The 60,948-nt window shown below is 33.0% G+C and overlaps 6 protein-coding genes and 1 long non-coding RNA gene across 9 annotated transcripts; 4 read left to right on the top strand and 3 right to left on the bottom strand.

The window, feature by feature from the left end:
• The first annotated feature begins 4,366 nt into the window (after positions 1-4,366).
• Positions 4,367-7,228, top strand: LOC18095937 (septum-promoting GTP-binding protein 1). Of its 2 annotated transcripts, none has more exons than XM_052448255.1 (6): positions 4,367-4,837; positions 4,956-5,076; positions 5,198-5,294; positions 5,386-5,425; positions 5,947-6,030; positions 6,123-6,372. In XM_052448255.1, exons 1-6 carry the CDS (start codon positions 4,505-4,507, stop codon positions 6,171-6,173), a joined length of 726 nt encoding a protein of 241 aa, XP_052304215.1. In that variant the 5' UTR covers positions 4,367-4,504; the 3' UTR covers positions 6,174-6,372. The 2 variants fall into 2 exon arrangements, with proteins under 2 accessions (XP_052304215.1, XP_006370664.1); XM_006370602.3 differs by lacking the exon at positions 6,123-6,372 and adding an exon at positions 6,753-7,228 and having other exon boundaries at positions 4,371-4,837.
• A 1,685-nt stretch (positions 7,229-8,913) lies between these two features.
• On the top strand, positions 8,914-9,294 carry LOC127904503 (chloroplast processing peptidase-like). The gene has a single exon (XM_052448536.1). It carries the CDS (start codon positions 8,914-8,916, stop codon positions 9,292-9,294), a length of 381 nt encoding a protein of 126 aa, XP_052304496.1.
• A 459-nt stretch (positions 9,295-9,753) lies between these two features.
• Positions 9,754-12,494, bottom strand: LOC18095935 (F-box protein At3g62230). Its single transcript, XM_024593601.2, has 3 exons — positions 11,184-12,494; positions 10,299-10,544; positions 9,754-10,184 (listed from the first exon to the last, which is right to left on the bottom strand). The coding sequence occupies exons 1-3, from the start codon at positions 12,099-12,101 to the stop codon at positions 9,885-9,887; spliced, it is 1,464 nt and encodes a 487-aa protein (XP_024449369.1). The 5' UTR covers positions 12,102-12,494; the 3' UTR covers positions 9,754-9,884.
• A 768-nt stretch (positions 12,495-13,262) lies between these two features.
• On the bottom strand, positions 13,263-18,682 carry LOC18095934 (FHA domain-containing protein DDL). Of its 2 annotated transcripts, none has more exons than XM_006370599.3 (10): positions 17,861-18,682; positions 17,035-17,063; positions 16,818-16,896; positions 16,612-16,669; positions 15,935-16,027; positions 14,843-14,957; positions 14,715-14,762; positions 14,574-14,619; positions 14,409-14,479; positions 13,263-13,658 (listed from the first exon to the last, which is right to left on the bottom strand). In XM_006370599.3, the coding sequence occupies exons 1-10, from the start codon at positions 18,509-18,511 to the stop codon at positions 13,619-13,621; spliced, it is 1,230 nt and encodes a 409-aa protein (XP_006370661.2). In that variant the 5' UTR covers positions 18,512-18,682; the 3' UTR covers positions 13,263-13,618. The 2 variants fall into 2 exon arrangements, with proteins under 2 accessions (XP_006370661.2, XP_052304209.1); XM_052448249.1 differs by having other exon boundaries at positions 17,854-18,256.
• A 7,637-nt stretch (positions 18,683-26,319) lies between these two features.
• Positions 26,320-28,599, top strand: LOC18095932 (tryptophan synthase beta chain 1). The gene is made up of 4 exons (XM_006370597.3): positions 26,320-26,737; positions 27,067-27,866; positions 27,960-28,054; positions 28,257-28,599. The coding sequence occupies exons 1-4, from the start codon at positions 26,369-26,371 to the stop codon at positions 28,430-28,432; spliced, it is 1,440 nt and encodes a 479-aa protein (XP_006370659.2). The 5' UTR covers positions 26,320-26,368; the 3' UTR covers positions 28,433-28,599.
• A 1,639-nt stretch (positions 28,600-30,238) lies between these two features.
• On the bottom strand, positions 30,239-35,097 carry LOC18095931 (glucose-6-phosphate/phosphate translocator 1, chloroplastic). Its single transcript, XM_006370596.3, has 5 exons — positions 34,138-35,097; positions 33,294-33,519; positions 32,546-32,768; positions 31,613-31,826; positions 30,239-30,488 (listed from the first exon to the last, which is right to left on the bottom strand). Exons 1-5 carry the CDS (start codon positions 34,639-34,641, stop codon positions 30,477-30,479), a joined length of 1,179 nt encoding a protein of 392 aa, XP_006370658.2. The 5' UTR covers positions 34,642-35,097; the 3' UTR covers positions 30,239-30,476.
• An 11,380-nt stretch (positions 35,098-46,477) lies between these two features.
• Positions 46,478-52,307, top strand: LOC112326520 (uncharacterized). The gene is made up of 3 exons (XR_002980177.2): positions 46,478-46,729; positions 50,605-50,656; positions 51,830-52,307. It is a non-coding gene; the product is annotated as an uncharacterized LOC112326520 (long non-coding RNA).
• Positions 52,308-60,948: the final 8,641 nt, after the last annotated feature.

Raw genomic sequence — 60,948 nt, 5'->3', positions numbered from 1 at the left:
GCTATTGGCTTCGAATCATGAAGTTCAGCCCTGATGAGAATATCTCTTGCATACTTCACTTGGCTTAGGAACAGTCCCTGTGAAGATTGAGTAACTTCTAAACCCAAAAAATAATGTAGATTGCCAAGGTCCTTCATAGAAAACTCTTGCTGGAGCTTGTGAATGAAGGTGTCAATGAGAGATGCATTGCTTCCGGTGAGGACAATATCATCTACGTATAGCAGCAAATAAATGATACCATTATCTGATGAATGAACAAATAAACTGTAATCTGCTTTGCTGCAAGTGAAACCAATTGTGAGTAAGAAATTGCTAAAGCGATGAAACCAAGCTCTCGGTGCCTGTTTCAAACCATAGATGGCTTTTTTTAAGCGACAAACATGGTGTGGATGAGAAGTGTCAATATAACCGGGTGGTTGTTCCATAAAAACTTCTTCCTGAAGAAGACCATGAAGGAAAGCATTCTTAACGTCAAGTTGACGTATGTTCCAGCCACGAGTTACTGCAATAGAGAGGACAATGCGAACTGTAGAAGCTCTAACAACCGAACTAAATGTGTCGTGAAAATCAAGTCCATAGAGTTGAGTGTAGCCTTGAGCAACTAGGCGTGCTTTGAACCTATCAATGGAGCCATCAGAATGATATTTAATCCGAAAAATCCATTTGGATCCAACCACATTGGTAGCAGGTGGTCTGGGAACCAGTTCCCATGTGTGGTTATGAGTGAGAGCACAAATTTCATCATCCATGGCAGCTAGCCATTCGGGTGATTTAGCAGCACTTTTGAATCCTTTTGGTTCCTTCATAGCTAATAGCGATGATAATAAAGGAGAGGCAGGAATTTGACAAACATAATTATAATGTTTGGATTTGGAGATACCAGCTTTTCCACGAGTTATCATGGAATGAGAGTTCTGATTTGAAGAAGAATGTTGAGCCGGTGCAATTGGTATATCTGAAAACGGCTCAATTCTGGAAGTAGACTCAACAGGCAATTCTGAAACTCTCTCAGCTATTGTAGGAGACACAGGAGGCAGCAAAATTGGTGGACTCTGAGGCAACTCCAAGGCACATGATTTACATGGTATAGATGGAGTAATTGATGGTAAGGACTGAGAACCTGCAGAAGAATGAGTGCTAGACAAAGGAGAATTTGAGGAACTGGGATCATGAAAAGAAATATAGTCTGACAGTGCAGGAGAAGGCTGCATATGAGATGAAGATGATGGAAAGACTGTTTCATCAAACCGAGCATGTCGAGTGATAAATACTCGATGTGATTTAGGATCTAAGCATCGAAATCCTTTATAAGATGAATTGTAACCAAGAAAAATACATGGAAGACTTCTGGGTTCAAATTTATGTTTAGTATAATCTCTTAAGTATGGAAAACATAAGCAGCCAAAAATACGAAATAATTCATAGGTAGGAGACTTACCATACAGAATTTCAAATGGAGAAACTCCATTCAAGACAGGTGTGGGCAAGCGATTAATTGTAAAAACTGCTGTACTGAAGGCTTCAACCCAAAGATTAAGAGGAACATTTGCATGAAAGAGCATTGTAAGGCCTGTCTCAGTGATATGTCGATGTTTTCTCTCGGCTCTACCATTTTGAGAGGGTGTATAGGGACAAGAACGTTGATGGTGAATACCACATTTGTCTAAGTGAGACTGAAAAATGTTACTGGTGAATTCTCCTCCCCCATCACTTTGGAATGTTTTTATCTTTGCTGAGAATTGATTTTCAACCAGTGTTTGAAACTTGATGAAGGTGTGATAAAAATCAGTTTTGTTCTTTAATGGGTAGAACCAAGTGAAGCGAGAGTTATCATCAATAAAAATAGCATAATATCGATAGCCAGAGATTGAGTTTATTGGTGCTGGTCCCCATAAATCGCAATGGATTAATCCTAAAACTGTTTGAGAACGACTATCACTTAAGGGAAAAGATAGTTTATGGCTTTTAGCTTTTTGGCAACTCACACACAAGGATGGATTTGGCAGTATAGAGGTAAGAGATAAAAAACCTTTCTTATTAAGCATTGAAATTATTTGAGGGGATACATGGCCTAAACGAGCATGCCAAATGTCAAAGGAATTGCATAAATTGTGCTTGTTGATGATAGCAGAGAAAACATGGTGTCCACGCTTCAGTACATAAAGTCCATCTACACGATCACCGCTTGCCACCACCTTTTGAGTTTGAAGATTCTGTATGATAAATTTATTGTCAGTAAAAAGAACAGCAAGAGGAAAATCATTGGTTAATTTACTGACAGAAAGCAAATTTTTGGTTAAGTTTGGCACAACAAGGACATCTTTTAATTGAAGAGTTGGAGTGGGAGAGCAGGAACCCATGTGTGTAACGGGAAGGGAAGATCCATTACCAACAATAACTCTATCCTTACCAGTGTAAGGTTCTATGCTATCAAGCTGAGACACATCAGGAGTCATATGTGCAGATGCTCCTGTATCAGTATACCAATCTGCTGTGTCATTACTGATAGTGCAGGTTGCAAGTGCTTCAACAAGATTTGCATCAGATTTTGTGTATCTGATCTTGCAGTTTGTGGCATAATGACCTTCTTCTCGACATATTTGACATCGAGGAGACCTCCTAGACTGCTGCTTCCCACGATTTCCTCCATTTGAGTGGCCTCCTTTATACCTGTTTTGATTATTATATGGCCTTGCATGTCGGTTGGAATATGCAGAGGAATGAACCATATAAGCAGAGGGGCCACCTGCAGTATAATCAATAGACTTGGAGAAAAGATCAAAGCTTTCTGCTTTAGGAACAATATCTTTGAAACTGGGAATGGGAGTTAAAGAGAGTTGAGTGGTGGAGAAACTTGAGAACTCGTGGCCTAGACCACGCAAATACCAGTGCACTTTGTCAGTGTCTTCAACTGGACATCCCATTGCTGATAATTGATCACAATGAGCCTTGAATACTCTAGAGTACTTAGAGATACTGCGAGAGCCACGCTTCATGAGATGAAGCTCATCTTTTATTTGAAGTTCACGAGCCTTAGATTTATGACTAAAGGCAGTCTCAATAGCATTCCAGATGTCTCTTGATGTTGTAAATCCAATGGTAATAGAAAGTGCTTCTTCTGTGAGAGAAGAAAGAATAAGACTCATGACTAGCTGATCATTTTGTTTCCAAAGATTGTAGGCTGTGGAATCAGTGGTAGCGGAAGGCATAAGGGTTGAGCCATCAATATATCCATAGTATTTTTGACATTGCAGCAGGGGAACTACCTGACTGCGCCAAAGAAGAAAATTTGTTGATGATAGCTTCACTGTTACCATGTGAACCATAGTATTGAAGGAGAGTATGGAAGAATTTTCTGAGGCCATAAGATCAAGTGGAGATTAATCCTATAGAGGCTCTGATACCATGAAGAGTTTTAGAGATAATAATGAAACCACAGCTACCAGCTTATGGTGTAGAATGGTGCATTATATGGAAAACTATTACAGCCTAATAATAATAATAGTATCGAATATAATCTGATAATAATAACAGTATCAGCTCTTATAAGGAAAGCTATTTAAGATTCTATATACACAACTAATCAGCTCCTCATAACGTCTTGATTTCCATGAATTGATCCTTGATGTTAGGAGTGATTTTCTCGTTGATTGCTGCCTTGATTATCTCCAGAGTGTAATGTGCTATTATCACCAACATGTATTAGGAAATCTAGTTGTTTTCAAGTAATTCTCTATGATTAATGCCTATCTTTTTCAAATGAAAAATAGCCCAGATTTGAAACATTGAAATTAAACAATTTTATAAATATGAATTTTTTTTTTTTAAAAAAAAGGTTGAGATTCTATTCACGTAGCATTTTCCTTAAAATAGAGAGTGCTGGTCTCACAATTCAAGACCCCGTTTTGGAAGGGAAAAAAAACCCTACAAAGAACAATTTAGGATTATATATAATTTCCACCATCATTATATATTGCTTTCTATTTTAATTTTCAAGAGTAAAAAAAATATATTTTTTACTTTTTCCTACCATTGTTCATGCTGTGACCATTTCCCGATACCGCCATTATACGCCGTAAAACCTCTAAATTATAATTACAAGCATCACATTCTTAAATCTAGATTTCTTGTCTATCACAGGTTGCCTGTGATAGGTCTACGCAGGCGAAATTCTATCCCTTTGAACTTTGTTTTATCTCCAAAATACCCTTTTCACTAAATGACCAAAACACCCTTCACACTCCAAGAGTCAAGACCTCAATGTTGACCCAAATGCCCATGCGTAAAACCCAAGAAGGCGGCATCATGGACTGTTTGGGCATACATCAAATACCGGTCAACTGTCTATCCTATGTATGATACAGAGACGACACCATCTTCTTTTAGCTGAGGTTAGTTAAATAAAAAAGAAAGAACCAGACATACCAAAAAAAAAAAGAAACATACTGTACAACATTAACAGAAATAAGTACTATGAAAAAACCTGAAGTAAAGTTGTATTTTCATGTCCAAGATCGTTCATGAAAAGATGACACAACTTTGTGTAAAGATTGCTCATGGGAATAGCATCAAGTGGAGCATTCTTGAACGTGTAACTGTGTTTAAGCAGTTTTTTCATTTCATCTGGGACAAGATTCTTGCTTGCTCTATAGGCAAGCCTGCAAGGTACCGGAGGCTAACTTACAGATCGTGCTCTCCACCACCGGAGGCCATCGAAGCCGGTGTAGAGACGTCATTGGAGGCTGCAAGTTGTCGTGGGTTTAGCAAGGATTCGGATTTAGTCTCTTTGAAGATTAGTTTGTTGGGTGATTGCCAAATTGGTAAAACAAGCTTTGTGGTAAGCTTATATGACCTTTTCTTTATCTTTTTTTCTTTTTTTATATTGAGTCATGGGTTAGCATGACTGGCGCTGGGATTGATTTCTTTTATCATTCCCTTTTTTTTTTTGAATGAAGATAAAGTATGTGGGAGATGAGCAGGAGAAGAAATGCTTAGAGATGACAGGATTGAGTTTGATGGACAAAACATTATTTGTTCAAGGTGCAAGAATTTCATTTAGTATATGGGATGTAGCAGGTATTTTATAACTGTTTAACTGAGTTTTTTGTTTTTGTTTTTTTTTTTATAATTTAAGGCTTAAGAATGGAATTTTGTTAATTAATTAGCTTCTCTTTTTTTTTTGTTTATTTGGATGTAGGTGATAGCAGTTCACTTGATCATGTTCCAATTGCATGTAAAGATGCAGTAGCAATACTGTTCATGTTTGATCTTACTAGCCGGTGTACTCTTAACAAGTTAGGAACAAATACCTTTTCTTTAATGCAAAAACTCTAGGCATTGCTAGACTTTTCTAAGCATATGATTTGATTTTTCATGGCCTTGCAGTGTGGTTGAATGGTACAATCAGGCAAGAAAATGGAATCAGGTACCGATTTAAAGTTCCTTTCTTTACCAACAATTGATTCTGTTAACCTTTCTGAAATGATAGTCATCAAATGCCTCATCATAAACCAATAATTGACATTTAAGGGATGAGTGATCCTTCAGTAATGTGACCTTGATTAACCTTGATTAGTTAATCATCATGTATACTGATGTTAATTAAGTTTGTGCATGAGCCCAGAAAAGGAGCATTGATGTCAATTGAATCACTGAACCATAAAGCTACTGTTAGTTCGAGGGATGTGTGAAACAATCTATGACTTTACCAAAACCAATTAAAGAGTGGAGCCACAGAATTAATGATGTTTTCAATGCAATGTTTCATTGTTCATGATCTTCTTAACAGTTTGTGTATGCTTTTTTGCTTTTATTTAATGGGGTCTGCATCACTAGATCGTACAGTGAGACATTTTTTTAGAGTGGAGCCCTGGTGTTAATAAGAGACCAAACTGTTTTAATGTGAATGCTTTTTGTATCTCAAAGTTTTCTGTGCTCTGTTTGCAGACAGCAATTCCTATACTAATAGGGACCAAATTTGATGATTTTGTCCAACTCCCACCAAATTTGCAGTGGACAATAGTGACTCAGGTAATTTACTTGTAATCCTCAATTATTTGATTGGTTTGGTCAGATTCATGGAGCTCGTGTGGATCACACCTGAAAAAATTAGAATTTCACAGGTTTCCGTGCACCATAAAATTCAATTTCTGGGGTATTTCTTATACTTTTGAAGCTTGAAGGTTATTTTTTAGAAAAGTCCTCCTCCAAGAAGTAGTACTAAATGGAATGATTATGCTGCCAAAAACTTTAAATTCAAGTATAATGTCTGCAGCTTAATTTTCATGAACGAGACATCCCATTGATTAGACTGTGAGTTTGAAGAATGGTGTGGGGGATGACTAGGCGGTGTTTGTCTTTGTAACAGGACCATGTTTTTACAAAATTTTAAATTGTTTTTAGCTTTAAATTATTTTTGTGTGTATTTTTCGATAGATTTTAATTTGTTAGTGTTAAAATAAAAAAATATTATTTTAATATATTTTCAAGTAAAAAAAACATTTTGAAAAACTCAAATACACGATAAGATAAGAAGAAAAACTTTTGAGTCCTAATTAGTCAAGTTTTGGAAAAAAGAAATTCTGGAGAAATTGAAGAAACTGACATTTCTTTGTATTTCCGCGTTGAAAAAGAAGCACAAGGGGCCACATGTTTCCCCATTGATTGATGAATGTTAATTAAGATTGGAAAGAACTGTGGTTAAATGTGCTTTAGGCCTGTCAAATTGAATTCTCTACTGTGATGTATTACAGGCAAGGGCATATGCAAAGGCAATGAAGGCAACCCTTTTCTTTTCAAGTTCTAAACATAACATAAATGTGAACAAGATCTTCAAATTTATCATGGCTAAACTCTTTAACCTGCCATGGACAGTAGAGAGAAACTTGACAGTTGGAGAACCCATAATTGACTTCTAAAGGTGGTCGCTTTGGCACTGATCCTCCTGTACATAGCCGAAAGAGGGAAAAAGATGTAAACAAGAGATAAAACCTTCAAGCAGCTCAGCAGATGGATTCTGCAGACCCTTTTTTTTATATTGTATGGTTCTCCTTGTTCTTTCTTTTTCTCTTCTAACTCTACACTGGACTGGAGATAGCTGCTGTTACCTTGTATATGGTAACATAGTGTAAAAATAATGTTTTTTTTCTCATATATTCCTCCTCCATGTTAGAGAAGGAATCAGTGCTGCTTAAACTAAAATAATCCAAGCTGGTAATTTCCTCAGGAATTCTAAACACACTGTCATGCTGCTGCATGCCATTTTTCAGATCTGAATTCACGTTTTTTCAACAAAGGGAGTAAAGCCCATATCTAGGTATGGACAATCAAAGAGACAGGAGAATCCACATTTATTCCAATTCCACTTTCAACTATAACCATCAATGGTCAGCCCCTCCCCCGTACCTATCCCAATGCCCAACAAAAATTCTTTGTTTCAGGGGAAAATATTATCTTAAGAATAGCTTTATATTCGTTCTAATGAGATAAAGTACAACAACTTAGTACATATTTATTAAGCACGACCTGGATTTTTTTTAAAAAAAAAAGTTGAATGGATTTAATTAGTGTAATAAAGTCATGGGTCAATCTAATTTTTTACCGGATCATACCAAATCAATTTCTTTATTTTTTTGTGAAACCCCGCTCAAGCTATGTCTTGAGTTGATTGGGTTTCAGGATGAACAAGTTTAATAGGAGTGTCTTAGTCATAATTAGATCATTGGCCCACGTTGTATTATGTGTTAGATTAATTTTTTTAATATAAAAAATATTGAAACGTCACTAACATGTATTTTTTATAAAAAAATCATGAATTCAAAATATAATATATATTGAATATTTTTTTAAAATATCGTTATGGCGACATGTTAGATAATACTTTTAAAAATATTAAGATGATAACATATTAGATCAGCTCGAGTAAATTTATAGAAAGCAAATCGAGAAAAAAAATCTAATTAAAAAAAAATATTTAATTAAAAAAAATCTGAAAAATAAAAAGGATTAATCCAGATAATTGGATAATCTAGATTAATTTACAAAACTCTCAATTTAAATCGTAAAATCGGATAAATTCATAAAAAATAAATGAAAAACATAAATAGTTAGTATTCTGTGACTATCACTGCAGCATCATTTAGCGTGTTGTGAATAGTTAATTGGACTACTGAAAAAACCACTTACACTGCATTTATGTAAAACAATTGTTAAGCAACATCCTTTCTGGAAGGAAATCATTGCAATGTTGTGTCTCTCTCCCTCCCTGCCTACTGCCATTTTCTAAACTAGTCAGGTATCCATGTTCATGCACAGGAAATTGGTTTCTCAATTCTTTGCATAAAAATATTTAAAATTTCAGGACAGAAATATTCACATGATCAGTTTTCTTATTGTTTTTTTCCTGCCACATGAAATTAAAATATAAGTCTACTTGTTTTCTCCCCCTCGGGACCAGTTTGATCATCATAATCTGTTCAGTCCACCACACGGCATCTTTTTTCCTGCCCATATTCATATTCCTTCACTTTAAGTAAACAACAGAAATTCCCCACCCCAAATTAAAAAAATTAACCGAAAAAACCGAACCAGTAAAAAAAATCGATTAAACTGGTTAAAATATTTAGAAAAATATCTGGTTCGATTTCCGATTTTGGTGTGCCTGAACCGATCAACCCGAATCGAACCGAACCGGTTCGGTTTGGAAATGAAAAAAAAAATAAACCAAGCCGCAAGCCGCCTCCTCCCTCCCATTAGCCATTATGCATTAACGATTAACCCTAGCACATACCATTTTTCATTTCTTTCACTTTTAGTTTCACACAGCCGCCCCCTCCCCTCCCATTAACCCTTTCATCCACAGTGACACAACTGTTGCCCCCGCCCCCTCCCTCAAAAAGTTTAGAGACACAGACAATGTCTAAAAATAAACCAAGCCATTTTCTCTCTTTCCCCCGAAACCCCAACTTGAAACTTAAAACCTCACTAAGATTAAAAGTTTCGGTTCAATTTCAAAGATTAATTTGTTATGGGGTTAAGAATTCTGATGAAGAGACTAAAGCAGTGGTGGATTCTAGTGGTGGGGGAGGTGGAGGTGGGGATGATGGCGATGGCGATGGCGATGGCGATGGCGATGGCGATGGCGAGATGGAGAAAAAAGATGGAATTTTGTCAGAGTGGTTAAATTTCATTGTTGATGATGCGAAGACCGTGTTTGATGCTGCTACTGTTTCCTTTTCTTTCTTTCCTTTTATGATGTTAATGAGGTTTGTGGGAGTAAATTTGATGCTGAACTGAGGCACATTTCAGTCACGGAGAAAAAAAACCCATAGGTTTTTCCGGTTTTGGACCTCAAAAACCGAACCTAAACCGGTCGGTTTGGACTGGTTCCGGTTCGGTTTAGGTCCTTTTTTTTTTCAGTTAGGTTGTTTTTTAAATGTAAAAACTGAACTGAATCGAAAATAATTACCGCTGATAAGACCAATAAAGCCTTTCGTTTGTTAACATTAAGAACAAAAAAAAAGGTTCAAGAGACCTGAACATTATTTTTAAAAATTATGAACTGGATGGATAAAAACGAGGCTTAAAAAGAAGTTTAGACGTATCAACAAGGTTATCTAACATAATCGAGATCGATCAGCTATAATTAAAACTTTTTTCTTAATAATTAAGAGTTTTCTCTGTAAAAACTCCGTACTCAAGAACCTTCTTGAGTAATACATACGAAACCATAAATCCATAATTATTCAAAAGAATCCATAATGTATAAAAGTAGAGATGAAAACACAAGCTTCCATCATCTTCAGCACAAAGTTTAGTGAATCATCACCAAGTTGCTGGTATTATTTCAAAGCTGATACCAAAATAAAATGGTTGGAAAGACTGGTTTATAAGACTGATATGCTTACATTCCGAGATGCCTTGTAGAATCCCAAGACTATCTGTGCTCTTCCCATATAGAACTCCCTATTCTCGCCATTATCGCCACCTTCATTGGAGGCATAAAGATTAAGTTCCTCCATTGCACGGCCGAAGTGGAGCAAGTATCTCAGCACATACAGTTCATTCCTTGTGCCCTTAAATCCCTTCACATTCACCACCCTAAGAGTCTCAATGACGCAAAATTCAACTTGAAAGTTCCTTGACCAAAGTTCCTCAGGGTCAAATGGATAGGGAGGTTCATAATCCTGAAACAAGCATAGTTTAAAGAACAACGTTAATCCTTCAAGTTCAAGCTACTCAGAAAAAAAACATTGCTGCGCGGCAGAAAATGGTGGCCGGATTTCTGCAAGAGTACTTACTGGGAAAATTCTTGCAGGGCCAATGTCTATGGTAAGCGTCTCTAGACGAGGAGAGCTCCTTAGCATGAACTTGATACCACAATATTCATTACTGTGCAGTGCTGTTTTCAAGATCAGCTTGCGGACATCAAGTGGAGCTTGCAAACCCAATGGTTCGTCTCCGCTAGGAATAATCTGTGAGTGACCATCAACAAAAGAAAATGATGTTAGTCCCAAATATGCGACAGTATTAAGCTTTAATTTACTCTAAAAAAGAAATTACTGTGGAAACAAGATTTTCCCACTTCTCCTTTTATACAAACTAGTCAATTAGGTCAGAATCTATTATGATTTAAGGTTGAAGAAATTGTCTTCTAGGGAAAATTAGGACTTGTTTTAATGCTCTGGATAAAAACATTTAATTTACATTTATGAACGAAATCTTTTAACTTCCTCACTAATAATATATGGATGAAAGGATGACATTGCATAAAATCAAAAGTTTTGTAACTCAAATGATAATGAAGTGATGTGTTAAGGATTAAATTGAGGATTTTCAAAATCAAATCATAAATATAAGTTTTGCCCCTTTTTCAGTACAAAACATAAATCAAAATTGTAAGACTAAGAGAGAAATTGAAAGAGAAGATGATCCATGTATAGCATAAGATTAAATCAGATATACAAGTTCTATCTGTTTTTTTATCACACAAATTAATCTTATGAAATCAAGACTACAAATTAAAAAGTAAGGCAATTTTAAGACAAAATATTTGCAAGAACTGGGAATTCTTACATAAAACTGACAAAATCTGTCTAAATGTGAGGGGCAACATAAAATTCACTAGGAAAATGGTTTTAATTAAGACATAATGCAAAAAAAAAAAAAAATGTAAGGATCTACACCTGTAAGAAGACACTGCAAACAGTCAGAATTCGAGCAGCAAAAAGCTCTTGTAAGAGATCATAAAGGAAGGCACCAACTTCTTCAAATTCAGTCTGCATCCCAAAATCAAGTTCAGCCTCTACCATGTCACGTTGGTTCTCCAAGAGAAATTGACCCACTTTTCCTGAGTACTTGAAGAATTGAAATCTTGGTCCTTCAATTGCTAACCATTCATGCCTAATATCACATTTGTCAAGAACCAAGTTTTGTAGCCTCAAACCTGGCTTGGATACCTCAAAATATTCCAAGTTCCAACACTTTTTCAGATGCAAAGTCTCTAGCAATGGACAACTCTCCAATATAACCAAAATAGATCCAATATTTATGTTAATCCACCCCAGAGAAAGGCTCTTTATTGCACTAAAGTTAGTGAACTTAGATGCATCAAACCTGCACGAAAACAACTTCAAGGATTCAAGAGCCTGGCCATGTTCATAAACATGTGAAGGCAATTCAGATACTGCTTCATGATTCATAATTGCGTCTTCTCTCCATGTAGGATCAGAGAAATCTAGTCTTAATCCTGTCGCGTTATGCGAGGTCGCAAACATGACAATGTTTTGCATATCGACAAGAAAATTCCCTGGCTTTGAACATCTGAATCCAAGTGTTTTGATAACCTGTTGTGAATGGTTTGCAATAAACTGCCGTGCAAAGTTGATGAAAACTTCTCTTTGAACTTTTTGATTCTCCTCAGATTCATCAAGTTTAACAAAGTTGTTTTCGTCGAAATCAACGTTCTCCACTTCGCGCCAAATGTTAAGCCATTGTTTGGACAAGATGCATGTTCTAGCAGCTTCTTTGAATGACAGGAAACTTGCAATGATTATGAGCAGAGAACTTGGCAGGTTTGAGAACATGTCTGTGTTTCTGTCCATGATTATGAAGGGGTTTGTCTGAGAATCTGAAGAGACAGTTGCAGAGGTTTTTTATAGCGAAGAAATGCAGTTATTTTGCACAGTGACCGTTTGTTTCCTGTGAACGTTTGTTTCCTGTGAAAGGTTGTGTCTGTCTGTTCAGAAAATTGAAACACGGGCAGGGAAAACAGCCCTTGACTGGAAAATTAAGCAAGGAAGATGGGATTGCAAAATATAGGACTGGGAAAATGAGAAGAACATTCAACCAAGAACGAGCTCCTTTGTTGCATCAAGGGAGAAAAATAACTAGTAAATATTATGGATCTGATTCTCAAAGAACAAAAAACTATTGGACCTTTATTTTTGAGTGATTTAATTTTGATTCATAATTGGTAACACTCAAAAATCACATAACAAAAAATTCAATACATTACCAAATAAGAAAAGAAAGAAAAGAAAGTCTCATCGGCGCCTCATCGGCACAAGTTGGTAAGCCAAAACTAGTGTAGAAAAAGACCGAAGAACATTTATGAGTTACACATGGTTATATACCAAATTTATCATCACCTTGCTGTAAATATTTTTTATTACTACAAGAAAATAAAAATTATCTGTTGCTTCATCGGCACGTTAATCTTTTTCCTGCCTCACCGGTGTTGTAATGGCTAATGTTTGGCTGCACTTATACTAGTGTACTCGCCACTATGTTAAGAAGACTTAAATTATGTGCTCGTCAATTTCTTCAGAAGAATAACTATACATTCGGAATTCTGAATTGAGTTTGATTAGAGAGCATAATTTCAGTTGACATAACTTTCTTTTGTTAAGAAACTAATTCTATACCAGAACTAAGACCATTATTGCATTTGGAAGAGAGAATAGAAGAGGGAAGATTATTGCATATTGCAGTTCGTAAAGGCAAATGATTTTACAGACAGCACTTCAATGTAACAGTTCATTAAATGATGTTTCTGGTTCTTTATTACTTCAGAGTTGATTAGGCGCAGTTGTGCTTAATCATCGTTTCAAAAAAAAGTAATTTTTTTAAAAAATTAATATTTTTTATATTAAAAAAACACTTTGAAAAACAACCATTACATCATTCCCAAACAATTTACTTTTTTACGAGTTGGTCGGTTTTCTTTCCATTACTTGTATATTGGACTAACAAATAAACCAAGATAACAAATAACCATACCATCAATGTGATTAGTCAAGAAAGGATCAAATACAACGGCCAGTTATGCAGTACACATGACTGGAATGGCCACAAACCTCAATCGGCAAAAAAACTACCACAGTAAGACCTCGAGCCTAGGCAAGTGCGAGCATAATGAAAGTGTCAAACCCATCAGCTTAAACCAATTGAGTTCTCACATTAGACACAAGACCTCTCCGATCCCCAGATGAAGCAAAATAAGCACTACTACAAGGTCTCCTACATATCAGAATAAGGATTTGATGGATAAACAAAATGTTCTTGATTCTCCAGAATGCTGATGTCAGAAAATCATACTGGAGAAGCCGCTTAACGAACATCATTCAGATGAGTTCTCGTGCAGCAGTACATATTCTCGGCTGAAAAAAAAAAAACAGGACATGTAAATCATTTGCAATGAGCAGAGCATAACCAGCTTGGGAAAACTCATTCAGGATTCTACAAACATTCATGTCAATGTGAAGCATTTCATACTGGTCAAGAATAGAACAGATTTTTCGAAATGTCAACTTGCCACTGGAATTAATCTCTATATGAAATAGTGTTTCACACATCAAAATGCAACTTACTAATGCATAATTAGCTTCCGACTTTTGTTTTGTAAAGCAGGAAACAAACAGGCCGTGACTACTACTAAATTGCACAACATTCAGATATTCAAAGTTTGCCTTCTAACAAAAAAGAGAGTTTTGTTATATATAAATGGTAAGGCAAAAATTTATGAGAGTTATGCGCTCCATCTATAAGCAGAAAAAAAGAAAAGAAATTATACTCTTATATAGGAGAAAAATTGTCAAGATAAAATAGACTAGATTGAAGCTATATCAAATATATAAGCTTCAAGGGCTGAAAAAATCACAGCCTCGACTTTTAGAATCAGAGACAATGGTATGCCACTCAACTTCCCAATAGCTTTTGAAGAACATGCAAAAGCAGACCCAAATGCCCAAAGAGATGAACACAATCAAATCACAGACAAAGCATATATTGTATGAATACCAAAGAAAAAGAACCTACTTCAGCCAGTATAATAACAGTGGAGAGGCAAAGAAAGTTTAGCATGATTCATACAATAAAAAATGGACGTTGCATTTTGAATGGAGGCCTACCTACTATTACCAAATTTTATTGTGTCCTTTTCAAATAGTTCATAATAACGCTGAGGTTCAATGGGATTATCCTGCAAATGCAGAAGAAATTTTAGATTCAATCACAACAATAAATAAGAGAAAAGCTCAGTCTATGCTAACTTGATATTAAGAGAGATTGCTCACATTAATGAAAGTTTTATTTGTGCTTCCAAGGTCCATTACGTAAGGCCTGTCCATGGCATACGGAAAATACAAAGTTTGACTAGGAGATGTGATAAATTGCCATTCATCAATGAAAATAGTCATGACACAGCTGATTCTTACCTTACTTGCTTTTTTAACATGCCATCAGGCTGCTCCTTTTCTACTTGCCTAACAACCAGAAACATGAAATCATAAAAATGTCCTGAAACAGCAAAGAAGAAAAATTAAACTGCTAATTTTAGATCTACCGGAATTGAATAACAGCATGTTGCTTGCTGCATGATGGATGGTCTGTAGGAATATCTGCCACCCTCCTTTCTCTCCCAAAAAGGTAACAGCTCTGACGATGTATATAAAGGGGTTCTGTTCACCAATACAATTGTTAGAAACATAAACATCAGCCAGAGGGTGAGTTAACAGGTTTCTTCCATAATCAGAAATTCCATCCTGAACAAGGACTGACCATAAGAGAAATAAATCCACATGCAATGTCAACACCACCAAGTACAGAAAAGCTCTGGTAAAAACAGAAGGAAATTAATTGACTATTGACTCCTTTCAGATAAGGACTAAAGGCTTGTGCACTCTTTTCAGAGGAAAAAAAAATATTTTGTTTAGATTGGAAAATTAAATTGTTCAATGTTTATACACTCTTGTTTTGAGAGCATTAAAGTATTTAAAGAGCTCTTCAAGGACAGCTTGCAGGGGGCAGAACTTGAGTTTTTGGAATGGGAAAGGGGGTGCAATATGAAAGCAATCAGGGTAGACTTGAAAATTAAATAACAAAGAAAAATCCATATTAATAATACATAATTGCTTGGGGGTGCAAAACATGTATTCCTATTAAATAAGCCTTAAATGGAGGAGTAGAACTAAAAATCTTCAAATTTGAAGGACTAAAATTTAAAATTTCTACGACTTTGGTGGCCCCCTCATAATAAAGTACAGTTCTGTCCTTGAGAAGCAGGGAAAGAAATTGTCAGGAAAACAAAAGAAGTCATGTAAGTTCTTCACAAGACTTCAAAAAATATTTAAAATCTCCCCTTAAGAAGTGAAAGCTTCAAGACTTAACCAAAAGGTCCACTCCCGACCTGTATCCTGGCATCTTACACATGTATTGAAATGTAACCCTGAATTCTACTAAGATTTTGCAGCTACTATATATAAATTTGTTTCAACTATACAGTCTGATAACCCAGCATCAAAGCAAGCCAGACACATTTTAATTTGATGACAGTAAAAATGCATGATTTGGGAAGGCAATGGATGATGTCTGATTTATGGATTTCCAGGTCTCCCAGAAACATATACATATACAACATGTCATATGCAGGACTTACCATTCAGAGCCTCACCACCCTTAAAAACATAAAGTCGCCATCTTACATTAGGTTTCTTAGCATCTGGGGGCTCGGTGAACAGCAATGTAACACCTAGAAAATGAAAAAAACCAATTAGCATAAGTGAATATGAAAAAGGAAACTACACACAGCATGTGTTGGTAAAGCTTTTTCACATCAGGCACGAACCAAAGAAAGAAAGAAAACAAAAACAGAACATGTTTTGGCCCAATTTGTAAAACTGCTTATGGAGATCAAATCCACCATCAATCAAGAAGCCTCAAGTGCCCGTGCCAAATTCTTCCTCTCATACGGATGTAATTGAAAAGGTATAGCCTATAATGCCACTTCAGGGAATCTACTGTTTTCTTTCTTGCCTCCCAAATGCTGTTAAACTTCCCCAATTATTTTTCAAATGACAAAATAACTGAGTAACTCTACATGGATTCAACTAAACTGACAGAAAAATGATACATTTATGTCAAAATGTGTAAAGCAATTGCACGACAAAAATACCTCTATATCTAAACCAACTAACCAAAGATGCCAAACAACTTTTAGCTTGCCACCAGATTTGTATAAAAGAGGTGAGAGAGAGGTTCAGCAGAATTATTAGTGATAAGAAAAAAAAGGAAATTCTCTTCAGTGAAACTAAAAGCAATGTACATATCACCCACCTCTAACTCTATTGGTTTCGGCAGCAAGCTTTCCAGATAGCTCAAAAGAAGGTTCTTGCTGCAATTTGTAAAGATAATGATCAATACTAAGGTCATTAGCTAGACACAATGAAGATCTATTTCTTAGCCAAACAAAAGTATGTTTACAAACTAAATAAGGAGCATTAAGCACAGGGAAGTAAAGCAACCACACAAGCTGTTCCTACCTTCTTCTTGACTTCCAAAGCCTCCTCAGCAGCCTTCATCTTAGCCACAGAATCATCATAATTGTCATCATCACTATTCCTGCCCAAGCAAATTTAAGTAGGACAATTTATTATTATTATTATTTAGGTGTTTCTAAATAGCATTTCCATGGTAGAGGCACGTTACCAATGTTCCAGTCCAAACATGAGAAAAGGAAAAGCTTAAGAAGCAGCCTACCTTTGTTCAGCTCCCCTTGAGTTTGTCCCCTGAAATAATTAGTTTTTCCAATCAGCGTTTCATTCGAGAATCTTTTCAAAAAAAGCAATTCCAAAGATTCAACAAAGTTTGAAATCTTAAAAGATAGACATAATCCACAAGACATTTTCTGTTCAAGGAAAAGATTGTAGACTTCAGGCCAAAATGATTCGGGGCCTTAATTTTCTAGCAAAACATTCCATAGGTTTCCATTGGGATTCTTTGTACTCTAGCAACTTCTAGGGTTGGGATTTTGTTAATTATATTGTTTCTGGCTAGTGGCTACTTGTTTGGTTTTTGCTATGGATTATCATTACAGTGTGAAAGCAGTTAGGAGAAGGGGCAAAAGAGGAGATTTTATGGTTATAATGAGAGATTAAGGGGTTTGGTGGGGTTTCTTGATGAGATTTATGTTAAAGTTAATGATTTGAAATTCATATGCAAAGTGCAACCAGTAAGTTAACAATGGGAATTGAATGGGGTTGTTTGTAAAGGTTATCAGCTTTTAATACTACCAAGTTTCCACAACTTCATGAAAACATATACAAACGTTTGAATCAAACAAAAACAATTACACAAAAAGGAAAAAAGAATTTATCAAAATCCAAATACACAAATCACATTTAGTTTGAAATTTTATCGAATTGCAAACAGAAAAACAACACAAATTAGCCTACATTCATCAGCAACATTGTGAAGCAGACAATTTTTAACCACAAACAACACAATAATAAGATAATTTAATAAGAAAAAGAAAAAAAAAGATGTTTAGACCAAAGTGTTGTTAGGGGTGAATATCACCAGACACCTCATTGCGGTCTCTCTCTGTTTGAGGCAGCGGCGATCGAGACCCATGCTTGCTCCTGTTGCGACGGTCTGATTCCAATGGTGAAGTAGACCGCCCCTTATGTCTTCCTCTAGAAGAAGACTTCCCTTCAATCTCATCCCTCTCTGACCTTCTCTCCTTCCCAACTTCCCTCTCTCCTCTTTCTCTACGATTCCTCTCAGCTTCTCCCTCCCTTTGCAAACCCTTATCGCCTCCCTTTCCAAGACTCCTTTCATAATCTTCTCTCTCACCCTCTCTTTCCCTTCGTGTGCCACCCTTCTCGCTTCCCTTTTTGTCGTGATTCCTGTCAACCTCTCTATCTCTCATTTTTGCACCCTCTTTCTCATCTTGGGATCTCCTTAATCTTTTCGTTCTTGGCGAAGGAGACCTCCCGCGATTTGAATTTCTCTCTTTTTCAACTGGGGAGCGGTCCTTTTGCGAGCTCTTGTGTCTTGCTGGAGGAGATAGAGGAGGAGACATCTCCCGCTTCCTGGGAGATTTATTATTATTATTACTGCGGCTAGAGCGTTGTTGTTGTTGTTGTTGTTTCTCTCTCACTGGGGAAGCATCTCTATCTCTATGAGAGCTTCTATGTCGATCCCTGTGTGGAGATTGGGATAAATTGCGCCCCATTGCCACTGATTTTTCAATTCCAATGGACACTGATGATAGTAATAATAATAATAAACCTCACTTAAACCCTAAGATTTTGAGGGAAGAAATCAAAAGCAAGAACTTAGCTAACACTTGACAGCTAATAGTCGACTGTAACGTTCCAGAGAAAGTGAAGATAGGGTTTTCTTTTTTCTGATTATTTCTTTCCCCTCTTGCCCGGTTCGGCCATTGTTATAAAATCCGGACCGGTCCGATCAGTTAACCCTGTAATAAGCTGGGTTTCATTTTAAACCAGATTTTTTTTATAAAAACTACATCATTTTATTTTTTAAAAAATAAAATCATATTAGTTTAATAAAAATATTAAATTAATCAACTAATCTATAAATTAATCCATGATCTACTTTGAGTTGGCCCAAGCCTTGAGAACGGTCTTGTAACCATGGGTGTGGTCTTAAGAAAAGGAAAACTTAAAATATATTCTCTGACTAATGGGTAAAAAATTTACATTCAAACTGTTTTTATATTAATTTTACCTTTAAATTGTTTTGATTTCTTAATTAGAATTCTTGTTAAAATCACTTAATAAAAAGAAAAAGGCTAGCTTTTCATAAAATATTTTTTTAATTATTTATTTATGTTACGTTGCGGATCAGATCAAATTCTGTTTGAACGTATAAAAAAATATTCAAACATTGCTAACATGTTTTCTAATAGAAAAGAATAAATTAAGTGGAATTAATACGATGTAATCTGATCAACTTTATAGATCCTAAAACAACATGAACGATCAATAAAAACATAGTTTAATTCAGAAAAATTCAAAATGATATCTTTTAAAAAAATAATAAAATAGCAATATATTGAATTGATTTTGGTTAGTCTGAGGTATCCTTTCAAATTTGCAACTTGAGTCATAAGATTAGGATAGCCTTATAGAAAGTAAATCGAATTAAATTATGAACCCTGATTCTAAATCAACCCCATATTAAATGATGAAATTTTAAAAATTTTAATTAAAAAAATAAAAAAAAGACCTAGGTCAACTCGGGTTAACCGGCCAAACTCATGACATGAGTCATTAAACCAAAATAACCTCATAAAAAAGTAAATTGAAACAAATTATAAAGTCTAATTTCTAATCTACTCAATATTGATGGATGAAATTGAAAAAGAAATATTTCAAAAGAGATTCAAAAAAATAACCCAAGTCAACCAAGTTAACTCATCAAGTCCGTGACCTGGATTATAAAACCAAATAACCTTATATAAAATAAATCAAAAATAATAATAAATCATAATTCTCAATCAATTGTTAAAAGATAAAATAAAATAAAATAAAATAGAATAAAAAAGGATAAAAAAATCAACATAGTTGGTTTAATTTATTAAACTCATGACTCGGGTCATGATAATGGAATAATCTCATAAAAAAATCAAAACAAATTATAAAATTAAATCTCTAATAATGATTGTTAAATAATAAAATTTAATTGTTAAATGATGAGATAAATAAATAAATAAAACAATAATATGTAAAGAGGGAAACAATGATTTCCCCTCCTTTAATTAATTCTTGTTGATAAAAGTGAAATTTGAAATTAAAATACAAATGAAGAGCTTAAAGCTTTTAATTGAAAATTTATAAAAGTTTAAGAATGAATTGATACTAGATAATGTTTGGTGGCAAAGGTGAAACTAAACTATTTAATTATTTAAAACATTTAAAAAAATTGGGCTATTTGAAGGTACTCCATTATCAAGCAATAAAGCAATTGTTTCGTTTTGCTTTCATTTTCAAAAAAAAATTTCATTCAATTACATTCTTCGATGGCGTAATTAGATGGAATTGGTATTGCAATTATGGTATAATAACTAAATAAAAAAATACTAAAATGTAAAACATGGAGAGAAAGTGGTTAATTGTTAGGCAAAAAAATAATTAAATTTGGTGTCTAAATATTCCATTTGATAAATAAAATTTGACGGTGGTTGTTATTAATATTCAAATTGCCTAAAAAAATAGACCGAGGCTTGGAAATATTTGGAGTCTCGAGTTGATTTTTTTCTAGACTGATTTTAGCAACTTTAAGAACACAAATGGGTTTGTTGAGTTGTGTAATTTGTTTTTCATGTGTTTGCAAGTAAAACAAGTTATTTAGTTCAAAAAATAAAATGCAAGTTTCTGCTTGGTTTCTGGTCATTTGGGTTGCTGGAATCTAGATAAACAGATGACACATAATTCCCCTCAATAAATGACACGTTGTCCAGTTTAATTTTTTTCAAACACAAGAATATAAGATGGATGACATATTAATAAAAAAAATTAAGACTAGGTGTGCGCCCCTAGCCTGCAAGCCCTTACACGTTTGCTATTAGGGCCTAGCCCTTTTAAGTTTTTTTTTTATGCACTAAAAAAAATATCATATTAATTCATTTACTCTTTAATTTTAACATGGTTTTTAAATAATATTATAAATTATATTTGAGTTTTTATTATTTTCTCAATTATTATGTATCTAATATGAAAATAATAATACTAATAATAAATTGCCCGTAAAAATTTTATTCATTTTTGTTTGTTTTTTAAATTTTTAAATAAAGTTTGTACATGCTTTTAACACATTTATGATTGTTTTAGCTTTCAATCACATATAAAATATGGACATAATATTTTATTTTTTTCAACTTACTTTAACAATCATAAAATATTTTTTTAATGAAAACAATTATTTTAATTTAAAACATTGTGTTCACTAAGATGAACAAGAAATACATTAATAAAAAAATATAGTTTTACACTTCAGAAATATATGTTTTGTAATTATTTAAAATGACTTATATTTTTTTTATAAGAAAAACTATTATTCTATAATTAAATAAAAAGAATTGAAAAGCTACATGCAACATTAGATTACAAATCCTCATCTTTTTCTCAATTTTTGGTTTAGTCAATAAATTTACACCCAAAGGGACAATAAGAATTTTCAACCAAAAGAAGTTAAGGAGTGAGAGCATTCAAATGAAGAAGTTTATTAAAACATACAATTCTTAATTTATTTTATTAAATACACCTAATAACTTTATTTTGCAATGAGAATTTATATTGATAAAAAAAATTAAAATAAATATATTTTCAGGTTTAATAACAATGCTAAAGATTTCTCTAAGAACTAAATATTTTTTTTTATATTAGAAATTTTTTTGATCCCCCAAAGCATAGCTTGAGCATGCAAACTAGTAGGGACTATTTTTGAAGTTTGCTCTAAAAAATACTACTTAACTTACGAACCAGTCCTCTCATGTCTTTATACATGGAATGAGTGAAGAAATACGAGGTGTTTCATTTGAGTCTCTGAAATCCATCTTAGTTTCAATTTAGTCCTTGTCTTGTTGAAAGAGAGAGGCGGAGATTTTGGGAGAGGTGGACAAGAAGTTGAAAATTTGGGGAAAAATCTCATAATATTTGTTGAATAAAATCACTTGTAAATGCATTTGTTTTTTAGCTTGTCGTTTAAATATTAATCTAATATTTTTTTTCTTATAGTTTGTTAGGTTTAGATAAGTTTTTTTTTGTGATTTTTTTATTCTAAACTTCAATTATAACACTAAATAGAAATATAAAGATAGATTATTTTGGTTAATAAAAAATGTTATAAAGAAAAGCTAGCAATTATTATGGTGAGAATAACAACTAGGGGTGATCATTTTCGGTTCGGTTTGATTTTTTCAGTTTGGCTCAGTTTTTTACCGGTTTGACTCGTTTTTTAAGTTTGGGTTCGGTTCGGTTTTTTTGGTTTTAAGCTTATAAAACCGAAACCGAACCGAACCGGTTAGTGTTTTCAAAATTTTAATCGGTTTAATCGGTTTTTTTTCACGGTTCGGTTTTTTCGGTTATTTTTTTTTCCGGTTTTCTCAGTTTTTTTGGTTTTTTGGTTTTTTTACTCACCCCTAATAACAACATATTCACGGTAAATAAATTTAATGTTTAAGGAAAAAAGAGAAGAAAAGTTTGGATGTTAAATTGAAGAAAAACGTAAATGTTAATCCCTTAACACTTTCCATGGATATTAAACATATATTTAAGAATAATATAGAACATGGTTTTACGGTAATATCAAGACTAAAGGTCACATATTTTCTAAGTAAATTATAAAGTAGTCCCTCTAGTTTTACAAAATGAATTAAATAGTCTTTTTAGTTTCAAAAACCATCATGCATGATTTAATATTATTTATTTCAAAACATTTATTATTTTTTCATCAATATTTTTAATTTTTCCCTTTCTATTTCTTGAAATAAAATGGAAAAAAAACAAAACTTAATTGCATCTTGATGAAAAGAAGAAGGATTGAATTACATTAACGGGCTAGAGGCCCAAAATGGGAATCCAATCTGTGAGCAGAAAATGGCTATTGATAACGGATGCCGAAGTGTTTGTTTATTTTACATGGGCCATGAATCTGGGCCTGGACCTGGGTTTCATGGATTCTGCTTAAGCTAGGCCTACCTTTTTCATTGCCGATATATCTGCTTCAATGGGCTTTCATCGTTAATCCCAAGCTGTCACTCCTACTAAGAAATAAGGAAGACCTAAATTTAGTACCAAACCTATTTATTCAATCTCAATTGCATGCCAAATCTATAAATTTAATCAATTAGGTCTCAAAATGTTTTCTCTATTTCTAAATCGTGTTCTTTTAATAGTTTATTTCCAATGCATATATATATTTATGCACTAAAGTGTCAAAATGAGATTAATTTGAAGAGATTTTGGTAGGAAACTTGATTGAGAATTTTCTAATATATTTGGGACCTAATTGATAGAATTTATAAGTTAGGGATTCAATTAAGAATTAGGATGTAGGTTTGGGACTAAATGGGACGTAATTGTGTAAAAGCACGGCACATGCTATCCCAAATGTAATTTGCAACAAAAGAAAAGAAAGGAAAGGTGGAGCTCATCTCTAAGCTGGATTGTGCCATTAGATGTTGTTGTCTTGTTTTATTGGCTGACTTATATATATAAAAAATTATAAAACAATGGCATTTTCATTAAAAATAATGTTAAATATTAAAAAAAATATGATTAAAAATAAAGAAAGTCTAGACTGTAGAAATCCTATATCCTTGAAATGGAGAACGGCAAGCCACGTTAGCCTTATCAATGGGAAATAAAAAATGGGTGAAGACAAAATACCTACCCACTTGGCCTTGAAATGGGCAACGGCGAGCCATGTTTTCTTTTTTCTAGCCAAACTCCTTGTCTGATCAAATTCAGAAATTTCAATTGTTCATCCCACAGTGCATATGCACCGGGGAAAGATGCATTGAATTGCATATCACTTTAATTAGAAGTCAACTAGGCTCTCTGCCCGCGTTTTATCATGGAGCCATACTATTTTTTTCTTAAAAATTATCCTGTGGAAAAAATACTGTGCATATAAATTTATTATATTGTGTACTATACTATAAATATAGAATGATTGTATTGTAGATGATATTATAGTGCTATGAAGTAGTTATCTTTGCTGTATTTTAATCAAAAGATATTGTTGAAAGTATTGCTGTTGGGAGTGCTATTTTTTCTATTTTTTATGCTAAAAACTGTTATATTGCTATGAAGGTGTTATCTTCGTTGTTTTTTTAATTAAAAGATATTGTTGGAAGTGTTCGTGTTGGCAGTGTTATTTTTTTTATTTTTTGTGTCAAAAACTCTTAGGTCTGGCTGGACAGTTATACCCAAATCGCTTTCAAAAGCTGCTGGGTCTGGCTGGACAGCCAGACCCAAATCGCTTCCAATTGGTGCTGGGTTTGGCTGCTCAGCCAGACCCAGCAGCTTTTGGCATGATCCAATAGTATTGGATTCTGCTGCCCAGCAGGACCTAATAGCATTGAGTCTGGTTGCTAGTAACTTTTGAACTTCTTGACCGTTATATCCAATGCTATTGGGTCTGATTTGACAACCATACTCAATGTTATTGGGTTGGTTTTTCCGCCAGACCCAATGCTATTGAGTTCATCTTTGCAGCTAGATCTAAGATTATTTTCTGGCTTGATTACCAAACCCAAGACACTAAATATATTCTCTATACTCTTTATATATTTTTTTACATTTGAAAAAAAAATTTATTGACCCGCTACGAAGCGTGAGCTAATATGCTAATTATATTCAAGTGCTGTAAGTATGTTTTTAAAAGAGAAACTTTTGTGGCTTGACTTCTAGATTTGATTATGTTAAATAAGTTGATTTTTTTTATTAGAGGAAAACAATAGGAAATGATAATAAATAGATCAAATTTAATAAGAAAAATGATCAAGATAACCTGAGAAATAAATATTTTTTCAAAAGGAGACAATGGATGCATCTTAATTAACAACTCATTAAAAATAGAAAAATAAAATAGGATAAAAAATACATAAAAAAATCATGGTTAATTTGAGTTAGCATGACAAATCTATAAATTTGGTAATCAGGGCTGAGCCAATCTGGAATATTCAGCCAAATCCATAATCTAGATCCTGAGATTAAAATAACTCAATAAAAAAAATATAAAACATATTTTTTTAAAAAGAAAAACATCAACTTATACTTTTTTTTAAAGAAAATTTTAATATATTTTTAATTAAAAATTATATTTAAAAAACACTCTGTAACATATTATCAAACTCGAAAAACCGTACTAACTTCTGCCTACCACGCACACCAAAATCCTTGTCTAACCAAATTAAGAAATTTCAATACGAATTAGAGAAAGATGCACTGAATTGCATATCACTTTAATTAGAATACAAATCTTCTCCATCCTCCAATTTCCTAATTTCCTTGAATAAGATTTATCCCATCTATTACTAAATGTTTGGATAAAAATGATTTTTTTTTTCATTTTTTTTAATAAAAGAAGATTAATATAAATCCAGAAGGAAAGGTTGACCAAAGAGCAAAATGTAATCAATTCACTATAATTTTAATTATTAGTATCTTTTGAAGTCTAATCTGATTGATAAGTTATAATATTTCTTATATTATTATCCAACATCTAATAATTTTTTTTTAAAATTATTTTTGATATCAACGCATCTAAAAATATTAATTTAAAATAAAAAATTTTAAATTTTAAATTTTTTTAAAACCCTTTTGAAAAACAAAAACAAATATGACCTTAATATATCAATTAAAAAAAAAAATCCTTACCGACCTTAAATATTTATTAAACATTTTAACACTTCCACTTCTGAATATTTTAATAAATAGCGTAGTGATTATAAAATATTAATTTAAAAAAAAACAAGCCTCATCATCAACTATAAAAATTACTAATTAGATCCACTTTATTAAGAGTTAAATATTAATTAAAACATTATGGAATTGGATATTTTGGAATCAAGTATCAATGTAAATAATCATATGAAATCTGATAAAAATACTTGTTTTTATATTTGAAATTATATTTAACTACATTTTAAAAATGTGTTTTGTTTAAAAAATATATTAAAATAATAGTTTTTTATTATTTTCTATTATAATAATTAAAAAAATACTTAATATGTGTTTTATATTGTGATATATATATTTTAAAAAATAATTTTTACTTAAAAATATATTAAAATAATTATTTTTATTTTTAATATTAATAAATCAAATCTGTCTAGCACTCCTCAATTTTTTTGAGGCAGTATTTTAAAGAAATAAATAAAAAAAAATACATCGTCCACAATCTTCCACATCACCAGCATTCTGCAATCCTGCAAGTTGTCTTGTCCACTAACCAAACAAATCCCACGTGTACGTACTCATGTTCAAACTATAAAAACATCCCTCAAATCAAACTACAAAGTGACATAAATCCATAAAAAAAAATCAATCAAATCCTAATGGCAGCTACCACCACCACCGCCGCATCCATAACCACAGCAGCAGCAGCGTCCACCGCTGCAACCATCACCAAATCTCAATCTTCCTCTTTCCTCAAACCCTACTCTTCTTCGCAGTTACCCTTCAAATTTTCCAAATTTACAGCATCTCGCGCACCTTCAAGGTTGGCAATTTCTTGCACTTTGGCCCGAGAGGCTGTGGTTAAAATGGAGGACGTGGTGGATTCTGACCCGGCCCAATGGCAACGACCCGATTCTTTTGGCCGGTTTGGTAAATTTGGCGGGAAATATGTACCTGAAACCCTTATCCATGCACTCACTGAGCTTGAATCTGCTTTCCATTCCTTAAAAGATGACCCTGAATTTAAGGTATCTCTGCCTACCTACACATACATTGGCCTTTCTCTATATATTGCATTTGTGGGCTTACTTAAGTTATCTGGAAAAGAATGTTTATTTCATTTTCGGTGCCTATTATGTATATAATAAAGTAAAGAATTACAAATTTGAAGCAATTATTTAGCGTTTCTAGTGTATAAACATTCGGAATCTTGAAGTGTTTTTCAAAATACTGAATTTGGATGGAACATGTTTTGACAAATTTTGGTTTGAGTGAGGACTAAGGATGTAATGCAATGATGCCAGAATATTTCTATTAATTGAATAAAATTTATGGAATGAATATTTTTATATTGCAGAAAGAACTAGATGGGATATTGAAAGATTATGTTGGAAGGGAAAACCCTCTTTATTTTGCTGAGCGGCTTACAGAGCATTATAAGCGTCCTAATGGTGAAGGGCCTCATATTTATCTCAAGAGGGAAGATTTAAACCACACAGGTGCTCATAAGATTAATAATGCTATTGGCCAAGTCTTGCTAGCAAAGCGTTTGGGAAAGCAGCGGATAATTGCTGAAACTGGAGCTGGTCAGCATGGAGTTGCAACTGCTACCGTTTGTGCACGGTTCGGTTTTCCATGTGTTGTTTATATGGGCGCACAAGATATGGAAAGACAATCGCTTAATGTTTTCAGGATGCGTCTTCTTGGGGCTGAAGTGAGAGGAGTTCATTCTGGCACTGCAACCTTGAAAGATGCTACATCAGAAGCTATACGAGATTGGGTGACTAACGTGGAGACAACCCATTATATTCTGGGATCTGTTGCAGGGCCACATCCTTTTCCCATGATGGTGCGAGAGTTCCATAGGGTTATTGGTATAGAAACAAGAAAACAGGCACTGGAAAAATGGGGTGGGAAGCCAGATGTGCTGGTTGCATGTGTTGGTGGTGGTTCAAACGCAATGGGACTCTTTGATGATTTCATTAAGGACAAGGATGTTAGGTTGATTGGCGTGGAGGCTGCGGGTTTAGGAGTAGATAGTGGCAAGCATGCTGCCACTCTGACCAAAGGAGAAGTGGGGGTGTTGCATGGAGCTATGAGCTATTTGTTACAAGATGAAGATGGACAAATAATTGAGCCTCATTCTATTAGTGCAGGGTAAGACTTCTAGTCGACTCTTTTTATTGCTTTTATTTGTTTCGTACTATCACATTCTTCCCTGTGCTTATACAATATCATTGTTTTGCATAGGTTGGACTACCCTGGAGTTGGACCCGAGCACAGCTTCTTGAAAGATAAAGGACGTGCTGAATACTATAGCGTCACAGATGAAGAAGCTTTGGATGGTATGGAAATCCTATTAAGATTTATTGTTTGCTCCATTTCCAGGCTTTCAAGATTTCACATCATCGATTTTCATTAATGCTTTCTGATTCTCTATGTAAACTATACTTTCTCAGCATTACTGGGTTTCTTGTCATGTGATGCAACAAAATTATAACATGTCCTTTCTCTCTTGTTAACTAGTTTTTTAATCTTCAAGTGCAGCATTCAAGAGATTATCACGATTAGAGGGCATAATCCCTGCTTTGGAGACATCACATGCACTGGCGTATTTGGAGAATCTCTGCCCCACTCTCCCAGATGGAACAAAGGTGGTTCTTAACTGCAGTGGCAGAGGGGACAAAGATGTTCAAACTGCCATAAAGTATTTGCAGGTTTAATGGTGTTTGTGATGCTGTTTGTTTACTTGATAGAGGAATAATAGGCAAATGCTATCTTGGTCATGGAAGTCTTACAGCTTTTTTTCTATATGAAAAGCTTCGATGTTGTCAAATGTGTTGGCAGAACTCCATTTTTCGTCAAATCAAATTGTGGATTTTTGTTTTCATTTACTTGAAATACAGACATGCACGCACTCCTTCATATATGTATCAGCAAAGTTGGTGCATCTAATGTATGCGGGATGTGCTAGAATATGTATCAATCCAGAAATTGGAGTAAAGCATGCATATTTGATATTGCAAAATAATTGAGGAGATGTTATTCTGTAGGATGCTTCGGAGTAATAAAATAACAATATTTCGATGCTATTTTGTTTTGAAAACGAAAGTGAAAGCAAACTAGCAGATGTAGCTATTGTTTTGAACTGTGATAACCGTGATATTGTTTAGGATTATGATAATAATTGTTTTTTAAAGTATTATTCATTTGAAATTATTTTTAACATTTGTATAAAATAAAGATGCAATTTAGATTTAGACAGAAAGATTGTTCTTGAAAGCACATAAACAATACCCAAAACCCCATTTCTTTGTGATAGACAAGATGGTGATGTAACTGATTTTCATATTTGAGGAGAGCCCACAGAGCAGGGAGGCTCTTCCATCAAGGTTACAAAATCCTCAACACACCATGGCCTATTCTTGCTTAAATGATGGGCCATTCTATTATTTTTTTTCTCTTTACAGTGCTGGGGGTGTCCCGCTCATAGGTTTTAGAGCAAGCATAATTTGCAATTCAGCTCATGTAAAACCAATCAACCAATTTATATTTCATTTTCTTTTTGTGAATGAGCACTGCAAAAAAAAAAAAAAAAAAAACATGAAGACAGCAAGAGCAACAACACGAATGATTTGTGCGGTAGCTTGATAGGAAAAGTTGATGAGTATCTGTGAGCAATTCAGAAACTATACTTCTTTTCCAGGCAAAAAGTTGTGAGAGGTAACTTGATCCAGACAATTTAATCCTGTCATTTACATATAAAATATTATGATTTTCTTAAAGATTTATACGTGAAGTACAATATTCACAAAAAAAATCATAACCCATATGAGACAACACTCTGAGAGTATATATTATCGTGCAGATTGACAATGGAAATGCTGAGAAATACGTCGACCTTTCAGTGCCATGGAGAGACGGTGCCTCCAGTTGCCACTAGAGTCTATTTGCACCTTAATGCGTGAAGGAGCCGCAACCACCCCTCCGTCCACCCCTCCATCAATCCGAGTAAGATATGTTAATAAATCTTCTTAGCCGACAATATGAACTCATGCCCTTTGAAAGAGACGCGAGCTTTGAGACTTGAGCAGTACTATATTATACTCGGGCACATGGACTGATGGACAGTCAGATGGCAGGTATAAACTCTCCATATCTCAATGTTGTCGACAACAAGTATTGCGAAGTTTTTGCACATAAAGAAATTTTCACAAGAATCTCATCGATGATGAAATCGAGAGGCTATCCAACAACTCTAGTTTTGCTGTTTAGCTTTATTTGGATATGATCGTTTTACACCACTTAGCACAGTTGATTACCAAGTCTATGGATAATATTTTGATCCAGAGTGCTAATAAGCTACAAGATCGATTAATATATCTAGCATTACTCTCTTTAAGTTTTGTTCAAGACAGTTGCTCCTAGACTTCATCCAACAATGAAAACCAAAGGATATGTTACCAAGAACCTTGCATCAGCTAGGGCATGAAGGGCTGTCTCCTTGAATTAAACAATGACGATTGAGATTTCATAAACAAAATTCTTCACTCATTCCAATTTCCATGTACTGCCAATTATTCTTGAAAAATATACAGAACTAAAACTACTAAATATATAATGACTTCCATTATTTGTCTTTTATTATCAACCGGCGGATAGTTATTGACACACCACCACCCTAATCTGAAGGTCTCCGGCTGTCGACATGCTTGTTCTCTCATCATATATTACATGAGGAGTTTAAAATTGCCAAGTCTGGTGCAATCACTGCTTAGCCTGCAAAAAACCAAAACAAATGATTAAATTACATAGATAAATCATGTTTACCAGTGGGTTAACAAGATTTAGAATCTTAAGCAGAGATCTCTTCCTCTGAAGGAAGAAACCAAGAATGTTCCAAGACAAAAACAGTAGGTGTACCTAGGAACAGATTGAAAACGTTGTGTCTTCACAAAGAGAAATAAATAATAGGAACCTACCTTACAAAATTCTTAATGTTAGGTAGGCATTCTGTATGGTCCAACCTAACTAACAGACAATGTTTAAGTCAACTAACTCCAAAAATATTACGTCACCTAGGCGATCAGCTTTCAAAATTGGTAGTTAACACCTAACCCCATCATTAACTTGTTCAAGTGCTTGCTTGCTGCAGTCAGTTGACGTCTCTACTGTCAGTGACTACCATGCTGCAAGATTAGATGATGAAAAGAAATGTGCAGGAATTACATTTCCTACCGCATCTAACAGTCAAACACAATCCCGTAAAATCTCGATCCATTTATTACCAATTTTACATAACTCTCAAAGTCACTATAGCACGCTGACTGAAGTTGTCGTAAAATTTCCCTTGAACTGAAGCTAATCATCACATTGTGCACGTGATGTAGGTAAAAGATCGATCTCCCATATCTGTAATTATCAGAGGAGAAGCACATGCCAGTTCCCTAAGTCTTGGATCAGGAGTTCAACTACCCTTGCATCTGATATTCAACTTTCTTTCGTATTCAAAAGCATTAACTGCCAAAGAGTAAGTTGAGATGAATTCGGTAGTGTGGTCCGGCTATATTGTATGTGTATTGTATATTTCTTAAGCAGGCGACTGATATTTCTGAAACTTATAGAGGATGCAGCTTTTTACGCTTAGGATGCAACATGAATACTCTCTCATGAGCCCGTGATAGTCGATACATCTTATTCCCACCGAAAGCATTTTCAGCTTTTCATTTGGCATCATTAACATTCAGACAATTGATAGGGGAAAAATGTATACAGATAAAATTTCAGTACGTTGCATACAGAATTGTCTCAAGGGCATGCATGTCTTTTTGAAGATCTCAGGGGTGAAAAAGGTGAATTATGAAGTGTCATGCTAAATTCATCAAGAGAAGCGGGAAAATTACCTGGGAATACAAGAAGGTTCCAAGGACAGCGATGGCCGCTCCAAGAGCATTGACAGGCTGGACGGGTGTGTGGAAAATGATAATGGATGAGACTATGACAGATATACGCTTCATGGTATTTCCAATGCTAAAGGTCAAGGGAGAGATCTCATCTAGGGACATGTATGACACTTGATTGTAAAGATGATAGAATACACTTTGTGCTGCAATCCACCTACAAGGCAAAATATGAGTCACATAAGCATTCGTTTAACAAAAAGCAACGGGAAAAGGTATAAATATCACCCCACAAACACATGCAGAAATCTGAAGTCGAATTCCAAAGAAGATGAAATACATGTTTTGGATTATTGTACAAGAAAATTAAAAGAAACTTGCAGTACATTGCAGTGAAATATTCACAAAAAGGTGGTCAATTCAAAAAAATATTCTTGTCAATAAAATGCAGGGCCGATTAATCGGAACAAAATGACCAGAATTCATTTCACTCATCAAGCATAAACCAAACAGGACCAAATTAGCGATTAAAGCCTTCAGATTGTGCTTGACATCTAGTACCAACTCGATTCAATATGTTGTACATCAGACATGACATGCACAAGTAAAATTAAAGCTATTTGATTAAAAGCAAGACTGCATAGAAATCTAATTGTGAGCCATCACATGGAATTTTACCAGGATGACTAAATTGTTTTGCAATATAAACGTTAAGTTTTTCATATAAAAAATACCAAAAGAACTCAACTTTCTTGACAACAAGAGACAAGAATACTAGGTGATCTTATTATTGGTCAATCAAACAAATTCTTGCAAATTTAATTTACATTATGATTTTTAAAAATTTCTACCATGTAAAAACAAATCCATGTGGATGAAAAGTGAGCACAGCCAACCAATACAAGGAAAACTGAGTTTGTAGTTGCCAGAAATTACCATACAAAATTCGGTCCAATTTCAGAGAGGGCTGTCTGCCAACCTGCAGCCCACATCTGTGGTCCCTCCACAGCGATAGCAAAAGGTGTGAGAATCAAGAGTGACAACATAGAGAGACAAGCATAGTAATTCATCCCACTAACAGACTTCCCCTTCATGCCCTTCTTTGAAAATATGTTGCGGAAAACAAAAGCCAAGTTGGAAATCATGGCCCCCATAAAACCTGAAACAGACAGCCAATCAAATTCATAATTCTGAAAACAATCCTTAAGAGCAAAATTATTGAAATCATGTTCTAAGCCCTGATAATTTCCTGTAATGACTGAAATACAAGGAAAATGCCAAACCCATGTCACATGACCTGCTAGAAACCAATCACCATAAAAAGAAAACACAGGCTGACAGCTTAACTCCAATACAATCAGAAACAAAGCGACAGAATTAATTTGAATGATAGGAACTCAGATCATAATTTTGGTTTGATTATCATGAAGAAAGAAAGGAAAAGTAAAGAGTGCATTGAATTTGTTTTTAAACAGCACAAATTTCGGCCAATCTTTTATTTAAATGGAATATAGCTGATTGAGTGTTGGCTTTTTTGCCATCTCAAATTCCATGTAATGAAAGCTCTGAGATCGAAACTGCTGTCTGGTTTTTTCCCCTACATCTTAGCAAAACTATAAACAAGTTGCAGAATATTTTAAGATAATCAAATCAAATTTCAACAAATGAAAAATAATATTCTTACCAATCATGTTGAAGTTGAGCTCAGTAACAGCAGCTAATGCACAACCACCAATGATCGGAACAAGGGACAGGTAAACTGATGAAGGGAAAGTCTCACCCAATATGAACCTTGATACCAATACGCTGAAAGCAGGCTCACCACTCTTAATGATATGGGTAAAGGAAACTGCAACCTTCGACATACTCACAGTTGCTGCTACATGCCCAATTGTATGTGCCACAGCAACCTTAAAGAGAAAATAATTATTAGTAAACACAGAGTTGCAAAAAAAAAAGAAAAAAATGAAAGCATATCATAACCAGATTACAAATCCAACGAACATCAAATTTTGTTTTGAAGACAAGAAATTTGGAAAAACAAAAATCTAGTATAAATTGCTAAAAGAATTCCAGACCTTGGAAATTTCCCTAATTTGAATTCTAGCATCAAAAGCCACCATAAATTGAACCAAATTCAAATACCATCCTGACCTGAAGTGCATTCTTAATTTGTATCCATTTGAAACCAGTAAAATTAAAACAGGCGATTTGAAACTTTACTTTCTCAGCTCTATCAGCAATCAAACAAGGGCTATTTTCATTTATCAGAATAAATAAATTAAAAAAAAAAAACAACATAAAAGCACGAATAACAAGCCATCATAATTTCCCTTCACTAATCTCTCAACTTTCCTCAGCAATCATACAAAGGGAAATTTTCTTAATACCCAAACCAAACTAAAAACATCACTTTCCCATGTTTTCCATCATTTTTTTTTTCTGACAAACCAAACAAAAACCTCACTTTCCCATCAATTCTCTCACCTTTCTATCAAACCAAACAAAACCCAGAAATAAAAACTTACAGGGAATAAAGTCTTCCAAAACTCAAAATCAGTCTTTGGTGTCTCAGCAATCCGGGTAGCCCATGAGATAAACATCATCAGAGATCCACAAGCGAGAGAGAGTGTAGAAGTCAACCATGGATATGGAAAAGCATTCAAAACCTTCTTGTTGTAAATATTAAACACAACATTCAAAGCCCACCAAACAGCAAAGTAAATCCCAATCTTAACCTTTTTTGCAGCCTCTGATTTCACCTCAGGTGCCTCAATTGGCTCTGATCGATCAGCCTCATAGGCATTGCATGTGATCAAGCTCCTCTTTTGAGGCTTTGACAAAGCAAAAGACTCAACCTTTGACACATGCAAAGGCTTGGACATTGAAAGAACTGGTTTTGAACTCTTATTGCCATTAAGTGAAGGCAAAATCAAAGATCTTTGTATAGCCGACGGGTTTTTTCGGCGAAAAATAGTGTCAGATCCGTTGATTGTTGGCGTTATAACAGATTGCTTGACACTGCAAATCATGATGTAAAAATTTGATCGTTTGACTCAAAATCCAAAAGGGTCTAATGGGTTTATCTCGAAATCTCAAAAAACGAACTCAAAATCTAAATACCAATCCGTGAAGATCAAAGATCAAGAGAAAGTTTCAAAAACAACACAAACTCTAACAAACCAATGTCTTTATCTAAGACTCTTAAAATATCAACCAAAGGGTAAAAAGCTGTGAAACATAAAGATCTTGAAGGGTTATATAATTGTTTTTGAATAAAAAAATAAAATCACTGATTTATAATCTACGGAGAAACAGAAATATATTTTTTAAAATAGTGTGAAATAAAAAAAGAGTCTCTCTTTTTTTATTGGTGGTGGGTGGGTACAAAGAGAGGACAAGAGAAGAAGGTGGCTTTTAATTTACTTTCTCTGAAGTCTCAGTCCAAATAGAAATTCAAGACTGACGTTCGGCAACAATTCATGTGATCTCTTTTATACGTTTTAATGAATTTTCTTTCTTTTCAACAACTTTCCTCTTGGAAAAGGTAGATGGAAAAAAAAAAAAGAGTTTGGTGTCAATGGGGGCGGCAGATGTTACTGTGTGCAAAGATTTGTTGTTAGCAGAATGGGTTCCAAGGTTCTAACCAATCGAGCATTGCACAATGTACACGTGTTGACCATTTTGTGCTTGCGTGAAGCATGAACAAGAAGAGTTTGACATGGGCTCAAAAACTTTGACAAAGCAAAAGAAGAGATGACTTCTCCTAGATTTTCGATTCTCTTGAGTGTTCCATGTTCTCAGGATGGTCAAAGGATTTACATAATTTGTTTTTTACTAGATTGAGAGAATAGACCTAAGTCTCTACACAATACTTGTTGAATTAAGAGTTGATTTCTCTCGAATTTCTTAAATTTTGATTTGGATAAAAAAGGGAATGGTGATAAAAAAAATTATACCATATGATTATACAATCAGTATTATGCATAGAAAATGTGAACTCACACTAAAATTAATATGCTAAGTGACTCACCATTGTGAAAAGAAGTTCATCTACTGCTTTCTCCCGTATTGCAAGATGGTGGCTACCAAGGACTTTTTGGTAACGTTGAAGCTAAAGTAGATTTGGGTTGGAATTGAATTTTATGAGATGTTGGCTTGTGCAGTTGAACAAGTTTTTTTAATTTTTTAATTAATTTTTTAGATGTTTATGGATTTTTTTAATGTTTTGATATAAAAAATAAAAAAACATAAAAACAATATTTTAATATATTCTAAGTAAAAAATACTTTAAAAAATAATATCTATTAAATTAAGGTAGGATTTTTTTTTCTTCTCTTTTTTTTGTGTTTTTTTTGCATTATATTTGTTATTTTATTTTATTTTTAAAATTTTCTAGGATTTTTTTCATATGAGATCAATTTTATTGGATTTTAGTTAGATTTTTTTTTCAATTTTGTTATTCAATTTCAATTAAATTAATTTATTTGTTGTTGGATGATGAGTTTTGGAATAGGTTTTCTAGGTTAGGTGGAAATGTTTTTGAGTTAATTTATTTTTTTTATTGTTGTTGTTTATTTTTTTGGGTTATTTATTTGTCGTAAATTTATTTGAGTTGATTTTTTTTTAAGTAACTCAGTTTTTAAGTATTATTAAGTATCGATTTAAATTATAATTATTTTCTACATATGTTAAAATACAAACAAAAAATTTTGTGAGAAAATCTAAGAATTATGGTAGTGTATCACACCAGATGCAGGTGAGCGCACAGAAAAATTGAGGACGGCAGCTTCTATAAAATCCTCTTCATCAAAATCGACCTGTAGTCTCTTCTCCTTCACGTCGAAGAAATGGGAGTACTGATGCAATTTACAGGGCTAATGGCAGTAGTAAGAAATGAGTTAAAAAAAAGTTAATGCTATACAAGGAACAATGACACTTTCAATAGCAGAAGCAGAGTGGCATATCAGAGGATTTTGGCCTGCCACTTATCTGAGGCTTCTTCTTCTTCGCTCTCCGTTATTGACTCTATAATATAGTTGGGTTTATAATAAAGGGTGATTGTGAGCGGTTATCTGTTATAATTAAATGAAATTTTTTTTAAAATAGGTTATATAAATAGTTTAGCAGATATATTTATGGACTAGTGAGATAAATACAGGTTTAAAAAGAGATTTGGTCGTGCCAGATTAGAGTAATGACTCAAAATGACTATATCTTTTGATCTGACCGTTGGATTTAGATTTTGAAAATCTCACCCCGATACTTGTTTTGCAATTTTTATGATTTTCCTTGTTATATTTTGTTTTTATGTTATTTTTGAATTTTATACTTCCTTCTTTTGTAATTTTATATTTTTATTTTTGTTTTTTAATTAAGGTAAAATTTCTAGCATGTTTAAGATTTTATAAACCTTTTAAAAAGAAATTTTTTATTAGTTATTCTAGATAAAATAAAACCTACGACTTAAAAGTTTATATCAGCAGCTCTTTAATTTTACTCATTAAATATTTCCATATTCTTTCTTTGTTTTCCTGTCTTCAGCTTCCGCCTGTATCGCTTCAGCAATATTCATAATCATCCTCTTCAGAACTCCTTGAAATGATGAATCTAATTATGATATACTAAAGATTATTCAGATAACATGAAGGTACCGCATCAAGTGGATCAAACTCATCCGTGTCAGATGGCAAACCATAGTCCAAGATTGGCTAGCCAATAATAAAATAAAAAGATCATATCAGCCAACCATGGAATCCGCAGAGAAATTCATTAGCGACGTGCAAAGTCTTACCTCAAATATAAAGGGTTTCCAGGTTAGGAGAACTTTCAATAAACTTTTCTTGATCTTCACACCCAAAATGTTAGCAAAATTCAAGTTTCAAGCAGGTCAAGCTATTGAACTTAGGCTGTGGATAGCAGGATTTTAAGAGAGCCTTCAAAGAAGAAATGATTGAAATATCGGTTGCACTCTTCCTAGAATCCTTTATGATTTAAAAGCATATATAAAGTTTCTATACTTGTTGGAAGCATTGCATGATTACTAGGTGAATAAGCAAATTGTACGTTCCTAACCCAAAAATTGGAAGAACAGCAAAAGTATAAGAAGAAAAGAGTTAAGAGAGCTGACCTTCAGAAAACCAACATATATGTAAAGCGATTGAACTCATCTGATTCCTCTAGAAATTTTTGAGCCACTGGATTTTCATTATCATACATGGAGATATAACAACAGGATAATCCTCGCAATTTTCCCTGAGCTATGTCCACTGCCAATATGAGGTTTGGCAAGAGAATGCAGATTGACAAGTGAGTAACTTTCTGCTACAGAATTGCTGTCAGAAAAGAATTGAGAAGGAGAAACTTGAGACATGGGAAGAAAACATCAGCGGGTACATCCAGAACAATATTAGAACCCAATTTTAAAACCACCAGTGTTTTCCAAGCAGAATATACAGGAGGCGTGGCACTGAAGTTTTTATGTTGATCCATAAATCCAGCTCTTGAATGTAATGGCCTAGTGCAGAACATATCCATGAATTAATCCTTGAAGAATCGATAGCTTGATTTCATTTCAGGCGGTATTTATCCATGCGTGATTTATTACATTGAAACATCATCTGATCCACGAAATTCATGAAACTCTGCTCTATTTCTTTAACCCATTTTTGGATGGATGCAAGAACATTGAATCATCAAAATCAAGGCTAGGAACTGGAACGAAAAGAACTTTCCACCTGGAATATACTGCATCTTTTGTTGGAAGGAATGATAACATATGGGAAAGAATCGTCAGGTAGATCACTTATCCTATCTACGCTGGCCTTTAGTCGCTCTTGCTTAGTCATTGAGAAGATAAGATCCGTACGTATGCCGGTAGCTAATCAAGCACTGATGTATGCAGGAATAGTTAACAACTCACTAATTCGTTGTAGCTCAATGAAGCAAACAAGTGTTGAAGCCATTGAACAATGGAGATTACTGACGCCATAGTTGCCTGTACCTCTCTTGGTCCGATCCTGCTACAAAAGAAAGAGAGTCAGTAGATATGCAAATAATGATACACATGAAAGACAGCACATGCAAAAGCTAAAAACCAAGCTTTTGCTTTCATCGGTAACAGCACCTTTCTAATTTAAGCATAGAAGCACTTGCATGAACTCAATCTAACCCACTCTTCAGGAACTGAATCTGAAAGTACCAATCCTTATCATAAATGCTTTATAGTAGTTTTGCCCAAAGCATCAAAGAAAAATGGGGAACACAGTATGATTACCCTTACTAGTCGTAGATAATAAATTCCTGAAAACTCAAGTAAGAGATTGTACATTATGTCCCAAATTAGCTATGAATGGGTAGTCATGGAGATAATCAAGACACTCTTAAAATATGACTAGTTACTGATTTCTCTGCCACAACAGATACTTTAGCCCTCGCACAACCAATCTTTCAACAACTTATGAAAAAAATACAGTTCCTCACCTAGGCAGTGTTGAAAAATCAACAAGCTAGAGAAAATTCACCTCCATGAATCTCAGCTCCTTAGTTAAGTTGTTGCATCTCTCCACTCACCTCCACGATAGCGGGCCCCACCTAGTGTTCGTAGACGATTACACTATTGATTAGTACTTAAAAATGCATTTTTATCAAGGTTTTTATATCATCATTTTGCACTTGAAGTATCAATAACTCCTTAACTAAAGCATGTTTTATAATAACAAGTCTGATACTATAAGATACCTTTAATTTATAGTAAATGTTCATCTTAAATGCAGGCCTATCACATAAATCAAAGGATTGATTGATGAGTTTAACTACTGAAATTGAGAAGACAAAGAGAGGGTTAAGCTTAGAAAAGAGATGCTAATTCAGTCCAAACTGGAACACTATTCAGTCATTGGGTAATATTTGGAGCTATAGATCTTGGATTTCAATTTGGTTTATATGGTTAGAAAGCTAAGACATAGGCCTAAAACATTCATAAGGAATGCAAGACTCAATTATGCTGTTTGGAAGTCCAAATCTTAGCAACAACGGAGAAGTTGGAATCTATCCTGCAACCCAGACACTGTTCAGCCCATATCTCGAGTTCTAGAAGTCCAAATGCACCGAATTGTTTTTTGTTGGAAAGCTGAGATAATTTTTTAGAACTTTCATGAGAAAGTCTGTTCAAAGTTTGACATAAGCAATGATGTTTTGTTTAGACAAGAAGATAAGGATTGTCACCAAGTCAAGATGTGGCCACCCACTTAACAATTAGTCATCAAATCAATAGTTCCAATTTTTGACCTATAAAAGAAGGCATTTGCCATGCATTTAGGCATCTTGATTTTCAGATTAAGATCATGTTCTTGCTCTCTTTCTTTATATTTTTGTAATGCTTAAGTTTTGCTTTTATTAATATCTTGTTTATGCCTTTCATTTTCTTTCCTTTACTTAGTTAACTTATATCTTATTTATGTTCTTATCTTGTTTATTTATGTTTCTCTCTTTCATTATGTTTAGTTAAGTTTATTATGTCAAGGTGAAAAGGTTACACTAATGGTATAAGAATAAGTATAGTATAAACTCAGCATGGACTTTAATGTTTGATACTAACATGTTTTGTATTTGTTATCTTGTTCATTTTTAATACTTTGTTTGTTAAATGGTTAATCTAGATTTATGTTGTATAACCCTTGATACAACAAATACTTGGTACTTTCATAGCCCAACCGTATGGTATAACCGACACCTGTGCGATGAAAGAAACTTGATTTGTTGTTAACATAAGTTATAATCATGAATACCTGACAACATTTACAAGTATTAGCATTATTTGAATAAGATAACTAATGTAATCATGTTAACAATTTATAATCCGATTGGAACCTTCTTTGTGTGTGGTTTCTAGTTGGGTAATAAAAAGAGTTTCTACTATACTTGTTTGAAATACCATTAGTGGATCCTCTAACCTTGACATTTGTTTTTATTATTGTTTAATCCTCACATTAATCTTACATCTCAAAACTCTCTTCAACTTCTTGTTGTTGTTGTTGTTGTTGTTATTATTATTTATAATTTATATAGTTAACCTCCCTATGGTTCGACCCCGGTCTTGCCGGGTTATTTATTACTTCGACACTCTTACACTTGGGAGAAGACATTAAATCTTTTGGTCGTGTCAACTATCCAAAAAAATACAGAAAAAATGATTCAATAGAGGGTCTTTAATCTTAGGGGTCATCGAGCCATTCCAAGGAGCATACACGCCCTCATGATGTTCGGGCGTGAAGTGGTTTTTCTAGGTGTGCATCTGGGTAGCGCATGAAAGAGGCTGTCTGTCTATCATGTCATTCTACACCAGAGACATCAAGTTCCTCTAAGCTCGATAGGTGTAAAAGTGGCAAATGACTAAAAGAAGAATTCATCCATAAGGATGTCTACACTCCTTATTAGATTGGAGATTCTTCGCTATCCAGACGTGTGCTGAACACCTGCACACCTAAAGATTACATCGCCACTAAAATGACCCTGGATAATTATAATAGGCTTACAAATCCCAGGGAACATGTACAAAATGTGCACAATAGTCTGGAGCTAGTCATTCAAGACAACCACGCTATGTGCAAGATCCTCCTTACGACCTTCAGAGGTTCAGTAAGAGCTTGGTACAACAACCTGGAACCAGGTTCAGTCTCTAGCTTCAGTGACCTCTATGCCAAACTGGTAACACATTTCAATACAAGTATTCTAGCTAAAAAGAGTTCCACTAAACTCTTTGGAATCAACTAAGCGAAGGACGAGTCTACAAGGACATACCTCAAAAGATTCAACGAGAAAATGCTTAAAGTTGAAGACTTAATCAAATGGTAGCTTCAGAAGCCCTTATCAGTGGAATGAGGGTAAAAACCTTGTGGAGGGAGTTATAAGCTCTACCATATAGAAGATTACTAAAGGTGAAGCAAACCACAAAGAGCCATATTCGGGTTGAGGAGGAAAGTATACTGCATTATGGCCCTTCTTGTTTTACTAGGGGAAAACAGCCAGAAAGGTCCCCCAAACGAGGTCGCTCTCCCAAACGAGACCGTTCTCCTAGAAGATACAACAATCTCAAGAAGAATCAGAAGAAACTATTTAGGGAATGTCTGGGTTATTATGAAGCACGTGCTTCTCTATTCAACTTCTCCCTCATTGAAGTCCTTACAACCATCCAAGGAAAAAAGTTTTTCAGATATCATTCACCTATGAAGTCTTATCCCAGTACATGCATATCTAAAAAGTACCACTTTTTTTCATAAATACAAGAGACATGACACATATGACTACTGAAGAAAGAAATTGAAAGACTGATAGCTAAGGTCTACCTTCATTAGTTTCTAAAGAAGGATTTTTGTCCTGAGTATAATAGAGAAGACCCAGGTCAACCCGCTATAGCTTTACTTGAAATCAATGTAATCTTAGAGGGAACCTCTGCTAGGGGGGATTCTAACAATGGAAAGAGGAAGTATGGGAAAACAAGTCCTCAAAATTGTTAGATCGCTGGTTCAATGGCACGAGTTAATAGTCTTCACTCCTGAAGATGGAAAAGGAGTGACTTTTCCATATGAGGATGTTCTCATCATTTTCACTATTATCTCTAATCACATAGTATATCAATTACTAGTAGATGATGACAGTGCAGTTAACATCATTTCCGTAAAAATTATGGTCCAAATAGGAATCCCCTTTTCAAAACTGACGCCGATAAAAACTCCCTTCATGGTATTGAGGGTTAGGGCATACCTGTAAAAGGTGCCTTAGAATTACCTGTTGTAATGGGCATCATTCCAAAATATGTTTCACTCCAGCAAAACTTCATAGTGATTGATATGACATTGGCTTATAATGTCATTTTAGGAAGGCCCTTTCTATATTAAATCAACATTGTCATTAGTACCCGGTACTTGGCTTTGAAGTTCCTAACTCAGAAGGGAGTAGCCACATTACAGGGAGATCAGACAACCTCAAGACAATGTGCCACTACTTGCTTGAAGGGCAATAAAGTGCTGATATCAGACTAAAAAGGATCCTTGTAGGAAAAAATATAACTCAAAACTAAGGCTAATGAGAAATTGAAGGATGTTTGTTTTGAGGGGGGGGGGGGGAGATGAATAAGCAATCACTAAAATGGGATCCGCCTTAACACTATCACAATAGCAATCATTAATGGAGCTCTTGCAGATTTAAAAGTTGAATTTCATAACAGATGCATCAAAGATGCCAAACATCAGTCCAAAAATAGCTACCCACCAGTTGAGGGTAGATCCAATTACACATCTAGTTTGCCAGGAAAAAAAAAGAAATTTTAGGGGATAAAGACAGAAGGCTATAACTCAAAAAGTAAATAAACTTCTGGCCGTTGACTTTATTAGAGAGGTGTTGTACTTGAACTGGTTTGCAAATGTTGTTATGGTCAAGAAAAGTAACGACAAGTGGCAGATGTGTGTGAAATTCACTAACTTAAACAAAGCCTACCCAAAAGACAATTATCCAATCTTAAGAATTGATCGTCCGGTAGACGCTATGATGACTTTTGAATTCTTGAGCCTTTTGGATTCCAACTCAGGACACCATTAAATCCCTATACATCTCGAAGATGAGGAGAAACTAACTTTTATAATTGAATCCAGTACTTATTTTTACAGAGCTATACCTTTCGGATTGAAGAATGCAGGGGCAACATATTAACAAACAGTTAATTGGATATTTAACAATCAATTGGGGAATTCTTGTTTCTTATCAGTAAAAAAGGGATGGAGTCGCCACCTAGTATTTGGTCACTAGAAACCCTAACTGATCTCATAGTCTGGATAAGAGAATTGGTTGTGTATAGGGAGGATGTATCATCTCTAGTACACCTTACCTAAGGTAATCTATAATATTTGTTTGTCTGATATAAACTAAGGTATTGTTATGTTTTCTAGTTGTTGGTCTATCTAAGGTTTAAGAAAAGTCCTTATTGGTAAGGAGGTCCTTATCTTATTAGGTTAAAGTATAGTCATTATAGAGTCAAAACATATTTTTGTATTTTTTTGTTTTAATATAAGAAATAACAAAATAAGTTTTTGGGTATTTTTAAAATGTAGGCCAAGTTCTCATGACTTTAATAAACTGGTTCATAAATCTAAAAATACATGTAAAAAAATAATAAAAAAGACTATTTTTGTGATTTTTTAATATACTAAAATATGCAAATATAATTTATTTTTTAGAGACTTGGCCATATGCATTAAAAGTAAATTGATAATTTTTGTCATAATAACTCAATCAATCACAAATCATCATCAAACAGTGCTAAAACCACACACATAATTAATATTTGGTCCCTAAAACTAAGAATTTATCAAATAAATGGTTTGGAGTTAGGAATTGACATTCCAAGGTTGTTGTGGTTGTCTAGGGATTGTTGGAAACCTTCCAAGGCTGCTAGGTAATCCCGGTAGCTCGTGGAATCACACAACACTGCCATTGTTGACATGTGGGATCACACATTGTCTCTACTGAAGGAGGAGCACCTGTTGAATTTGAAACCAGACCCAAGGCATTGGGTTTTATCATCATCCATGTCCAAAGTGCGTGGACATAATGGGCAGCCAAGTCTAAAGTAATATGGGTCTGACATGTTTGCTAAACCTAAGTTAAAGTGTGTCAGGCATGTTTATTAGACCCAAATGCCTAGCTTACCAGGTCCACAAGTGCCTTACCTGGTTCTTTTATATATATATATATTTTTTTTCCAATTTTTAAGTTTTTTTTTAAAATAATGCATTATTTGTGTATATTTTTCAAATAAATTTTTGGTTTATGTTTAAGTAAGTATGATTCATCTGTGGTTTTTTCTTAATTTATATAGATTAATTTTTTTAATATTGATTTTTTTATAAGATTTTTCATATGTGCAGCTTTGTATTGTTTTTTTTTTTAAATTATTGTTCAATAAATTTTATGTGTTATGTGTAACCTTGTGTTTTTTTTTTTAAATTGTTGTTCAATAAATTTTATATGTGTGTCGATTTTTATTACAAATTTTATGTGTTTTTCTATTACAAATTTATTTTGACAAGGGAATTTATTAAACATGACAAGGTAAATTACCTATGTTGCGATATTAGATATCTTGATCTTCATTTTTTGCTAGGCTGTTTAATTAGATGCATGTATAAGTTTTTTTATTTACATGTAGGAGTTTTTATATGTGTGTGTGTGTGTGTGTGTGAAGAATCTGGTGGAGGAAACTATTTGGCCAATGCTTGTCCAAAAAAAGTTTAAAGGCTTTAGGCGCTCCTAGGTTGTTTTCTTTTAGGAAAAAAAATTACCTTCTAAGGTGAGTGTTTAAAATATGTATCATACTCATTTTATACATTAGATCCAAACAAATAGATAGATACATTAAATATTTTTGCAAACACTTAACTAAGTTATTTAGGTCTTTGCAATAACAAGGAGTTGACAAGCATTTGTTGCTCTTTACTTGCTAACAGTTGTTGGGACTTCACTTTTCACTCAAAACTTAGGTTTTCATACTCTTTTTGTTCATCGTGCCAATTTTTATTTTGAGTTGCTCAAACAATATCTATATTAGATTGATGTCCCTTTATATTTAACAATTTGATTCTTATATGAAATTCAAGACAATTTAAGTAAGTTTTTTACATGTTACTTATCCGTTGCTTCCAAATCATATACCTTTTAATGCTACCAACTCTTGATTGCATGCTTAGAAAGTGCTTTTTTTCTTTCAATTGTCCCACAATTAAAAGCAGCGTGCGTTTTCAAAAGTAGCCCGCGACAATGCGTAGATAACCTAACTAGTCCTTATCTAATTAAAGATAGACCCCAAACCGCTACCACAATCCCAAACACACCTGTCACATCAAAGTCTTTTGAACTCTTTAATAGTACATGATAGCATAAGAGTTGAATCTATATTATTTGAACCTTATTATTTTCAATTAAGTCCTTCTTTTAATAAGATTAGGGTGTCAAGTGATATATTAGTATATTTCTTTAAAAAATCAACACTAATTAAAATTTTAAATTTGATATGCATCAAGAAAATGAATATATTATTTATTTTTTAAAAAAGTTACACAACTTTTTTATTTTAGTTCTAGGATATGAATTTTCTAAATTCTATTTCAATCAATTAAAAAACAACGATACCAAGTTGAAAAAATAAAATGTTATAAAAATAATTGAAAATTTGGACTAAACATTTATAATGGATATAAAATGTGTTACTATTCTTATTTAAACCCTATAGGAACAATATAAATAAAAATTATTATAACTACTACAATAACACATAAACAAGATTATAATAACATAATTAAATTATCAAACAATTCATTACATAAAATAATAAAATAATCAAAATTATTTCAAATCCAAAAAAATTAATTTAAAGAAAAAAAATTCAAATTTCATAAAAAACAGGTTGAATCGCAAGCCCAAACCAACTTATAATACTTTCATTATAAGAACAAAAAATGTTTTTATTGTTATCATCTTCCTATGATAGAAGTATCTAAAACTCTACAGGGTAATATAGAAAATTGAAGGCTTTATGGCATCTTACATGCCTTAAATTGGTTTTGTACATGCAGCAGTAGTGTTTTCGCTTACCCATGAAGCCATTGGCCTGCATGCACCCAAAAAAAAAAAAAAAAATTGAAATGAGAATCTCTCTATAGCCTGCAAATGTTGATGTCATTAGCTTACTCCATAAGTAAAACCAAATTTAAAGCAAGGAATGTCTTTTTTTTTCCTTTCTTTTCTTTATGGGCAAATCATATTCCTTGAGTGGGATATATATAGGGACAATCATATAGCTCGAGTTTCATCCTTTGAAGTGGCAGAGAGTGTTCTTCATTTAATTAATTGTTGTCTTCTTAATTTTCAGTCCTTTCGTTTTCTTCCCCTAATCATCATTTTCCAAAAAAAGAAAAGAAAAAAAAAGCCTTGAGAGATCATAATTATAGTAACACTACATACATTAAGGATTATATTTGTGGTTGCAATCGATTGATAGAGAGGTTGTGGGTGTCTAAGTGATCGTGATTCTTCCATTCGTTCCTGTCTCTACGTACTACAAACAAGGTGTGTATTTCTACTAATTCTTGTGTTATTTGTTATTGTCTTTATATTATATTATTATGTGTTCATGAAGAAAGAAAGTGAAATATTTTTTCAATTTAATCTCCATTTATCCTACTAGACTCACTCAATTTCTGTATGCAAGTTTTTATCGAAGTCTATCTCGTTGTAGGGTTAAAAGTTGGACCCGGCCCCTTAAATTTTTAACCTTATTTTTCTATTTTAATAAAAATAAAAATGTTTAGATTTTTATTATAATGAACATTCTAATTAACTATAATGTTTGGATTTAATAGTGCATGGCTAGCTTTCACCACCATAATTTGATCTTGACACCATCATTCGTTTTTATTATTATATCACTTATGGTTTTCTTTTTTTACTGGAAAGCCCAATAATCCGCGAAATTCATAGTAATAACAGACCTTCCCTTTTGCCAACACTAGACCTTCCCTTTTCACGTTTGCGGTGTCTCAACAAATATGCGTCCACTCTCGTATGATATTGGAAAACGAGGGAGACACGAATTTTTTGTTTTTTATTAGTGTAAAGAGAGAATAGTAGTCGCTACCTAGTATTTTGATCACTAGAAACCCTAATTTGTCTCAGAGATCGGGCTCGTGGACTGGTTGCGTAAAGAGAAGATATTAACACTCTAAATACGCCTTACTTAAGGTAAGCTGGATTGTTTAATTGTCTAATAAATGCTAAGATATTATTGTGTTTTCTAATTGTTGGTCTGTCTAAAGTTTAAGATAAGTCATTCTCAATAAGGAGATTCTTATTTTATTGGGTAAAACCTGACCGTTCTAATGTCTATACATAAAAGAACTACTTTTTTAATATTGGAAATACATCTTACTTATAAATTCATAATCCTAGATATTAAAAGAAAACAAAATAAGTTTTTTTAGTATTTTTAAAATATTAGCATAGTTCTCATGACTTTAATAAAATGGTTATTAAAGTCTATAATGCATGCTAAAACATATTTTTTGAATTTTTATTGTATGAAAATACGATATAATTTTTTTTAATCTTTGAGAGACTTGGTCGTATGCATGTAAAGAAGACATTTTCTTAAAGTTTTCACAATATTTCGGAGAAAATTAGGTATTTTAATACCGGATTCGTATTTTTACAGTATAAAATTCAAACCAATATTAAGCAAAGTTGATAGAAAAATACGCACGAAAATCATAAAATTTGAAAGGATTTTTGAAAAAAAAAATTATATATTTTTTTGGACAGGGTCGGACCCGGCCCAACCATTTTTATTTGGGCCGGACCTGCCGGACTAGGTCCGGCTCAGTGAAAAGTGAGAAAACTCTCCATTGTTCACTTTACAAAACAGTGGAGACTGCGACAAATGACGCAGAAGAAGAAGGAGGAGGATGAGGCTGACATGGCGGTGGTGGTGTTGTCGTTGATGGTGGCTCAAAGTGGCGATGTTGTGGCGTCAGGCGGTGGTTCCTCCTTTTTCCTCTTCTGTTTCTCGGTGTTTTTTCTTCTTTATGTTTTCCTTTATCTGTTTCGTTTTGTTTTTGCTTTGGTTTTTCTTATGTTCTTCTTTCACTCTCCTCTCTATGTTTGTTTTATTTTGTTCTTCTTGCCTCCAGTCTTTTTTTCTATCTCCCACCAATTCTCTCCTCTATGTTCGTCTCTGTTGTTTTCCTCTCTATTCCCCTTCTTTCACCTCCCTTCCCCTCCTCTGTTTCCTCCTTCAAAACTGTCTTGTTCATTCCCCTCTCTATAACCTCACTTGTTTTTTCCCTCCCTCTCACCGCCTGTTGAACGGGGTATTTATAGGGCCAGGGGGAGCGGGAGCTACCCTACCCCTGTACAGTCACGAGGATAGGGTAGGGTGGCTGAGGCGGCCTTTGTGCAGTCGCCCAGAGCCACCATCAACGACAACACCATGAGGGTCAGTAGGGAGAGAGAGGGAGAGGGAAAACGTAGGGGAACAAAACTTCTTCTTCCCCTACTGAGCGTCTTGGGGAAGAAGAAGCATAGTGTCGTTCAAAACAACACTATTTTGCGCTTTTTTTTTTAATGAATAGCGCATGAAACGACGTCGTTTTGTACAAAACGTGGCGTTTCATTTAAAAGAAAAAGACGTCAAAAACATGTCAAATTCCAAATCAGTCCTCAGTTTGTGATTTGTTCAATCAAGTCCTCAATTGCAATTTTGATTTTAAGAAACAATTCAATTGCGTCCCTGCCAAAAATCGAATGTCAGCCCTAAAGTTGGCCGCCTTTTTTATTTCGGTCCTTGGTCTCTGATTTATGCAATTTGACCCTCAATTAATCAATGAACTTTTAATTTGGCCCTTGATTCAAACAATTTCATTCCCTCTATTCACTAGCCTTTTCTAGTTTGGTCCTTGATTTTAGATTTCTTCAATCAAGTTTCTAATTGACCATCAAACTTCAATATTTATGCAATTAAGCCTCTGATTTGACCAAATTAACTCTTAAAAATTATAATTTGACTCCTGAACTTTAATTTCTTCCATTTAAAACCCAAATTGACTTAAAAATTAATTTTTATTGCAATCAAACCCTCTATAAATTCAATTAAACCTTCAATAAAATTTAATTGAGTCCATAAACATCTGATTTTGAATTTAATTTCTTCCAATTAAAGTCCAAATTGACTTAAAAATCAATTTTTATTGCAATCAAACCCTCCATAGATTCAATTAAACCTTCAATAAAATTTAATTGAGTTCATAAACATCTAATTTTGGATTTTTTTAAAATTGAATTTTTTTTGTCAACAGGGCTCTTGTCAGTAACAAATATACTGTCAAATTTCAATCTTTGTATTTATGAACTTCCTTAACCAATTTTCAGCCATTTTCTAGGCGCTCTGACATCCTCTTCTCACTGCAATAATATTTTTTTTGGATTTCTTTTGAATATATATTTTTTTATTTTTGTTTTGGAAGAGAAAATGTGAATTTGGGGAATAACCCAAAAAATGAGTTATGACAATGAGGCCGAGATAACCTCAAAGAAAGCAAAATGAAATAAATTATAAAGCCTAATTTTTAGTCAACCCAATATTTAAGGATAAAATTGAAAAACAAACATTCAATTGAAAAGGGATAAAAAAACCATAAGGCAACTGGGCTAACCTGCGACCAAAATCATGAGACCATAATAAACCCTAAGAAAGCAAATAAAAAAAATTATAAAGCTCAATTCCCATTCAACCCAATATTGAAGTAATAAAATGAAAAAATTCAATTAAAAAAAAATCTCGGGTCAACCTATCAAACCTAAGTCTTAAGACCGAGATAAATCCATAAAAAAAAAAATTATGAAGTCAAATTCCCAATAAATCCAATATTGAATGATGAAATAAAAAAATATTCAATTCAAAAAGGACAAAAAAAACTCAAGTCAAATCCATATAGAATAACTATTTATTATGTCTTGTTTAGTGTACTTTTATCTAGTTTACCAAATACACTTCTAGGTTGGAGTTACTCTACTCAAGTTGCAACAATTTATTATTATTATTATTATTATAAATTTCATGTTTGATTTGAAAGGTTGATTTCTTTTTGTTATAAATATGTTTTATATATGATGATATTTGTTTTTGCTCATCCATTCATGAAGCCTTTAACCTTCTATGATAATATAAGAAAAAAAAAAGAAACTTGATCAAAGGCAAGTTACAATTAGATGCTAGCTCGAGTTTGGTCGTTGCAAGTGGGAGAGAGGTTCCTTACTTCAATTAATTATTTACTTATTTTGAAGACTTTTCTTTTTATTCTATAAAAAAACTTCTTTTTTGAGAGACCATAGATATAGTTTCATGCATAACTCAACTCATTAGATTAATTATATTTATGTCATCTATGCAGGTGTTTAACTGATCATTGTGAATTTCTCCTTCGTTTATCTCTTTACTATCAAGTAAGTTCTTGTACATATTCTTCTTTTATTTGTTTATTAATGTTTTTATGATACGCATACAACCTTAATTTATATGTCATGAAATTGCATTATTCATAGAAATTGCCTCTTTAACTCACAAGTCTTTGTGATGCTAATATAAATACATCTAGACTATAATGTTTTAGGGTCATTTAGGTTTTGAGTGAAGATTACTTGAAGAATAATTCTTCTTTTTAGGATTTGATAAGCTCTTTGTGGCTCGGTTGTCACAAATCACTAGTTGTTCAATTATTTGATCTTACCATAATCCACATGAATTACCAAATTAGAAATCTCATAAACCATTTCAGGATTGAAGGTTTGATAAACCTTGAGTGCTAGCTCTTTTCTAACTCTCTATTAACTCTTTAATAAATATCATTATCAGAGTTATGAGTAACATCATTGTATTTATAGGAAAAACCTAACTGTAACTATGTCAAAATATCACATGTTTTATTTCAATACAACTTTTAATTTTTTTACAATTAAGTCCATACTTGATTTTTTCAAGCCCGCAATTGCAATCCCTTATATAAATTACATTCTAGTCCCTTAATTTTTAGAAACTTATTCATAGTCAAGTCAAACTTGATTTTAATTTCTAGTTGTTCCTAATATGTTAACCCAATTATAAATTATAATCCTAATTAAAATATGATTATATATATTAAATAACTTAATTTATCATCAATCTAATAATTGATTAAAATATATTTGAAGGTGCAATCTGTCATGATCTTTAACATATTAAAAAAGGTTATTTGTGGTTTGAGTTGACCTTTCAACATCTTGTTTATCAATATAACTAATATTCTTTCATTTGTATTGTTTTGATATAGACATTTGATCATAAAGTGCATTTGTACTGATAAATCATATCAATTTTCATCACGATAGTCATTGATTATTTGAATAAGATTTGAAATTCTTTCCAAATATCATTCTACCTTACATAAGGATTTCATAATCAATACTATTTGACAACACATGTAATATTTTATAGTTTTTATGGTGATGAATCCTTTCTTGATCACTCAAATACCTTCATAAAGTTTCTATTATATCCAATGCCTGATCATTTTTTACATTTGATTAAAGAAACGTGTAGTGAAGATTGAAATATAGTATTTTCTATATAAAATAATTTAGTTATCTCAAGTCTAAGTGATGTGATCCAAGCACCAAAGGATCCATTAGAGGTTCCGGTTGGTCCACTTACAAGGCTTAGAGTTAAGAGCTTCAAAGAGGTTTTCAATGGACTTCTTCAAGATATATGGGTCAAGGTGGATTTCAAGAGGATATTAAATAATGAGGAGCAAGCCGTGATTAATCTGATTCATGTTCAAGAAGGGCTTGTTGGTGGAACCAAGACCATTACACAAGGATTGGGAGAAAAAGACTAGATTCGGTCAGTTTGACCTTTCACTACCTTTTGTTTTATCATAAATGGAGCTACAGGTCGAATGTTTAGGTGATTCTAGTTGGGACGGAAACTAGACTTCCATACCTTTCCAACTGTTCATGACACGCCTTTAAATTCTTTAAGATAAGAGAGAACCATCCATGTGAATTTGGGATTTGCTGCTACCAGACAGAATGCGAGAATAACCGAACTTTTCTTATTAAATTAGTTGAGCAATTAAAGTTTCTTTATTTTATGAGGAAACACTTGTTTGATTTTCAGACTTGTTTATTTTATTTATTTTAATTAGTTTGGGCTAGTTTTAACTTGGGTTGATTATTATTTAAATTGTGTTTATATGTGACCCATTAGGGAAACTAGGGTTTTTGGCTTGGGGTATAAATACTCTTGAGAATAATTTTCAGCACACTTTGTTTTTTGGCTAATAATATTCTGGTTTTTGCAGACCTTTAGTTGTCAATTTTGGTTCTTGATTGAACTTTTAACTCTTCAAAGAATTGACAAATCTTTGTTGTGAATTTATACTCCTTTTGCTCGTCTCCAGGTGTAGGTGTTGTGATTGAGTTGGTTTATAGTCTTGCTGCCTTGGAGCAAGTCTTTCATTGTGATAAACTCATCCTATTTTCAGCAAAAACTTGGATTAGATAGATTTTGGGTTTGCGAATTCCATTCAATTCTGCCAGGGTTTGCATCACTAAAAATCACTTTCAAAATTGTCAAAAGAGTCTTTTCATATACACAAGTAATCTCTTCATATGGAATCTTTGTGCAATCAATATACTTATCATTAAACAAACACCTAAATATTTGTTTCAAATATACGTTATATCACAACCTATAAGAATAACTATTTTCTTTTATAAAAGAATCTAATGGTCAACAATCTCTTATTTGTTTATGATAACAATAAATATGTAACTTAGATATAAAAATATGTCTCCCCCTATCTTTTGTAATGTATTAGGCGATTCTTCATCCCTGAATTCCATGTACTAGACATAACTTCAATTTCATCATCACTACTAGCCTCTTGCTCTTCTTTCGCATCACCATGCTTTTTTTTTTCTAGTATGTACTCTTACTTGGTTCTTAGAAACCCAAACATCATCCTTGTTTAACATATATTTCATCTTGGTGAGGGTCTTATTATCTATTTTCATGAGCTTTAAATATGGATTCCTTCCTATCCATATCCATCAAAGTAATCCTTAAATGCTAAAAAATAGAAGTTAATGCTTGACCATAAGGAAAAGACTTTTGCTTTTAATAATGTGGCATGATCATATTCCTAATATATATATATATATATATATATACACACCATCATTTTTGGCACTCCATTCAAACACATCTTGATTGTATTACCTCCAAAATCAATGGCATCAAACTGGTTTTCCCATTCTTAGAAAAATCTAAGACTAGAAATTTGAATTTGATTAAAGCATGCTCCATACATATCTATCATATTAATGCATTAATTCAAGGAAAATAATCATGAATTAATGCACTTTATGTTTTATTTGCGTTCTTTATTTGTGTGCTTCATTCAGTAACATTAAGAGCCTAATGCTTTCAGGAAAAGAAAACAACACATTGTTGATCTTTTATATGAAGATACTTTTTCAGAAAAACATATACCTACAAAAGCAAGACCTATATATATATATATATATAGATAAGATTTATTGGCCATCTTTTAATTATGCAATCGATTAAGCACAAATTGATGAAAGTTACCCCATTAAAATGCTCTTTCTTTGGTATTATATTGTGTGCTATTATCCTATGTAGCAATCTAGGTCTTAACCACAAATCCTCACTTTATAATCCTTGATTCCATTGTTATCCTCATATTAGCAAAAAAAAAAAAAAAACAAAAAAAAAAAAACAAAAACACACAACTAACTTTCTTCAAATAATATATCATGCTCCTATCCATTTCCTAAAAAATAATGTCTATATCAAAAGTACTGAGATCATTGCCCAACCCTCTTTCTCTAGAAATAGACTTATTTGCAGAAGAATTTATAAATCTTTGAATATCATCACCTTTGCAAGAGGTTGGAACTTCAATTTCATCATCACTACTAGTCTCTTGCTCTTCTTTCGCATCACCATGCTTTTTTTTTTTCTAGTATGTACTCTTACTTGGTTCTTAGAAACCCAAACATCATCCTTGTTTAACATATATTTCATCTTGGTGAGGGTCTTATTATCTATTTTCATGAGCTTTAAATATGGATTCCTTCCTATCCATATCCATCAAAGTAATCCTTAAATGCTAAAAAATAGAAGTTAATGCTTGACCATAAGGAAAAGACTTTTGCTTTTAATAATGTGGCATGATCATATTCCTAATATATATATATATATATATACACACCATCATTTTTGGCACTCCATTCAAACACATCTTGATTGTATTACCTCCAAAATCAATGGCATCAAACTGGTTTTCCCATTCTTAGAAAAATCTAAGACTAGAAATTTGAATTTGATTAAAGCATGCTCCATACATATCTATCATATTAATGCATTAATTCAAGGAAAATAATCATGAATTAATGCACTTTATGTTTTATTTGCGTTCTTTATTTGTGTGCTTCATTCAGTAACATTAAAAGCCTAATGCTTTCAGGAAAAGAAAATAACACATTGTTGATCTTTCATATGAAGATACTTTTTCAGAAAACATATACTTACAAAAGCAAGACCTATATATATATATATATATATATATAGATAAGATTTATTGGCCATCTTCTAATTATGCAATCGATTAAGCACATATTGATGAAAGTTACCACATTAAAATGCTCTTTCTTTGGTAATGTATTGTGTGCTATTATCCTATGTAACAATCTAGGTCTTAACCACAAATCATCACTTTATAATCCTTGATTCCATTGTTATCCTCGTATTAGCAAAAAAAAAAAAAAAAAAAAACAAAACAAAAACACACAACTAACTTTCTTCAGATAATAAATTATGCTCCTACCCATTTCCTAAAAAATAGTGTCTATATCAAAAGTACTGAGATCATTGCCCAACCCTCTTTCTCTAGAAATAGACTTATTTGCAGAAGAATTTATAAATCTTTGAATATCATCACCTTCGCAAGAGGTTGGATCATTGACCCTTTTACTCCTTGATTCCATATCTCTTATGTGTTTCTTGCTTCCCATTATACTTGAATCTTCAAGAAATAAGCTAAAAAAGTGATCAAGAGGATGGATTTTGGTGAGTGTTTGAGAGGGAGTCGGGGTTAGGGTCTCTTTTATTTTTTGATTGTGTTTGAGAAATAACAAATATATATACTGTCGAGCAACCCGTCGACTAATTGTTTAGGGTTAAGCTGAACTGGTCAATCGATTGAATCCGAAGTTGAGAATTTCCTAAAATTCTATCAAATCCTTTATTTACACTAAAAATAAATCCTTTCCATATAAAAAATTATATCTAAAAGGAAAAAAAATCGAGGGGCTAAAAATTAAAAATATGGATAGTAGCCTCATTATCAATCATCTGGCTCAATCGACCAACCAGTTGATACAGTTATATGAGTTGATCGAATGGTTCACACACTAACTCAAATCTTAAGAGGTTATTGTTCATACAATAACTATCTTATGTTTTTGTAGCATCAACCAGTCGACCGGTTCGTCTCAGACCTGGATAGTCAACACAATTTTGCAACAGAATAAGTTTTCCAGACATTTCATGCTTAACAAATATACATTTCATCACTTAAATATATCCAACTTATTTCCATTAACGTATACATATAAGAGACACCACAAACATCTTTAGCATGAACAACATTTAAATTCCTTGTATTTTGCAAAATTGATCTTTACTTAGAGGCGTTGTGAATATATACTAATTGGTGTTATGTGCTGATAAAGTTAAGTACAATATCTCCTTTTGCAATGTGATCCATTTGAAAATGATGTCTCACTTCTATATGTTTTGTACTTGAGTGTTGGATAAGGTTCTTATAAAGGCTTATAACACTAATGCTACCACACTTAATGAGTATATGATAAAAATAAAGTCAATAGTATTCTAGGATTTATTTCATCCATAAACTTTGTACATAAAAACTACATGCCACTATATGAATCTGCTTTAGTGGCTAATAGGGCTACTAAGTTTTGCTTCTTATTATCCTAAGATACTAGTAAGAATCCTAAAAAGTAACATGTTTTACTACTATTTTTTCTATCAACCTTGTATCCAGCAAAGTTTGTGTTCAAATAGGTGATCAAGTTAACTCATTTCCTTTTAGATACCACAACTCTAAATCTACAGTACCATGCAAAAAGTAAAAAAAAATAAAATTGTTTTACAACACTTAAATGTTATTTTTTTTGGGAAAGCTTGAAAACTTGAGTATAAACATACACAAAACATGATATCAGGTCTACTTGCAGTTAATATAAAAGATCTCTGATCATACCTTGATATTTAGTGATATCTACATTCTTACCATTTTCATCTATATCAAGATTAATTGATGTTCCCATAAGTTATCGACAACTTTAACATGTTCCATCCGAAATCTCTTTAGAAGATCTTTGATGTACTTGTTTTGGTTGATGAAGTTGGCATCCCTTGTTTATTTGATTTGCAATACAAAGAAGAAGTTCAATGTTTCCATCATGCTCATTTTAAATTCATCTTGCATGCATTTTGCAAAATTCTTACAAAGAGATAATTTTGCCAAAGTTAAAACCATTATCAATAAGAAAGGATATGCTCTTGGTGCTTCTTTTAAACCATTCATGGTTTTTTTGAGTTTGAAAACATGATTGAAAAAATGAAAGTTTTCAAAACCAGGTTGCTCAACATACACTTATTTCATGATAAAATCATTTAAAAATGCATTTTTAACTTTCATTTGAAAAAGTATATAGTTAGCATGGCAAGTATAGACTAAAAGTATCCTTATTGATTATAGTCTAGCTAATAGTGTAAAAGTTTCTTCATAATCAATACATTCTTCTTGATTATAAACTGAAAGTATCCTTATTGATTATAACATATGGCAACTAGTCTAGTTTTGTTTCTAATTATTGTTCCATATTCATCACATAACGTTTCTTTTTAAGAAGTTATATGAGGAAGACCTTTAACTAAAAGTGACTTTTCCACCATTGATTTTGGTAATGCTTGAAAATAAAGAGTCACCTCTAGTTATATGATTTGAGCAAACACTATCCAAAAACCTTTTCCTATACTATTTTGATTCCTATATACAAAAAATCAAGATAAGGTTTTTGGTACCCATACTTTCTTGATCCCAAATCTCTTTAGACCAACTAGTTGATTGGCAATAGCAAGCAAACCGGTCAAACAATTTAGATCAAACTGGTTAATCGGTTGATTAGGATTCCAAGAGTCTCGATCTACAAGTCTTTAATTATGTAAATCCCCAAAATAAACCTTCTATTCTTCAACAAATCTAGTATTCAAATATCCATGAACTAGTTAGAGTATGATCAAGGACTGATAATTTTGTTTATTTTTATCTTAGAGTAGATTGTTTATCATATATGTTTGGAATCCCTTGCTAATTTTGTAATTAGACAAGTTAAAAACTAGCCGTTGGAACCCTAGTAATAAATTCTCCTCTCACTACTCATTTCAAGAATAAATTCTCTTTACAATCCTCTTACAAGTCAATTCAACGTGTTTTTCATTAAATAAACACCTACATATTAATTTAAGATATTCTTTACACCTCAACCTATGAGAATAATTGTTTTATTTTATAAAGAAAAAAACAAAATATGTATCAATATCAACAATGTCCTAACCCAATTTTTGAATTTCTAAAATAACAATAATAAATGAAAAAATAATTTGAGAATTGGGTCAAGACAACACAAATTAAAGGTTCAGGGACCGATAAGGAGGAAAGTATAAATTTGGATGTCAATTTGGTCAAAACTTAGGAGAATTGATAAGTTTAGGGACTTAATTAAAGTTTGAATTAGTTTAGTTAATGAAACCAGGGGCTTAATTGAAGAAATATCAAAGTTCAGGGTCAATTTGGGTTAAAATTTCAAGTAATTAAATTCTAGAGACCGAAGTGAATAGGCGTTGATACTATAAGAGGGTTAAAGGATTTTTCCAGAGGTAATTTTGAAAGAATTAGAAGTTAAAAAGTCAATTAAGGGCCGAATTGATTAAATTTAAAACCAAGGACTATTTTGTAAATGACGCTGAAATCCAGGGTCCAATTGCATTGGTCCAGGGGTGAAATTAAAAAAAGAAGAAGAAGATATTTCCAATTTAGGGGGCAAAATGAAGATGCCCATTTCAACCGAAGAAGCGACGTCGTTCCAAGGAGGACTGTTCATCCTCAGTGACCAAGCAGGGCCGGTGGATGAAGCCCAGCCCATATGGCTGGGCTAGATCTAGCCTATAAAAAAAGAGAGACATAAGCTGTTGAGACAGGGCTGGACCTGGTCCTCAGGCTCAGCAGGCCTAATTTTCTTTCTGTTAAGGGTGTATTTGAAAAAACACACCCTTATGTCCTTTTCCCTTTTTTAGTCTTATTTATTTTTGATATCTAGCCAAATAGGTCTTTTAAGATATAAAAAGTTTCTAAAAAAAATTCGGGGACCCTTTTAAATTTATTTGTGGATCCCCTGTATGTTTTTTAACCACTTTACTTAGTATTGAGTTGTAGACATATAGTGTGAAATGCAATCCTAGTATATAAGTGAAATGCAATCCTAGTATATAATACATATCTATCTTTTTTTCTCTAAAAAAATAACAAAAATATGTATTTTGCTTTCAATTCAAATTTTACTGGTTTATTCATTGGAGTTAAAGTCAGGAATATTTGTATTCACTAATGTCAGAATTAGAAATATTCTCGATGTTTGCTAACATCAGAGTTAGGAATGTTGACAATAAAATTGAGAATTATTTTGAATCCCCAATATTCAATGACACCAAAGTCAACAATACCATACTCTTTTGTTACATAATTTTTATCAACACCAGTGTTGAAAGTATTTGTAATTGAATATTTAGTGGTGCTAGAATCAGGAATATTATAGGTAGATATAAAAAACATAATACAACAAATCTTTATTTTTAGCAATTTAAGACAAAACCAACAATGTAACCGATCTTAGGCAGGATATTTTAGAGGTGATACTATCTTTTATTTAACTTAACCAGTCTCGTACCATAGAATCTCTGTTGACCGGTTAGGGTTTCTAATGATCATAATAGTGGAGAATGACTTTTTAAACCGGATCTTTTTCCTCTTTAAGAACAAGATGTTAGATATTTGTTCTTTATCCTAGAAATTTAAAGGCCGCCGTGATATCGAGTGTGACAAAAAACTTTAATTAATTTCTAGTATTAATAAAGCATTAACTAGGAGCACTGTGAACAATGTCTTGATATATTAAGAAACCTCGTAATTATCACAACTTTATAACTTTCTTTTCTAAGCATCTTTTTTCTTAAGAACTTTATCTCTACTTTAAATTCATTAATCAGACTCAAATGACTATTAAATATATTGATTGCATGAATAAAGTTAGTGGCATATACAACCACCTAATTAGAAAAGAAATAAAGTTATAATTGTTGGGCATACACAATAATATGAACTTCATGCTCTTTTCTAAGTACTACAAGCACATATTCATAACTGAATATTTAAGCTCCAACAAGAACATTAGGCTTTACCTATAACTGTTGGGTATCTTGAAATACATACACGCAGTATAAACGGTAAATTTAAAAATTTTTGGGGGTCTTAACGATCCCGTTAGACAAATCTAGAGTTGTTTAGGGTTTATGCAAAGATTAATTGAAGAACATATATTCTTTTCAGCTTTGAAAATTTGCTTCAATGCTGGGTTGTTGCAAATCATAAGCTGGCCAAATATTCGACCTTTAATAGTAATCCACACGAGTGACCAGTGAGAAATCTCCTAAACCCTTTTAGGAGAGAGAGATTGATATACCTTAGAGTGCTAGCTCTTTTCTTTTGTGTTTTAGATATTTACGTATCATACTTTTCTCACATTCTCTTATGAAATAATAGGCATACCATTCTATTTATAGGAAAACTTGAAAACCTTATAAATAGAAAAACATCAATTTGCTCTTTAAATAATATCGCATATATTATTTTAGGATAATTTTATAAATTTATTGAATAAATTCCCCACTTGATTTTTCTAGGTCTAGAATGATAATTTCCTGTATTAATTACATCCTAGTCCTCAATTTTAAAAATTTATTTACAATCAAGTCACACTTGATTAATCATTCTATTTTAATTTCTGATAAATGGTTCTTATGTGTGTGACCGATTAGGTTTCTATAGAAGTTAGAAGTTGGTCGAAATATAAATCAAAATCCTAAATAAAATAAGATTAAATAAATTATATAATTTTTTTTTTTATCAATTCAATACTTGATTGATTTGTATTTGAAGATCAAGTACAATGTCTAGCAACTTGTCATGATCTCCTAAATATTATAAAAGTCATAAGTGGCTTGACTTAACATTTTAGCGACTAGTTTCTCAGTGTAATTATTATCCCTTCATCAAGAATGTTATGATTTAGATATTATAGCATGGAGTATATCTGCTTTGTTAAATCATTTTTGTTCTCAACATTATAGTCATTGATTCTTTTTCAAAACTCGTTCCACTTGGGCCAATGATTTCACAATCAATAATATTTAGTTATCTCAAGTTTATGGATCACTTACATAACTATTACGTGAGCCTTTCCATAGACATAAATAATCTTTCTTTTCATAAAAAAAGAACATAATATGCATCAGTCTCAATAGCTTT

Source organism: Populus trichocarpa, chromosome 1, assembly GCF_000002775.5.
Source record: "Populus trichocarpa isolate Nisqually-1 chromosome 1, P.trichocarpa_v4.1, whole genome shotgun sequence".
Lineage (NCBI taxonomy): Eukaryota > Viridiplantae > Streptophyta > Magnoliopsida > Malpighiales > Salicaceae > Populus > Populus trichocarpa.
This window is presented reverse-complemented; position numbering and strand designations above follow the sequence as displayed.

Excerpts from the sequence above, each read along its gene's own strand:
- LOC18095935 (XM_024593601.2), bottom strand. The coding sequence starts at position 12,101 with ATGGACAGAAACACAGACATGTTCTCAAACCTGCCAAGTTCTCTGCTC. Across the intron at positions 10,545-11,183 it reads TTTGCAGTGTCTTCTTACAG|AGTAAATTAAAGCTTAATAC; the intron begins GTGTAGATCCTT and ends TTTCTTTTTTAG. Across the intron at positions 10,185-10,298 it reads GCCCTGCAAGAATTTTCCCA|GATTATGAACCTCCCTATCC; the intron begins GTAAGTACTCTT and ends TGCTTGTTTCAG.
- LOC18095937 (XM_006370602.3), top strand. The coding sequence starts at position 4,505 with ATGTCCAAGATCGTTCATGAAAAGATGACACAACTTTGTGTAAAGATT. Across the intron at positions 5,077-5,197 it reads TAGTATATGGGATGTAGCAG|GTGATAGCAGTTCACTTGAT; the intron begins GTATTTTATAAC and ends ATTTGGATGTAG. Across the intron at positions 5,426-5,946 it reads AGGCAAGAAAATGGAATCAG|ACAGCAATTCCTATACTAAT; the intron begins GTACCGATTTAA and ends CTCTGTTTGCAG.
- LOC127904503 (XM_052448536.1), top strand. The coding sequence starts at position 8,914 with ATGTCTAAAAATAAACCAAGCCATTTTCTCTCTTTCCCCCGAAACCCC.
- LOC18095932 (XM_006370597.3), top strand. The coding sequence starts at position 26,369 with ATGGCAGCTACCACCACCACCGCCGCATCCATAACCACAGCAGCAGCA. Across the intron at positions 26,738-27,066 it reads AAGATGACCCTGAATTTAAG|AAAGAACTAGATGGGATATT; the intron begins GTATCTCTGCCT and ends TTTATATTGCAG. Across the intron at positions 27,867-27,959 it reads CCTCATTCTATTAGTGCAGG|GTTGGACTACCCTGGAGTTG; the intron begins GTAAGACTTCTA and ends TGTTTTGCATAG.
- LOC18095934 (XM_006370599.3), bottom strand. The coding sequence starts at position 18,511 with ATGGGGCGCAATTTATCCCAATCTCCACACAGGGATCGACATAGAAGC. Across the intron at positions 17,064-17,860 it reads CAGAGAGAGACCGCAATGAG|GGGACAAACTCAAGGGGAGC; the intron begins GTGTCTGGTGAT and ends TAATTATTTCAG. Across the intron at positions 16,670-16,817 it reads CTTTGGAAGTCAAGAAGAAG|CAAGAACCTTCTTTTGAGCT; the intron begins GTAGGAACAGCT and ends TACAAATTGCAG.
- LOC18095931 (XM_006370596.3), bottom strand. The coding sequence starts at position 34,641 with ATGATTTGCAGTGTCAAGCAATCTGTTATAACGCCAACAATCAACGGA. Across the intron at positions 33,520-34,137 it reads TTTGGAAGACTTTATTCCCT|GTTGCTGTGGCACATACAAT; the intron begins GTAAGTTTTTAT and ends TTTCTCTTTAAG. Across the intron at positions 32,769-33,293 it reads GCTCAACTTCAACATGATTG|GTTTTATGGGGGCCATGATT; the intron begins GTAAGAATATTA and ends TGTCTGTTTCAG.